The sequence below is a fragment of the Periophthalmus magnuspinnatus genome, chromosome 13 (genome assembly GCF_009829125.3).
Source record: "Periophthalmus magnuspinnatus isolate fPerMag1 chromosome 13, fPerMag1.2.pri, whole genome shotgun sequence".
Classification (NCBI taxonomy): Eukaryota; Metazoa; Chordata; class Actinopteri; order Gobiiformes; family Gobiidae; genus Periophthalmus; species Periophthalmus magnuspinnatus.
In genome coordinates this window covers 10916370-10987923 of record NC_047138.1, presented here as the reverse complement: position 1 = coordinate 10987923, position 71554 = coordinate 10916370, and the positions used below count along the sequence as shown (strand labels likewise).

Genomic DNA, 71554 nt, shown 5'->3' with positions numbered 1-71554 from the left:
CACGGGGGCAGCAGGCACTCCCAGACTTCCCTCACCACAGATACGCCCTCCAGCTCCTCCGGTGGGACCCCAAGGTGTTCCCAGGCCAGTCGGGAGACATAGTCCCTCTAGCATGTCCTGGGTCTTCCCCAGGGCCTCCTCTCGGTGAGACATGCCCAGAACACCTCCCTAGGGAGGTGTCCAGGAGGCATCCTGAACAGATGCCCGAGCCACCTCAGCTGGCTCCTCTTAATGTGTAGGCAGCGGCTCTACTCCGAGCTCCTCCCATGTGACTGAGCTCCTCACCCTATGTCTATGGGTGCACCCAGCCACCCTGTAGAGGAAGCCCATTTCGGCCGTTTGTATCCGCGATCTTATCCTTTCGGTCATTACCCAAAGCTCATGACCATAGGTGAGGGAAGGAACCTAGGATGACTGGTAAATCGAGAGCTTTGCCTTCTGGCTCAGCTCCTAAAGAATCAGCTCCTCCAAAATCGAGGCCATGGTTCTCGACCAGGAAAAGGTGGCTTGCCCTCTCTGGGTGGGTGGAGAGTCTTTGCCTCAAGTGGAGGAGTTCAAGTAGTTTATCCAATGTGCCGCTAAACAGCTTTGAGAAACTGTTCAATCCCCAGGATGTAGCCTTAGCCTTGAATGAATGTGAATACTTAAATTGGCTTGTGGACTACATGTAACCATATTGTTATACTACATAAACCCTTCACAACTGTATGAATTATGTCATATCATGTTGTAAGTAGATCTGCTTGAACTCCAGCCAGTAACAGATGTCAGCCCTCCCCTTCTCCTCTGCTCGGTGTGTTTAGTGTGCGCCTGGGTAAGAGCACTTTCATTTTCGTGCTGCTCCTCTATGTTTCCTGATGGCACTCTGCCTGGCATGCCTGGGTAAGCACTGGAGGCAAAGTGGAGCAACCAAATCAGGCCCTCCAATCCCCACCTCCACCTCTCTCTCTCTCTCTTAGGCTGTGTGTCTATCTTTTTGCATATGTGTGTGTGTGACTTTTCATTTCAAAGTTTGCCTGGCTGGATTTGTTTGTGTCTGCCCACCAGCCGCGGCAGTATTTGCACACCTCCATGACGATGTGCCAAACCTTCTCGTCAATTCTTGTCTGTCTGTTTCTCCCCTGTCACTTTCAAACATATTCTACTTTGTATTTCTTATAGAAAGTTGTCACTCCTTAAGCTTTTAGAAATGAAAAGGAATTGCAATGGTATGGTGGATGTTTACTGTAGTGTTCCTACAGTGTGTCATATAATCATACAGTGTCAGACTGTAGAACTGTTGTGAAATCTTAATCCATAAGAAGGTTTTATGTTCATGGTTTAAAACTATTATGTCCTATATGAAGCAAGCTGTGCTACTGGGTTCTGCACAGGTCCTAGAAAAGTTCCACAGTCTTTAAGATCAATGCATGCTGTTACATTGACCTGGGAGAACTGTCCACGTGAGGTGTGGATCTACAGAAGGAATCTGCAAGGACTTTACGTTTCCTGGGCTCTGCAGCAATCTGGAGCGGTGCAGATGAGTACTTCTCTGAGTTATTGCATGAACTCACATGAACCTGTACACCCTAGTTGGTGTAGCAGACAGTCAGGTAACCCACTCAAAGGAAGTGCCAAGCCAGCCCTGTATTGAGTGCAAATGAGGCGTTAGTCACTTTCATTGTCAGTATAGTGGTAGTACAAGTCCAAACCAGTCGATTGATAAAAGTTCCAATAATCCTGAGCCTATTAGAAAACATGACACAGCCATGATAGGCAGACAGTTACTTGTGAAGAGGCTGTTTCTTGGTTTACGAAGTTTGACCTGATTTTTCTCGGGGAAGAGAGGATTGTCAGAAACAAGGGAGGGCCAGTTAGAGGAGTGAGACAGAGGAGAGGGGCGACTAAGTGGATTAGAATAAAGGACAGGATGGAGGAGCGAAGCGGAGACACATCAAAGCTGGAGGAAAAATGGTGTCTGGCACACCAGAAAGAGGGAGAGGGGGACAGAAGAAGAGCAACTATATAAGAGGCCAGTGTTTTATTGCTTATCAAAAAGCTGACAGGAGGCTTAAGTTAGCTGTCAGACGAGATGTCCCTGGGCTCCTGCATCAGACACCCACCAGTGGACTTTTCCGAAAAATAACCATGTCTGAGTATCGTCATTAATTTGAAACCAATTTTGCAAAAGTGTGTTAAGAATCCTCTTCAGTTTTAGCTGGATCTACATCACACAATACTTGGATACTCTCTGAAGGTCGCTGCCAAAAAGTAGAGTTAAGAGAAGGGGCCTTGGCAAACGTACTTAAACCAAGAACACTGGCTCACATGGACAAGATAGTACATGAGCCAGTAAATTCACAAAGGTCTAGGCCAACGACACAGTGGCTAATTGCTCTCAAGCTGTAGGCCAAATATTCTTGGAGGAGGGAAAGCACCACTACTCAATTTTGCCACTGTTGCAACTAAATCCTTTCACAATACAGCTTCATCACCTAATCATTCAGCTGCATTGTCAAAATTTTGAGGTAAACAGTACAGTGAAGTATTCCAATATATTATTCAAAGTGGCAAAGGCTTTTCAGGTCATGTGTGTACATTTTTTCACTGTTCCAACAAAATGATTTCATAAGGACTCTAAAGCACAGCCTGTGTCGCTGTTGTTTGATACGAGCCCTGGAGCTAAAGTTTGGCTTTATATTCCCTTCTTGTCAGGTGTAAATGGCACCAGCATAAAGCAAACTGTCTCTATTGAAGGATTTCCTCACCTGGTGTTAAACTCTGAAAGTACAAAACTTGCCCTGAAGCTCCTGCCTTTTCATGCTCCTGTCACCACAGCGCCTCTGACTTTATCATCACAGTCATAGCGTTCGGAGATGAGCACATAAATCTGCTGGTTGCAACTGTGATATTTTTCATCTGTAAGCAAGTCATGCAGAGTCATAATATGTGTGAAACGGCATCGCATTTTAGTAAATAGGTTGCACTTTGATGATTGGAGAAACGTCTTTTCCTCTGCAAATCAATGTGCCAAATCTAGCTCTATATTTATTTACCTTGCTCCCCGAAGTCATTGGAACTGTCAGATTCTATTCAAACACCACTGAATGTGTGTGGGCGGTCTCATTAGCTGGCATATTATCCACGGCCATGACCTTGGTTGAGCAATGGCTTTTCATGTAAAAAAAAATCTTGCTACAATTTCTTCCTGTAGTGGAAAGAGAAATTGCAAATCTCATTTAGCATCACATCTGTTGGTTTATTATTATGACGTATTTGTTTAGAACAACATAAATTAGCACAAGTGACTCCAGATGGATGTGTTTTTGTGCTGTCGTCGTCTCTTGACATTTTTGACATACTGTCTATTTGTATTTCCATTTTAGGGCCAAAAGAAGCAGTCGCTAATCAACTTTAATTCCCTCGTTGTAGCCAAGTGACTAATTTCCTTATGTTTCTAAATCATACTTCAAAATGGCACACTTCAGCAGGATATGGGTTGGCTTTGTTCTTTCTTTTCAGCGTCCCATCTGCTGTAATCACTATCCATTACAGGCCAGAGCATTAGACTTACATCAGTCAACTCGGCCTGATTATTAGTGCATTTCAAGTAACAGAGACAGTATTATTTGTTTTGGTTGTATTTGTTATTTGATTATTGGTGTATTGGCAGGCAAAAACAGTATAACCAACATAACAATTAAAACACTGTCCAGTTAATCTGCGTATGTTGTATGTTGAAAGCAAAATGAGTTCTTAAAGTGTGATCTGATGAAGTGTGATCTAGCACTTAAATGGACAATTACATGTGGGAATGTTAACAGTTGACAAATAACAATGTAAAATGCCTTCACAGTTTTGTGCAATATTCATTCCTTCCACAGCCACAACAAATCACTCACACATTAATGCATTGGCAGGGTGGAAGGACCTTCTTGCTTAACGGCACAATGAAAGCACCAGTCGCCACCCTATTGATGAATCATTATTGATGTCTGTGTCAACATAAGTGATGTCTAGTTTTGGGGCGACAGTGAGCAGTAGTCCTCCAATCTGAAGGTCGGGGGATTGATTCTCCCCCGGTCCAAGTTCTGCGGTTGTGTTCTTAGGCAAGACACTTTGCTCGCATTGACTAGTATGAATGTGCGTGAGTGACTGGTGGTGGTCGGAGGGGCCGAAACCAGAATAGATGACCAAGGCTGGCTCTGCTCAACATGGAGGGGCAGCGGCTGAGATGAGATCCTGTGGTCTATGAGCTGGACCCCCTCCAGCCCCTGACTGCTTCTAGAAATGATGTCAAAAAGTACAAAGAATATAACCAGTGACAATTGCCAGCAGTAATTCCCAGTGCATGTTGTACTTTATTGGTCACTAGCATTACAAGTGTAAAGCATTATTATTATACTTATTATACTTTTAGAATCATAGGTTGTCATATAGAGTGGTGTAAAGAGGGAAAAGGACTGGCCCTAAAACTGAACCCAGAGGCACACTTTCAAAAATAACAGTCCTCTGGTCCAGACACCAGATCCCATTGTGTTATGGCAAGGTTGATCTGGTTGATCTGATCTGGAAATGACATATAACTATGACTTTTTGTGCTTCAACTTTGATACTGGTATGTGGGGCAGTACATGTGTTCTGTGCATAAATCAAAAAATGGCTGCTCTCAAAAGCTTTTCTCAACCCTATCATAAGTCTTGTGCTTGTACATGATTAATAGGACATGTTGGTTTTGTTCTGACTTGAATGAAAAAAAAGTCAACCCAACAAGGGCCAGTCCATTAAACTATCTGTCGCACCTTGACATTTTGCTGATGGACAAAGTGTCAGCGCATGCTAGTCTTCCTGCCCCCTTCAGATCATATTTTCTGCCCTAGACATGATTTATTTTGACCCTGAGTTAACTGGAAACTCTGACTCAGAGGCCTGGTTGATATAGAAGCATATACACAAGACACTTATTTTTTTCTCACAATATTTATGACAGTTCAACATATATTGTATTAAATGGGGGAAGATAAGGTGTAATGCAAAATTTGATACTTCTGTAGGCAGCTGTTGGCCACTGACTGAAACTAAAGTAATTAGATAAAAAATCTTCTCAAAATGTCATGAGTACTCATACAGCAGAAGTCATTGTCATCAAGGTTGCTCTCATATTTAATTAAAACAGCTTGGTTTGTTTGGTTGCAAAATAATGATTCTTTGTTATTCTTATTCAAAAAGTACTTCATGTCTGAATGCCAGAGACAGTCCACTAGCACTTATTTTGAAATTGCAACACTAATCTCGAGAACACCACTGGTCAAATTTATGGATTTTAATTAAGAAAATTAGAGGAAATTTATGACCATAATATAGAGGAGAGGGATTAGGGAGAGCTGGGAGAGCTGATGGAGAGAGGGGCAAATTATCATGTGTCTGACATGTAAGTGTCTCATGAAAATGAGAGAATGGGAGGAAGATGATGGATAGAGCAGGAACAAGTGGACTGAAGAAGTAAGGCTGGTTCTCGGTTAAATGTAAGTAGGAGGCAATGAAAGAGAATGCCTGTGGTCAGATGAGATGAAAACAGGTAGAAATCCTCCCACACACTGCACTTTCTTATGGTCTACTCCCAACACAACCTCTGGACATCTGTTAGAGTCAGACACATCTATTCTCTGCAAGGGATAAATTCTTTGTTAGCAGAAAACAGGGCTGACATTTGGAAGCAGAGTATGGGGAGGTAATTATCACGTTGTGCGGACAAAAAACATGTATACACAGTCACATCACTGGGACCTGCCGAGCATTTACAAATAAAACTACTAAATCCCACATTATAAGACCAATAACATGTTTTAAATTAGCATATCAGTTAAACTAGGTTAGGTTCAGGTTAAGGTTAGTAGCGACTTAATGTTATGATAAGTCTTCAGGAAATGAATGTAGTGTCCTCCAAAAAGGATCCTTTTTTTTTTTTTTCAGGTTGGTTTGATTAAATAATTTTCTGAAATATTATAAGTTTTGTGCAATAAACTGAAGTAGCTGGAAATGTGGTGCTGGCCCATCACATAAATGTATTTTCTCTATCCATAGGTAAATAGGATTATCAAACTACAGTATATTAAACCTATGCAGTATACATGTGCTTGTTGTGAGAGAAAGGTCTTCTTATGTAAAAAAAAAAACAAAAATAAACAACTGTCAAATCACCATGCGACTCATACATTTTGACATCTCTTTCCGCAAAAAGGGCAAAAAACAGAAAGAGAAACTTGTAAAATAAATATGACCTGATCTATCTGAACTTGGTACAATGGGTAAAATTTGCTTAAAGAGCCCATATCATTCTATTTTCTGATCTATGTTGTGTAGTAATGTAGTTTTCTCATCAAAAACATACCCGGAGTTGTGTTTTGTTTCATTCACACATGTTTAACATTTAGAGAGTTGTTCTTTCAAACAGAAAACATTCTGTTCCACCTTGTGATGTCATATGGTAATACAGGAAGTGCTCAAACCTGTTTTTAAACTCCGTAAACCTTCACTAGAATCATTTGGATTATTTTACCCCTGGAATTTCCTATTTCTTCTAAAAGTAAAAGTAAAGGTAAAGGTAAAAGGCTACTGTTATCTTGAAAGCTATCACTTCATGACATCACAAGGTGGAACAGAGCATTTTGAGCTTTGGATATGCAGTCATTTTTTTTTACATAATATAGGACCTTCAAGATAAGTTCTTAAGTCTCAAAGTTAAAACAGCATCTATTTATGTGATGTGTGCTCTGAGCTGCTGGATTGTTGGAAATTTTGAAGAGACACGGTTTACCTTCGTCACTAAATGTATTCCTGTACTTCTGTTGTTGTTCAATTCTTGTTCCAATTCCCCTGGAACATTTTGGAACAGAAAACAACCATAACATATCCACTTATCAGATTTAAAACTGTCAAAATGTTGCCTAATCTTTCCAATCTAAACGTTGGAATAGGGCCATGAAGAGTTGTGCCAAAGCCGAGCCAATGACGTTGAACAGAAAGCGGGTCTTCTTGTTCCCAAAAAACATCAGCCTCTTTAGATTGTGTGGAGTAGATTAGAAGGAAGTGAGTCTTTATCTGTGATTTTCTTGGTGCCAAAATCTGACTTGTGTTTCTTTCTTTGAACTGAGCTGTTTTCTGACAAGAAAGGTGTGATAGTTCAGAGACATTTTAGCTTATACACATCAAAGAAAACACAACTTTGAGTAAATCAACAAATGAGGACATGGCTGCTTTTGTAGGGAGACTTTGCAACTGCAGACGGGTAATGTGGTTTAATCAGCATCAGCTCCTCCCTCACACCGATAACGCTCTGTAGACCTGGGTTCAGCCTTAAAAAACATGAAAAACAGAACTAGTCATTATAAAGTGTTTGCAGCAGTTCAAAGTTGCTCCTTTCCTAATGCAATCATAGCTTCATAATTATTCATCACAAACTTTGAGAGGCCAGTAATGCTAAATAGTGTTGTCCCCATACGAAAATTTCAAACTCTATTTCGTTACTTACAATACCACAGTGACGATAGAAATGCTCCTGTAATTTTTCAACACAAAATAATAGTACTTTCTTTACGTTACCATGAGATCTTATACTTCTAATAAAAAAATGAAAACTGTCCAGGAAAGCACAGATTTTATCCTGTTAATGTGATTTTTGCAGTATCTATACTTTTGACAACCGTAATGCAAACAATGACTAGCATGCTAACAGTGCACTCTTCCATTATAATTGCATGTCTACGTTCACTGGTGTGTAAATGTGTGGTGAATGAGGGAGTGGTTCCTTCACGTAAAGTGCTTTGAGTGCTTGAAAGTGGAAAAGTGCTATATAAACATGTGACCATAAATACATTTTACATACATACACACATATATACATACATTTTATACCTTATAGTACATGACTGATATCACAGTATAAGCAGCAAGTGAAAATGACACACAGATGCACTCACGCCTGCAGTATAGATTAGATATATGGACAAGACTGTGCCCACTCTACGACAAAGTGTTCGCAACAACTGGTTTACTGCATCACAAAGACATTACACTATGCTACTGCTATAGTTTTAACTGTGCCCAGAATCAAGCCTATACATATGAAAGTCACATAATAAAACAAGTTGATATATGCATACACAGACATTTTACGGAAGATTTTAAAGCTGGATTGTGATAGTAGCTCAGTTGGTAGAGTGTTTGTCCATTGATCTGAAGGTTGGCAGTTTGAATCCTGCTCTCAACATAAACGTCATTAGTAGAGCAGTCCAAAATGAGCACTGTTGTTGCATCCTTGGGCAAGACACTTAATCCCATCTCGCCCACAGCATCTGCGTACACTGGTGTATGAATGTGTGTGTGAATGGGTGAGTGGCTTTGAGTGCTTTGAAGGTGGAAAAGTGCTGTACAAAAATGGGACCATTTACCATTGCGGTTACTTAAGACGGCTCTTGAGTAGTAATAGATTAGAATAAAATGTAAAAGCACAATCAGTATTCTCCAAAGACACATTCTCCCAGTTTCCTCAAAGAAAAAATCAGGAACTGTTGTAACTGGACCATATCTCAGTGTATTTATTTAAACCTATGGAAATACTACTGGACCAGACACTTCACACTTACATCCTGCCCACCTCTTTTCATCTCATTCTACATGTTTGTGCGTTTAAGGGATTCGCAAACTGCTGGAGATCTGTCCCTTTGGAGTTGTCAAATCTTTACTGTAGTTAGATTATGTTTGGGAACCTTTGTAGGATTTGAACTTAAACACTGAGGAGAGATATAATATCTTTTGTGATACACCAAAGACAACAACCGGTGAACCCTCCTCCTCTTGGATGATTTCAGAGTCTCATTTGACACAAGTGCCCTCTAGTGTACATAGGTTGAGGTTGATTGAAATTGAAAATGCTACAGTACAGTTCACCAAGAACCAAAACAGGATTTAATCAAATCGAATCAGCATTTACAAATAATCAAATAATAGTAAAAAAAAGTAACAAAATGCAAAAGTAACCTGATTTCAATATTGTGCATATTTAATAAACAGTTTTACAGTGTTTACAGTTCACTTATATTCACAATATTAAAACTGGCTCTATTTTTGAATTCTTTTGGCCTAGACATATTTTGACTCATATTACCTTGTTACCTGGATTACTGTAAATACATGTATGGGTACAGATACACTGGTTCAGAAATACATGAACACATGATTTTAAGCCACTCAAAGCAATTTAATTCAGTTCAGTTCAGTTTTTATTTATATAGCACATTTAAAATACAACTTAAGCTGCCCAAAGTGCTTCACACAAACAACAACAAACAAAACAGACAATGCATAAAATACGACATAAGCAAAGAACAATAAAACAAGAAAACACCAAGATATCCTGCTGAGCTAGAGCCAAACGCCAGGGAGAAGAGGTGAGTTTTTAGTCTGGTTTTAAACTGCTCTCCAGACTCAGTAGGTCTGCCAGGCAGAGGGCGCTGTTCCAGAGTCTGTGCACTGCCACAGAAAAGGCTCTGTCTGTCTCTCTGGTTTTGAGCATGGCCCTGGGCACAGTCAGCAGGAGACGGTCAGCTGTCTTCAGGGCTATGGCGGAGTATAGGGCTGCAGTAGCTCTTTCAAATATAAACGACCCATAGAGTGCAGACAGTTAAACAGTAACATTTTAAATTTCACCCAATATGAACTAGGAGCCACTGCAGGTTGCAGAGCACAGGCCTGATGTGCTCTCATCTATTCACACACACATTCATGCACCAACGTATGCAGACACTAGAGGTTAAGTGTCTTGCCCAAGGACACAATGACATCATTCATCTGTGTCCCCTACCAACCTGTGTCAGTGGATTTGACTTCTCAACAAACGATGTTTATGTCGTTAGCACAATTTGAACCACCAACCTTCAGATCAGTGGATAAACACTTTACCAACTCTATCTTCCTGATCTAGCAGTAAGGGATCGCTTTATGGAATATTTAAATGGATAATGTCCCCAAATCCCCAAAAACAAAACTGGGATTATCTAATGAAAGTAAAATATTATTAATAGCACTTTTTTGCAGATTTATGTAACCTCTTGTCAGATCTTGTAATCTCTGTATCCATCTCACTTCTCGTCTTGTATAAATCTGTGCCAATGTTGGATAAGCATTTTGCTGCGGAACTTCTCGGCTTTAGGCTGTATTGGAAGGCCTCATTGTGCGTTTTCCAAAATAATTTCTTTCAAACACCAACTCCATGTCTAGGGGGAACGGATCTGCTGACAGAACAAGAGGTGAAGTGAATAGTGACAGGGAGAGAGAGAAGACCGGCAAACTATTGTTGGCAGCAAGAATCCAATTCACAAGAGTCGACAGAGACTAACTGAATATGTTCCTTGTTGAGACTAAAACATACTGGAATCAAAATGGCAATCTTTAAGTTCAATGCTTTTTTATATCAAACTGGGCTTGCATGAGCTGATTGTATTTAGTTATTTGTTTTTCTTTTCATTTCTGACCCTTTGTGACTGCAGAGTTAGCCATAATCGTCACAGAATCATAACTTAATGGACCTATATTACACAAAATGTACTCTTGTGTGCCAATTCCAGGGCTGAAATCATCCTAACGATTCAAGTGAAGCTGTACGGAGTTTAAAAAGAACACGTATATATGAAGAAACAACATTATAACATAGATCAGAAACCAGTACAACATGGGCCCTTTAACTTCTGTTTAATGTGTTAACTTGGCTTAAGGAATCTCACTTTTTTCCATCATCAATATTACAGCCTCTAAGTGCCCGTTACTGCACTAGATTTGTAGAACGATAGTAAAGTCCTTGGAGACTGCTTGTGTCATCCTAAACAGGAAGAATTTATTCAGTTTATATTAACAGCACATCACGACATGGAGAGCACTACCAAAAGTCCCGCCTCAGCACAGTCCCAGTCTGCAGTAGAGGTACTATATAGCTCTGCTCACACAAAAGCGCACTTAAAATGTCTCCATGCATCTCTCCAGGTCTCATATTTATAGGGGAGATAAAGAACTACTCTAAACAACAAGTGTAACCTTCAGCTCTGCCTTAAAAATGGTTCATTCCATCTGATGCTCTGATATGGAATAAGATGTACGGCTCGCCACATAAGTTTTCTTCTGAGAAAGAGTCGTAAAACAAAGGGGTCTTCCAGTGCAGTCTTTTCTTTGTGGGTTTTGTGCTGAATTTGTTATACACTTTTCCAGGACCCACACAACCAGATGTGGTTTGAAAGATTATGAGTACAGAAGTGTGGAGGAGGAGCTGCTCACCAATTCAACTTCTTAGAAAGCCAAAAAAACAAAAAACAAAAACATGTATATCAGGATAAGATCACTAGTTACATGTGTTTTGTTTTTGGTGTAATTAGAAGTATAATTAAATATGAGCACTGTACATGTTTTCATAACTTCACAATATAATTTTCTTACTCAAAGTATTTTATTTTACCCTCTTATATTCATTTACCAATTGTATACTGTTGATTTGACGTTCATTATTTAAAATTACTTTATATTCTTTTTTATGATCATATCCATTTAGCAAAGAAAGAAAGAAAGAAGAAAATATATTTACCAGTTTGAGGACCCTCGCTCAGGGCAGTATCTTCTCAGTCTAGTGGCTTTAGATTGAATATAACTTCTTAATTTCAAAAACAGTGTCCCGATAACTTTAAAACCTTTTCTATCATGGAGTATTTTGGACTATACATGGACAAATGAGGGATTACACCAACTAATATAACTTTAGTCAGGATGTTACCATGAACAAGGTAAAAAAATAACCCCTCAAATCATATGAAAAGTACTTATTACTTTCCAGTACTGTTAAAAATATAGTGGAGTAGAAAGTACAGACTTACTTAAGTACTTTACTACTTTTACTTCGTTACCTTCCACCACCGTATATATATTTAAAAAATCAAATAAATACATATAAAAAATGTTATCTGTAAACTTGTAAAGTAAAATATTTGACTTACTAGCATGCAGACTCACAGTGGTAGTGAAAGTTCCTTTGACTAGCCTGATAGCGCTGAGCTGTTATCTGACGAGCGATGGGGAGTGCACACAATGCCAAATTCAGCTATGACATTTAAAGTTCAACATGCAGCTCTGTCGCTTTGTGAATGTGTGAAGAAAGCTGTGATCCTGGAGATACCATTCCACCAGGATTTTGTTATTGTGCTGAAAAACTGATAAATGTGATAAAAAAAAAAAAAAAAACTGTCATGTGTTGTGGCATTGAGTTGAGTATGGAGTTCAGAAACACAGTGGAGCACTTCCTGTATTACCATGTGACATCACAAGGTGGAACAGTGTTTTCTGTTTGAGAGAAGCACTGAGCTGAAATGCGCAGGGTTTGTGTGTTAAACATGTGCAAATGAAACAAAACACAACTCCAAGTATGTTTGTGATGAGGAAACATTATAACACAGATCAAATAATGGTGTAATGCAGGCCCTTTAAAGACAAAAACCATTATGAAATTGAAATGGTTTTAGCCCTGCTCTGAGGTGGTAAATAGAAACTATGAGAACACGCCAGCTACTCAATTGGCCCTGTTCTTATTACTCCTTCAAGGCCATTCATTCTGGAAACTACATTTCTGCTTTCCCAGTTTTTATCCAATTCCCAGAGGACATTTGGGTTTGAGAACTGCTTTTCTGCACTCTCCAAATGTTCAAAATAGCTTTCTGTGTTATAGCTGAACCCCAACGTGTTCAACATTCAATTGCTTAGCATAAAATTCTGCACCAATGAATAAACTTAGTGGAAATGTTTGCCCATAAGCTAAAGGTTTTGTGGTTCAGTGTATTAGGTATAGGAACGTAACAGTAAAAGTGCAACAGTGGATTGAGTAGAACTGTAAAAATAGTACTGTAAATGATACATGTAATACAATGTAACTTATAACAGAGCAATACTATGAGAGCTGGGACTTGATTGAAACAAATTACAGAGACCGCTCCTTGTGAGTCATCTAAAACAGTGCTCATTGCATAGGAAAAGTTACGAAATGTTATATGTAACAGTTTGAGGACGCGCTGGGATGTTTCTCTTCACCTGACCACTAGAACCTGAGCTGGAAAAGAGTACGCATGTGTTTGTTTACTTACGATTGGCCATCTGTCCATGCAGATGTTCACCATTTACTCATTAAGTGTAGTGAGAGTTTGCCAGTAGCTGCATTCCTACGCACCAGTGCACTATGAGCTGTTGTTACAGTGTAAGCGCAACCTGTTTATACTCATCAACTGTTCAACCTGTAGGCCTATCCTGCCTGCTAATGAGGAGCGGGATGATGCCAAAATGATCTTTAGATAATGGATTCACTATAAATTTAAAAAGTAATAATTACACATTTTTGTCGTTTTGAAATTGCTATTAAGTGTTGGTTATAAATTATTTCTTCTAGCGCTGTCCTAAGGGTATTTCATAAGAAAGAGTGAATATATAAAATCTACTTGAGGCCTTAATTTATATCACTTAACATTTCAAAGCTATAAAAATATAACTGTTCTTCATAAATCCTGCAAACTCCAATCATTTTTGTTTTGTTTTTTCCTTTCTTTCCAGTGATTGTCTCCCTGATCATAGCTTCACACCTGCCTCTGCATTCCTAAACAGGATTTATACAGTGTTTGTACTGTGTTTCCATTTAGAAAAACACATTTTATATCTCCAACTGTTTGCTCTGAGATTCAACCAACTCTTGTTTCTACTGCCGCATTTTTTAGATTTGATTCTGGGCCTGCAATCCAATTTCAGCTCAGGTTTGCAGTGCAGTCAACATGCTGAGTATTTCACTTCCACTTCATAGATGTACATCACCTGTCACTATGAAATATCAATAATTTTCACTTCAAATGCAACTCACTGACTGTTTAGATTCAACATCTATGGAGCTGCCTGCAAAGGAGCCATATAAAGAAATATGTGGTGGCTGGATTAATAGTGAGAGACTTTAGTTACGATGATTAGAATGTGACAATGCAAAGGTGGAAAACTGCTTTAGAATAAATGAAAGGCGATCAAGAGGAGTTTTGAAGTCAATGCAGGAGGGAACGGTGGTGACCTTATTAGGAAGAGAAAGGACACCATTAGCTGGGGCCAAACAGCCTGCCCTAATGAGACACTCCCCATTAATATGCATGGAGGTGCAGTAGTAGTAGGTGCATGTGAAGTAGTAGTACCACATTTTTTGTACTTTTAAAATCACAATATTAATCTGAAACAAGACTTGATAATGTTAAATTGTTTTTATAGAGCTCTTTTCTACCTTCAAGGCACTCAAAATGCTTTACATCAAGGAACCACTGATACATTCATGCGAATATTCCAGGGGGCGAGGTGGGAAAGTGTCTTGCCCAACGACAGCATTCATCCTTATTCCGAAAGTTGGGTTGTATTTTTTTGCATGAGGCTGTCGATCTTGAAAGTCAGTTCTATACAGACTGCAAAGGCATTTTAAGGCTTTCCAGAGGATCATTGGTGGTTAGTTACATGAACATAGAACATTTAACACAAATCAAACTACTTTATATCATATCCTAGGGGCGAAGCTTTTCTCAAATTCTCTATTGAAATGAATGGGATTCCCGTGGAAGTAGAAGTGCCGCCACAAAGAGCACTTAGAGACTAAAGCTCAGTACAATACCTCACTATAAACGTGATGCTGCTGAATCCTAAATGTTTGAGGATTGCAAAGAACTGCATCTACCCTCACCTGTGTATTGGACTGCGCATTAGACTAATTTCTCAACAAATATGACATTATCTTGAATAGAACCCTCAATGTTTTCTCATTTTGTGTCCTCTAAAAATATTAAATCTACTTTATTTCCATTTTTTTTCTCGTGTCTGGGGGATAAGACATTCATTTTGAGATTAGTATTCACCAAATCTGTCTATGAATAAAAAGTTTTCGGTTGTGTATTGGCTCCTATTGGTTGCGGTCAGGGTTATTTGAGTGAAAATATTTTGTTTCAACTTTTCAGTAATTTCATTTTAACTGCTGAAAAACCCTGAAAAGTTGAGAAACATTTAGCTTTAAAACACACTTTTATCCATTCAAGGTCACAGTTTTGGTTTTATTTGTTGCCAGGTTTTTTTTTTTGTTTTTTTTTTTGTTTTTTTGTTTTTTGTTTTTACATCTGTTGCCAGTTTGAGTGAACAAAGAGCACAGTACTAGTGTTCCCAGACTGCTGTGGGACTGCGGGATAACTGACTGTGAGCCAGGTTTTTTTTTTTATCAAGCGCTTAAATTCTACCACCCTACAGACTCCACGGACAACAAACACTACAGGGATAACACACCCCTGCCTTCATGTCTGCATTTCATTTTGACTTTTTTTCTTTTTTTCTCTTTCTTTTCTGCACACTATCTTTCTTTTATTCTAACCGGCTTGTTCCTCTGCAGTCATCCTGCTCCCTGTCTCCATGTGATTTAATAAAAGAGCCTGAAATAAAGGGGTTTGCGCACAATGGGAAATCATTTTGAGCTGGGGAAAATAGCAATAGCCTATCTTAATCACCTCACGCACACTCGCAGTCACTCACACGTGCATGTCCCGTATGCCGTGCACATACCGCCCCTGCAGGCCGGAGTGCATATATCATTATCAAGGGGTTCCAGGCACCAGATAATCCGCTGCCAGTTTGACATTGGGCTGCCTGTTGTTCACACTGGCATTAATGGCGCTGTTTAGCATGTTCACGTTGCTAAGATTAACTCCAAAAGAAACAAGATACATGGAGCGCTGTGCCTATATTAAAGAGATAATGGAAGTTATGGATTTGGGTAGTCTGTGAAAAGTAACTCGCTTTTGTGCGATAATGGAGGAAGAAGTGTTGCAAGCTTGTAAATCATGACCTAATGTTTTCTCAAGTCAGTGGCAAGGTGAATAAGAAAGTTTCAAAGCTTTGCTACATTTCATTGTGACGGAGAAGATCATGTGAGTAAAGAGTTCTGTTACTTCAAAATAGTATTAGAAGTACTAGTAATGGACCAAACAATGGCATAAAGCAAAATTAAAGCATGTGGGGAAACTCCAACTCAGGTAAGAGTAATTTAAGAATAACATAATTTTATATTTGATGGAAAAGGTTGTAAGATGCTGGGACGGTGTGTAGTTCCTCCAAATCTGAGGCCATGATTCTTGACTGGTAAAAGGTGCCTTGCCCTTTCCAGGTGAGTGGAGAGTCTCTGCTTCAAGTGGAGGTGCTCAAGTATCTTGTGGTCTTTTTCACGAGTGACGGAAGGATGGAGTGTGAATTGACAGGTGGATAGGTGCTGCTCTTCCACGTCGAGAGTAGGCAGCTGAGGTGGCTCGGGCATCTGCTCCAGACGCCTCTTGGACACCTCCTTGAGAGCATGTCTCTTGGCAGTTTTTTACTGTTTTGGATAAATAATAGACAATATTAAACACGATATTGCGTTTTTAAAAGTCAATTTAGTGTTTAGTTCCACTTTAAGGAGTGATGCAAGAAAACACATGTTCAAATTATTTAATACTGTCAAATTAAAGTGTGAAGAATAACCAGAACTGTCACTAAAGTAAGAGTACTGCTAGACTGTAAAATATATTACCTAAAATAAAAGAGCAAATGTACTTGAGTAAATGTAACTAAGTACAACCCATGCACCTCTGGGATTAAGTGAAACGCCCCATAGAAAGCACGACACATGAAGAGGGGTTTTAATTACTATAACTTGAACAAATCACCTTCCAACTCTGCTTGGTAACTTACTTGCCTCCATTTACACATACCAGCAAGAATCTTTTTTTTTTATTATTATTATTAATGGAGCTTGTGATCTTGTGATCTTTTTGTAATTCTGACTAGATTCTATAAGTCGCCCACACAGCACAGTTTGTAGTACGACTCCTGCTCCTGTTGTTGATGTTTATGGGCCATTTGGGTAACATTTTGGGTATTATAGAAAGAATATTCAGATAATTCTAAGATGAAAATGCTTTTTGAGTTCAAGAGAAACACATTTATAAATTGTATGGATGGACAAAAGTGCCCCAAGCATAAACAAAACTTTATTTACTCCACACGTTTACTGTAGGAAACTATTTTAGCATCGGGTTAAAACTTATCAGAGGTCAGAGGAATCTATATAAAATGCTGCACTGTCAGATGCACATATGTAAGTTTTGGATGTAAAAATATATACTGTACCTGATTGATAATTTCTGTTTATTTTTATTTTTATATTTATGTTTTTTCTTTTTTCTTTTTTTTTTTTACACAGATATTCCATAACTGTGGGTAACTTGAATCTTTCCTTCCCAGCATAATTCCTTTGCAGATAGTATATATATAGCAAAAAAAAAGCTTCTCTTGACAGAAATGGGTCATATGCAAGCTCTCTATATTTCTCAAGCTGAATTATGTCACTTGAAAAGACGTGGAACCGGACATTCTCCCTCCTCATTTCAAAACGTAATCGATGGGGAGACTTTTTACATCTCTATCCGTTCTAATATTACATTCCCTGTTCCCGCGAAGTTAATCCTTAAAATTACTGTACTATATATCATTTTAATATGTTTCAGTTGTCCCAGTGGAAACCTCAGAATAAAGTTGAAGTCTCAAAACTCCAAAACAGTAAATCAGTGCAGAAAATAATCCGACAGCCTGACAAAGCAAAAGAGACAGTTTGAATGATACATATAATTAGGTTGTTGATGGCGCTGACAGACACCCAAAATAAGACTGAAGAACCCATTGAAATTGGAACATTACTGTGGTCTAATTTACTATGCTGAACAATATCTCAAATAAAATATACTCTTACAGTGGAATAGACCAAATAAAAGCAACTGAGACATATTTTTTCTATACTAAATCCATCATGCACGGGTGATGCGTTAGGTATAGTTCTCCCGTCTTTAATAGTGCACTATGTAATGTCTCCTCCACCTTCTTGTCACCATGGAGATGCTATTTCTTTGCCTAGAATGTTGCACTGTTTTACATTGAACATATGTAGCTCCTTGGAGACAAGTAGGTGATGCCATCAGGCCACGTTAGAGGTCTGATCTATGGAGCAGTGACCCCCACACACAGTAAGAATGCATGCTTTTCAATGTATTTTTGAGGAATATAAAGGGTTCACCGTTACTTTATTGGTACAAACAGGTAAATATTCTTTGGCAGTGACTCATGACGACAGTGCATAGTGCAGGCTAAAAGAACTAAAACCACATTAGAGGCGCATGTGACTGAATAACTGGATAAAAGTTTAATGCTGGACTGTGGAACGTTGCTGGTAAAGTATGAAGATCTGCAAGGAAATGAGCAGGTAGCAGACCCAGAAAAGTTAGAATGTCATCCTGTGTCATTGGGCACTTCATCCATGAGGAATACGTGAAGGGGTGTGTGTGTGTGTGGGGGTGTGTGTGTGTGAATGGTGGTAGTTGTAGATGTAAATAAAATGCACAAAAGCACAGTTCCTGAGTTATAAGCCCAAGAATATATGCAATGGAACTGAAAATAGAATCTTATATAAATAAATAAATCTGTCTGCCATATGGTGGACTACTCCAAAGCCAGCCTCTGCTCACATGTGAAAGTGAAGATGTTTTTTTCATCTTTGACTTTTAATAAGGTGATGCAACACACACACAACATACACACACTCCCGGTGGTAACAGGTCGCTGTGTGTGGCCATGGAAAACAAGGTCGCTCCCCCGTCTTTGGCATGCCAGCCCCACAGGCAGCCATGCAAAGAGCGAGGTTATTAAACACACCATCTGCCCAACACACGCCCTCCTGCTCAAGTTCTTTCACATGGACACGATGGACATATATGTGCACGTCAGAAGACATGCACACAACGCACGCAAGGAGTGTATCACGAGGTCAGGCTGGAGGTGAAGCTTAAAGAAGATAGGCTTTTCTCCAGTACTTAATCATTTCAAATAGTGTGCATAATAATTTTACATTTTGTACATAGTAAATTGCAATATTGATCTACAACATCAAGAACGGAGCAAACATACAGACTCGGGGAAACAGTTAGAACAAAGTTTATTTGCAGATACAGGAATGTGAATGAAGGTAGAGCAGAAAGTTGGCAGTCTTGGAGCAGGTCGTGGGTCACAGGGTCAGAGGCTGGGGTGTTCATACCAGACATGGTGACCTGGTGCAGAGTGGTTCCAGGGAGCGGGATCACAGTGGATACACAAACAAACAAATAAACCAGCACATGACAAGACGATCTGGACATGAAGAAAAACCAGAAGATGACAAGACAATCTGGCCCTGAGTGTTCGATCCTCAGTCCTTTTGTACTCACAGGTGAAGGCTTGACTGCTTGATCAGAAGCAGGTGTGCGGAGGTGGTGCCAGAGTCTCCGCCCAGCTCTAGGCTCAAACACAGAAGAGAGGGGGGCAAACAGCACAGAACACACAAAAAAAACTCCTAATTCTGACAAAGAAACATGGCCATTGATTTTATTTTTAAAATTGCAGAAGTGAGAAACCACTTCAAAGGGGAATGTGATGATAGCAAACTGCAGATTTTCATTTAAGTGTTTTTATTGTTGAAAAATTGACTTTTTTAACTCCATATAACCAAGAGCCTGATTAGTAGTAGTATTGCTATTATTGTTATTGTTATTATTATTATTATTATTATTATTATTATTATTATTATTATTATTATTATTATTATTATTATTATTATTATTATTATTATTATTGTATTTATTTATTTTTATTATTATTATCATTATAGGTTGTGTCTCAAGCCAGGACATGCATGAATCAACCAAAATACAACTCTGCATAAATATAATGATGAGAGAACACAGTTTTAGCATTTCGTTTGTAAACGAGGTGTGATCACAAGCATACATTCCACTAGCCAGTGAACAATTTGAGTTGGGAGTATTCAGTGCAAGGTGTAAGGTTTCGTGGCGCTATAAAGCTGCATGTTCAACTCCCGGTGACAACTTGGAGAATGTGTGTCAACCAATCTCAGTGGTGGAAGGTAATGAAGTACAAGTAGTAAAGTACTGTACTTAAGTAGAATTTGTAAGTATCTGTACTTTACTCAAGTAAGTTTTACAGCGGATGCTTACTTTTATAATTACTTTTACTTTACTACATTTAATAGCAGGTATCTGTACTTCTACTTCAATACATTTTTCAACTGGACTGAAAAGTTAAAGAGTACTTTTTATATGTTTTTATATGTTTAGAGGTCTGTGGTAACATCCCGACTAAAGTTTTTGAGTTCAAGCATCTGCTTACAAATAAATACACAAAATTCATGAGAAAAATTAAGAAATTGATTTGTATTGTTACTGTTGACCAAAATACAAATTATTTTTGATCAGTATAACTACATTTAACTTTGTCATGTAGCGTAAACAAAATAAGAACAAAACTGATGTCTAATTATGAAGAGCAGTGGCTGAATGGGATCTTGGCTAAACCCAAGTTGCGAACATACATTCAATTAAAAGATACGTTTAAGGCTGAGTTCTATGTCAGAGCAAATTTGAGTAGGAAGCAAAGATCATTGATGGCACAGTTACATACAGGGATCCTTCCTCTGGCTTTAGAAACTGGGAGATTCTCTCAAACCCCTGAAGAAGAAAGACTTTGTGGTTTATGTGAGTTGGGCGAAGTAGAAAGTGAAGCTCATTTTCTGTTGCATTGTCCATTTTACAATGAATTTAGAAATCCTTTATTTGATGAAATGTTCACTCAATGTCCTGAAATGTTCTGGTGTGATGATGACAGCAAAATGAAATGGTTGTTTAATTCTAATGTTTATAAGTTGGTTTTATTTTTATGTAAAGCCTGGAAGAAGCGGCAAATGAGTTTGTTTAAATGAGTTTATTGTTGTTTTGTTTTGTTTTTGTTTTTGTTTGTTGTATACACGTCTGGACTATTGGACTATTGTATTTTTGTTAATGGTGTCTTATAAGCCCATTTGGGCTCGGCATTCTTTGTATGCAAGACACAATAATAAATTATTCATTCATTCATTCATTTAACTTAAGAACATGTGTGAAATACTTTTTACTTTTTTCTTAAAGTATATTTTTTAAATGTACTCTTAAAGTAGATCTTTCCTTAAATACTTTTACTTAAGTCAATTTTTTCATGTTATACTTTATACTTTTAACTTTTTACCTCTGTATCTGTACTTTTACTTAAGTAACAAAATTGAGTACTTCATCCACCACTGACCAATATAACTTATGCTTTTCATTAACACCGTATTTACACACTTATTTACATTGTCTGGTACACCAAGGTGGGAGGAGGCCCCGGGGAAGACCCAGGACATGCTGGAGGGACTATGTCTCTCAGCTGGTCTGGGAACGCCTTGGGGTCCCACCGGAGGAGCTGGAGGACGTGTCTGGGGTGAGGGAAGTCTGGCAGTCCCTGCTTAGACTGCTGCCCCCGTGACCTGGCCCCAGATAAGCGGAAGAAAATGGATGGATGGATGGTACACCAAGGTATCATGTGTATTTAATGGAATGCAGTATTTTATTATTCTTCTTTCATATATGTATAACAAGTTTTTGGGAGCTCACAACAGGCGTAAAATACAATCTGACAGTGGATTGGCTGTTGCTTGAGGAACAGTGGATGTACCTGTAGTGGTGCCAGCTTTGGATCTGTGCCTGGTCTGTTTCCCCTTCTGCACCTCCATTTTGGCTGTTTCATCTTGTTTTTCTGTTTTTACCAACCTGCATGGCCATCATGTTGAAGTGGTCAGAGAAAATGTTTGGATCCTGTCAGTGAGGCATCTCCTGTTTTCTATGAAATCCCCCAAAGGTCTATTGAGCCTGGGAATGGATTGTGCTGTCAGAGGAGCCGCATGCTCCGAGCCTTTTAAAGCAGTCAGAGAGGTTTGGTAAAATAGATTAAAATGATTTCAGATGATGTCAGATACAAAAGAATACTTTATACATTTTACTTTTTTTTTTTTTTTACCTAAAAGCACAACTTTTTTCTTCTATGATGTTGTCACTTTGCTGTGGGAAGGGTTCATGAAATGGGTGCTTTGTTCATTGGTCTTATGGGTAAGTTTGTTAGTGTTTGCCCTTAATCATAGCTGCTGTATATACATCCTACCTCTCACAAATGTCCACATAAATTATGTAATTGTTTGTTTGTTTTTGTTGTTGTTTTATTCAATACTTGTGTTTTTGTGGCTATATCCTCGAGTGGAATTGAAATAGTACTGTTGCTTGACATCCAGACCGATACTAAGCAGATACTGTAAGTAGGCCGGGATAATATTCTCTGCCTCATCTGCTCTTATCAATATTTTCTAAAAATACCAGAGTTCAATAGAGAAAGCTCAGAGCTATTATCATCTTGCAGGTAGTACGTACATGGAGTGCTAGTACGTACGTGAAGTGCTTGTTTTGCCTGATTGTATCACTTTCTTTGCCCCTTAAGACTCCATTAATTCAAGTTCTTTCATTAACCTCCACTTGAGCCTTTTTAACACTTGTGCATCACATTAGAGTCCCTTTATTACAGGTTTTTAAAATAGTAGGCCTACTTTTTAAGTGAGGTACAGTTTTGCCAGGAAGCAGTCTTTGCAGTAGTATACTGATAAAGCCATGTTTAAAGCCATGTTGGCAATATAGTCAACACAACATTTTCTTTATTGTCGTCTATGATGTATGTTGTTGCTGCAGCAGGAAACTTACTCACCAAGAGTTTGTACTGAAATATCAAGTTATACGAAACACAAAATAACAATAGCAAAAGTAGTCCTGCAATTGTTTCCTAACATAGCACACATCTCGCATTTATACCGTTGATTCAAAATGCACATTTATTATCATTATAGGTAATCTGCCTGTTAATATTTTGCAACAGCAGATGGCGCTAGTGTTCCTTGCTGAACTCCTTGAGCTCCCTATCAGGGATCAAAGATGTACGTCATCGTGCAGAATATTTTATTTGTGGTCTGTGCTATGATTCGTGGTGGGCATGGTGTTGGAAAATATACATACTGCATGAGTTGTTTGCGTTATTAAATTTAAAAATTCCTACGACTTTGAAGAGCCTCCCTTTGACGTCATCACGCACGCCGTAAACCATCTCGCCAGGAAGTGGTTTTCGGTTTTGTTGACAGTAATGATGGAGGAGGAAGAATTTGAATTAGCTGAAGATTTAGAAGCTATTTTGCACCTTACGCCTGAAGTGCAACTTGCGATCGAGCAGGTATTTACAAGTCACTGATTATGTAAATGTTGTTTTTTTTTCGCCACTGTCGCGTTTTAATTGTATAAGCTGTTAGCCATGATGCTACCATACCGCGAATTGTTGGGTAGACATGATATCAAACAGCTTTTTATTATAGCGTTACTTTGCCTTTATATTGCTTGATTTTAAAATGCATTCTGAATTTCGTTAGGACAATGTAGTGCTAGTGCATTTTTTAGAATCCTTGAATGTTATTACAAGTCATTGTCTCTGTGTTAGGTTTTTCCCAGCCAGGACCCACTGGATAGAGCAGACTTCAATGCAGTGGAATACATCAATACACTGTTCCCCACGGAGCAGGTACAGCCCTTCAAGGTTTCTTAAAATAAGCTGTAATTTACTCTTTCTAAGATAAGCAGTCTATGTTGTAAAGAAATATCTTTGTCAAATATTTTAGGCAGTGGTCAGTGAAACACTTTGTCCCAAACTTTAAGATACTTGAATTAACACTTGGGACTGTCTTTTAAAAAATAAAAGAATGAGTGATTGAAATCAGAAATGTATAGATTTGTTATCGCCACAAGGGGTCAGTATAAGGCTATACTTTGTATAGTGTAGCTTCAACTGGGGCTGTGTGATTAATTCCGATTTCTTTTTGTCTGTTATCTGCTTGGGTCTTTTTAATCAAGTGATTACAGCCAATCATCCGTCAGTAAAAGCATGTGGTTTGGAGCCGAGTTCAGACTTTGGGGAAAGAAAAGTGACGTGGGTGTGTTAGCTAAATGGAAATATGTATTGTTTATGTTCAGAAAATTTATATTGAAAGCCAAAAAAATAATAATTTGACTTCATTTGGAGAACTGGGTTTACAACGTTGTATAGTTGCAGGTTTATTGCTACTTGTACAGTTTTGATATAATATTACTTCTGTTTTTATTTGTTCAGTCTTTAGCTAACATTGATGATGTTGTCAACAAGATACGCCTCAAAATTAGGTTTGTATACATATATTAGTTTATATTATTATTACTTTATTTGCCTAATTATTCTTTGTTATAATGTTTTTTTAGCCTTATACTTTTTGTGTTACTTTTTGCAGACGCTTGGACGACAACATCAGGACAGTGGTCAGAGGACAAACCAATGTCGGCCAGGATGGCAGACAGGTGACCTAAATTCCTCTTCATTGAGAACTTTGCCACATGTTGTATTATTCAGAGTTTTATAGTAGAGACTGCTTCCAATAATTGCCCCCAACTCAGACAAGCATGTTCCTTTCCCAAGTGCGGTCTTTTCCCTCTCCATACGGCATCCATGGAAAAGGACAGGATGACTCAGTTCCAGACCATGCTTAAACTGCAGCTCTTTACGGAAAACATGTCTGGGAAATGGATTCCTGTACACAAATAATAGGATTTCTTGGATTTCATGTATTTTTCATTTTGTGGTTTTATGATAGGGAAAATGTTGGCATGTTGGTTTTGTCCGTTTTCCTTCACTGTCAAAAAAATGGTGCTTCAAACGGAACATTGTGCTTATGAAGAAATGTGTGTGTGTTCTGACAATTTGACACAGTTAGGTGTGTTCCTCTCACTGTGCCGGACCTGGTCTGCTACTGTTTGGTAGCATGCAAAAACATTCCCAATCCCCCCCTGACTAATAGAGTTACACAGTACACAATCATTTCAGTTTGTTTTTCCAGCCTCACAGATCTATGCCAACTTTTGTAAGGGAAAATTCTTCCTGCAGATGGAAAGATGGAGAGGTGTTACAGAAAACGGTGGCAGAACAATACAACAGTAAAGTTTTTCAGATCCCATTTTGAAACATGAGTTGACACAAGGGTTTTATGGCCCAATGAACAAGTATGATACCAAGGACATATCCAAAGAAATCAGATATCAATAGAAACCAGATATCTGGCATTTGTTACCATTTGAGTCTGACAAGAGAACCTCTTGTTGAGTGGCTTTCAAACTTTGGTGCACAAGCTCATTCATGTGGTGTGTGTATTCCTATGAAGTTCAAATATTAAGTATATTTTAATCCAAATTTTGTCCCTCTTTGGGTTAGTCCTTGTTTAGAACTAGTATAGCAGTTGTGTAGTCCTATTTATGACCTTGTTTAGCCCTTATTTTAGAGCTGGTGGTACATGGTGTTAAGAGTTTTACAACCGCTGCTCTGTAATTTTAATATTATATCATCAAAGTGAGTATAAAAAGAACTGGTATGTGTGCTTAAGGTCTGTGTGAAAACAGATAAGATCTTGGGCTTAGAGGCGTCCTTCTAAGCTTTCCTTCAAGGCCAAGTACAGGAAATGAGCATTTGAACGCAGCCCTCAGTGACCTGCTGTGCTCAATGTACCAGTGACATTAGCAAAACTGGAATCTTGGGTTGCATTTGCCACTCCCATCCTGCTGTCAATGACATTTGGGGTATTTTTCCTCTTCAAAGAAAATGTTTCGCTAATCACCATCTATTAAGCAGTAGTGTGAGGCAATGAATGTGGTTTAGCTTTGTTCAGTTCAGCTTGCACTTCTAAACTGCATTTTTGATCCTTTGATTACAGTTTACAGCATTGTTGTTTTAAAATATACCATGGCTTCTTAAGTTTATGTTAGTAACTATATATTAAGTTATGTTTGTCTGTCTCTTGCTCTTGCACAGGCATTGGAGGAGGCACAGATAGCCATTCAGCAGCTTTTTGGCAAAATCAAAGACATCAAAGACAAGGCAGAGAAGTCTGAACAAATGGTATATACACACATGTGACTTATTATGTGCTATTATATGCTGTCTGCAGTAGTTCTACGGTACAAGCTCCTGTAATTTTTTTTTTCCAGTATTGATTGCTCTTAATTATTGGGTGTGTGTTTCCCTCCATTGTCTTGTCTCCTCTGATTTTTCTCCTTCCTGCTCAGGTCAAAGAGATAACAAGAGACATTAAGCAGCTGGACCATGCCAAGCGGCACCTCACCACATCCATCACCACGCTCAATCACCTGCACATGTTGGCAGGGGGCGTGGACTCTTTAGAGTGGGTACATTTCTGCTTAAGGAAGGGCACATGAGCATATTCTGTAGATATTGGAATGTATACTTTGAATATTATCCAGGAGCCTCTGCTGTTGGGGTATTTCTGTTTTGGTTACGGCTATTTTATTTTTCATTTTGTGAATTAATGCGTACCGTATTTTCTGCACTATAAGACGCATCGGAATATAAGGCGCACCTTCAATGAATGGCCTATTTTAAAACAAATTTCATATATAGGGCGCACCGCATTATAAGGCGCATAGAATATAAACTACTGTAGTATCTTGTGTTAAGGTACGTTCACACCGGTGCGTCAGGTGCGTCGCGTTCACATGTAAAGTCAATGGTGGACGCGCGTGTTAAACGCAGCGTGGCCAAGACGCGCTCAGTCCTTAAAGGGATTTATTACCACTATTACTTCGGCAACGCCTCCTGAATACGGGTGTCATAATTGACCAATATTGATCCATATATAAGGCGCACTGTGGGTTTTTGAGAAAATGAAAGGCTTTTAGGTGCGCCTTATAGTGCGGAAAATATGGTACAGCTTGTCTGAAGTGATACACAGTGCTTCCAGATTACTTACACTTGATAGCAACATAAGAAAAGAATCTTCAACTGTCTTAGAAATGTAACTAACTTATGGTGTTTTTGTTTTTCAGAGCAATGACCAGAAAGAGGCAGTATGGAGAGGTGGCCAATCTGCTACAGGGAGTGGTGAATGTGCTCGAACATTTCCAAAAATACATGGGAATTCCACAGATCAGACAGCTGTCAGAAAGGTAAGTGTATCTGAAAAATACTATATTTTAGAATCAATTTAGAATCACCGAGTTACATTTTCGCAGTAGCTGAAAAATTTAACCATTCATTAGTTGGGATGTGAAAATGGTGAGTGTTTGTCAAGCGTTATGCAGTACATCGGGTATTTACATATACACCTACACATTTAAAGGGCCCATATCACGTTCTTATCTTTGTTATATGTTGTTTCCTCATCTCAAACATACCCGGAATTGTGTTTTTTCATTTAGACATTTATTACAAAAATCCTGCATATTTAGGTTGGTTTCTTCTCTCAAACAGAAAACGCTCTGTTCCACCTTGTGATGTCATGTGGGAATACAGGAAGTACTCCACTGTGTTTTTAAACTTCTTACACCTTCACTAGAATCATGATTTCAGCCCTTGAAATGCCAGTCTCTACTGAACAAACGTTAAAAAGTAGCTATTAATTTGAAAATTTACCACTACATGACATCATAAAGTAGAACAGAGCATTTTGAGCTTTGGAAATGTAGACATACTAATAAATCATGATTACTCAAACATGTGTGAATGAAACAAAACAGAACTCAGGATATGTTCTGAGTAGGTAACATAGGTAGGTAGCATTATAACATGGCTTAAAGCTCACAAGAATCCCTTTAGTGTAATACAGGACCCTTAAAACATTCAGAAAAACAAATTCAGTTAGAATTTAGTCTTACTTGGTATGGAGATATTTGTTAATTTAATGAACTCAAAACGCATATGAGAGAATGCAAAGAGTTAAGTATCCAAGAAAACATTTGACAGAAAAATGAATATTGCCCTACTTTTTCTAGAGTAAAAGCAGCACAAAGTGAACTGGGAACACAGATACTGGCTGATTTTGAGGAAGCATTTCCCTCCCAAGGCTCCAAGGTAATGGAGAGCTGCATGTGTTTCATGTTGGCAAACTGTACTTAACTATGCACTTAATGCTATGTTTCTTCTTGTAACCACACATTCTAACAGAGACCAGGAGGACCCAGTAATGTCCTCCGGGATGCCTGTCTGGTGGCTAATGTTTTAGACCCACGCATCAAACAGGAAATCATTAAAAAGTTCATCCGACAGCACCTATCTGAGTACCTAGTTCTTTTTCAGGAAAACCAAGATGTAAGTTCTACCATGGCTACAAAATATATACTTGATGTAACCTGTACTGTGGAAGTCATTGTGTTACTATGTGTATAATCCTATGCCAACTGCCTTGTTGCTCAGGTTGCCTGGCTCGACAAGATTGATCGGCGTTATGCTTGGATCAAGCGGCAGCTTGTAGATTATGAAGAAAAATATGGTCGTATGTTTCCTGAAGAGTGGTGTATGACTGAACGTATAGCTGTAGAGTTTTGCCATATCACGCGGTAAACAAAAAATTGTTTGTATGAAGGTCATTCAGAAGCCCCAATTAACTAATGACCTATTTCTAGAGTGGAGCTGGCCAAAGTTATGAGAACTCGAGCAAAGGAAATTGAAGTGAAACTACTGCTTTTTGCCATTCAGAGGACTACAAACTTTGAGGGTCTGCTGGCCAAACGCTTCACAGGATGCACATTGACTGATACTACACCTGGGGTAAGACATGTTGACAAAGTGTCTACTATGCAATGTGCTATTGCAGTGGTCCCCAACCACCGGGCCGCGGACCGGTACCGGTCCGTGGATCAGTTGGTACTGGGCCGCGGGCCGTCCAAGAAATAATTAATTATTTCTGTTGTATTTATTATCTGAGTCTGAACAATCGTTTATTTTGAAAAATGACCGGATTCTCTCGGTTACATTTCCGTCACTTGAGCGCCGACAACTTAACCACTTAGCGTTCCGACGGCCCGCCCACGTTACAACTTTACAGCAATGTACGTGTAGTTCTGCGTCACCCACACAAACAATCGACACATCAAATGAAAGCTACGGCATTCATCTTTCTGAATATGTAAACCATTTACACCTCGAATCACCACAGTGCTGACAGGAAAGCCGTTTTTACAGAGAAGTCAGAAATGTGAATCTGGACTTCACTTACCATTGAGCGCTCTGGTTCTGTCAAACATCAACATATTCACACAAAGTTGGTCTCATTCGTTCCGTAAAGGTCCAGAGAATATAATCCAGTCAAGAAATTATGTCCACAAAGGAAGTTAGAGCCTCCATGTCCAATCTGCTGCAGGAAAGTGAAATCTGTTCCGTCACTTCTCCGCGTAAAAACACAAGACTGGATATAAAGATCCGCGCGTAAAATTATGCGCGCGTATTGCGTAATTTTACGCAGCAGTTTTGCGTTTTAAACATGACGAAACGGACAAAACAAAGGAAGTACGCGACCGAGGACAATGTGGATGTTTGTACAAGTTAAACTAGAGGCATCTCGGACCCGGAGCGGTTCGTGGAATCGAGTGAAGATCTCATGGTGGACTGAGGAGTAGAGGGACCTTATGTTTTGATGGACTGGATGCTGTTCCTGATCGGTAAACGTGGTTTATTCTGCTATTAACTTAATTGTGGGTCAAATGTGTATCATGTGTAATCATTAGCATTAGCCCCCCCCGGTCCACGGTAAAATTTTCAAGCGTTGGCCGGTCCGCGGTGATAAAAAGGTTGGGGACCACTGTGGTATTGCACCAGACTCTCACAAACACACATCTCTAGTGTTCACATGTACATATTTCTGGCAAGTACACGGCTTTAGAACAGTTTTTTCAGACTGCCAAGCAAAGCAGGGTAGAATACCACTGCTCTTATCCCAAAACAACATATCAGCCTTTCTCTTCTTATCAATAAAATGTTTTATAATTAGATAATGACAGCATAGTTCGTTCATTTACCACAATATATTCTCTGGGAACAAAATCTACAAAAGCCATTGCTTTAGCCTTTTTCGGCAGAACAAGGTTTACTACATGCTTAGCATATTGTTCAACCTGAGAATTTAAATCTAAATATAGTTGTGTATTAAATTTGTAGCAAGGTCGCATATGCTAAAGTTTTGCTAGCACACAATTGAAAACAACCTTAAATTGTTTTACAGCAGAAAAGACCAGAGAGCCCTCTTGACCCCACTAACCCTTTCCTAGAAGATGAGCCTGGTGAAGATGTGGGCGGAGAGAAGGATGATGATCTTTCTAGGGTGAGCAAGTTTCTTAAACTGCATCATTAATTAAGGTACAAGATTGGAGGACATTACATTTTCCTCACCTTTCAGCCCAGGAAGCCTAAAGCACCAGACAATCCTTTCCATGGCATTGTGTCCAAGTGCTTTGAGCCTCACCTCTATGTCTACATAGAGTCTCAAGACAAGTAAGCAACCACTACTCAACACAACAGAAGTTATGTAACCTGGAAAATATCTGTCTATGATCATCACTTTAATCCACTTTCTCTTGTTTAGTCAGTTACTAATATTACAACATTTGACCATTTGACCAATGGATAAACTGTGGGTTTGGCATGAGTCTTGTGTTTGATCTCTAGCTTTGCTTCTGTGTGTCACACAAATCACATTTCCCTTTGCGTGACTACTTTTACCTTGTTCTTGGCTCTTTCCTGTCCCACTTTTACCTAGCATGATAACACACACTAAATAAAACATAGGATGAATAACTGCAAAGCTTATGTACAACGTTTTCCTCTCGATTTTGTCTTCAAGCCATCCTGTTTGTCTGCCCAAAGAAACCACTGACCCACCATTCATCTACAGGAGTATTGTAAAGTCCAAAGAGCAGGGGCCGGGGCCAAAGCAGTGGGACATAACAGTGAGAACAGTGGCCTGCTTGTTTCAACTCTATTAGAATTGAGCCACACAAACTGCAGCTCTGTACATCCACCCAGTGCAGCCTTAGCAGTGATACTACTACTTTATAACTACTACTTTTCAGCTTGTCATCTTACTTTACATTGTACTTAATATTTCAGTGCATCTTTAGTTTGTTTATTCAGGCATCTGAACAATGCACTAAATAAGCCCGTGTGTGTGTTCATACAGGAATCTGGGTGAACTTATCGACCGTTTTGTAGCTGACTTCCGAGCACAGGGCCCACCCAAAGCGGGGACAGAGGAAGGTGGAGCAGTGTTGCCCAGCTGTGCTGACCTCTTTGTCTATTACAAGAAATGCATGGTTCAGTGCTCCCAGCTCAGCACCGGGGAGCCTATGATCGCCTTAACAACCATCTTTCAAAAATATTTAAGAGAATATGCTTGGAAAATTTTGTCAGGCAACCTGCCTAAGTAAGTTTACGCACAGACACCGTAAAGACAGCTATCTCTGATACCATGTATAGGTACTATATGTCCATGTGATTAAAATAATACAATACATTAAAATGACAAGTACAACTTCACCCACTATCTTATGTCCTCTTTTGAGGGGCATGGTATGCACTGTCTGGCTTTGGTTATGCTGTGGTGGAGACCAATAAGAAAACCCAAATACACAGTGTTCAAGCACCCACTTTTATGATGTTTGGCCTTTTGTACAGGGCTTAATTATGATTACACACATGCTTTTACTCAGAAATCTATACCATAATCAAAGCCTTACGCAAACATTTTTCACACACACTTCAATGTATCCACCGCTATGATTCCATTCTCCAGTTTTGTGTTTGGTAAATTTTTGGGGGGCCCTGGAAAAGCCACAAGGTCTTTGTTATGACATTCATTTGTTATTGCTTGGTCCACAGTCACAGCATCTTTTCAAATTAGTTTTTGCTTTCCTTGTTATTTGATGGCATTGTAAGTTGTTTTTGATATCTTCTGTTGTCTGTCTACAGGTCCAATAGCAACAGTGGGGGTCTGACTATCACCAGTCTGCTGAAAGAGAAGGAAGGGTCAGAGACGGCAAAATTCACTGTAGATGAGCTCTGTCTAATTTGTAGCATCCTTAGTACAGCAGAGTACTGCTTGGCCACAACACAACAGGCAAGCACCACAAATGACATGTCTTGTTTGACCTGTGTTGTTTTGTTTTTTGCAAAGTTGGGGAATTTTAGAAATAATAATGTGCATTCATAACTATTGCAATTTATGTTTTAGCTAGAGGAGAAACTCAAGGAGAAGGTAGACAAACCCCTTGTGGAGAGGATTAATTTGACTGGGGAAATGGACACATTTAGCACGTAAGTTAGCATGCTATTAGCTGAACACTGAGACTATAATCTTTGTACAGCCTAAAGCATTTGTTGTCTTGTTAGTGTCATCTCAAACAGTATTCAACTACTGGTCCAAGATCTTGATGCTGCATGCGACCCTGCACTCACTGCTATGAGCAAAGTAAGAGGATTCATGTGTTCTTGTATTTTTTTTATTTTTTTTTTTACTATGGCTTAAAAATACATAAAATTGCTAAAAATTATATCTTTGTAGATGCCATGGCAAAGTGTGGAGCATGTAGGAGACCAGAGCCCTTATGTAACGTCCATCATCATGCACATTAAACAGAATGTGCCCATCATCAGAGACAACCTTGCGTCCACTCGCAAGTATTTCACTCAATTCTGCATCAAATTTACCAAGTAAGAACTCACACAAACAGTTTAATATGGTATTTGCTATTGTAATGATGATTAATACATTTCTCCATTAGCTCTTTCATTCCCAAATTCATCAATCACCTCTTTAGATGTAAGCCTATCAGCATGGTCGGAGCTGAACAGGTAACCAGTTTATTTATTCACTTTTACAATTGTAAATAACATCAGCAAATGATGATCACTTTTTGTTGTTAAATGTTTTGTTCTGTGCATTTAAGCTCCTTCTGGACACCCACTCATTGAAGACGGTGCTGTTAGATCTTCCTTCCATAGGGTCACAGGTGCTCCGTAAGGCCCCTGCCAGTTACACAAAGATAGTGGTGAAAGGAATGACAAGAGCCGAGATGATCCTTAAGGTGAGCAGTACAGAAAGGACAAAGAAGGGCTGCATCAGGTCTGTTGATACTTGGAGCACTTGAGCACAATAGATTCTGGAAAAAATGTAAACTTGGTTCTCAAAGAAAAGTTTTCCTACTGGAAGGTAGATTTACTTTAACCTAAACATATTATCACAGTCACTCTAACTTTATGGAATACTTGAGTTTTTTTTATTACATTTAACTTGTGTGGGTACTTTGCTGGCTGCTTTTACAACCACAACCCCAGTCTGGTGCCTTTTAAGGCTTCAAACTACAGATACTACAAAATGTTGGTATGTGTTTGAAGGGGCTCCCTTTATTTCTCCATTGCCATTTAACACAAGTGATGTTAAAAGTTCTTTAAACGATAACCATGCTGCTTGTCTAATACATGACCAAAAATATCTTGGCACAACCTTCTACCTACTGTTTTTTCCAAGCATTGAGCTTCAGGTCTAATATGAAACAATAGTGAGAAGAATGATCTCTGTATTATGTTTGTGGTCAGACTGGCGAGCCAGAGTTAAATTTCTTGAGTCGAGCAGATTTTCTCCACATGGTTTATTCTGGTCTGAAGAAATCTTTAATTGTCTCTTTAACCCTTCTCACTTCTCAGTAGCACTTTATGAGGATGTTTCCATAAACAAAACTAGCTTGCATGAGATAGGGAGTGAATGGAACAAACGGAGCCTGTGTTCATTGGTTTAATTAGTGCAAGTTAATGTGGCACACACAAGCATTTATTTACACAGTATGGGGTTGACTCTGAGCCAAGGGGGAGGGCTTTGACTATATCCTTGTACACCCCCCCCCCCCAAACAAATATCCAAGTGAGTTAGATCACGTTATGAGCAGATTAAATGTTAAAGGCACAGGATTAAAACCACTCTTAGTCCAGAATAACCTCTGGCCAACAGTGGTTGGTATGTGGCAGCTATCTCTCCCGTCCTAATCAACTCTTCTTACTCTGGGGAGTAAAGAAATGTGTAAACAGAACCACACAGTGCATGTTTGCATGTCCCTTGATTTCCCAGAGTGCTTCCTTCTCCCCTGAATGTTTCCTGTCTGTTGTTTGACAGACAGGAAACATTGGTCTTTGAAACAGCCAGTGGGATCTGACACTCCTCCAGAGCTGTGACTTAAAACTGCAAAACAAAGTTACTAAAAACTGCAGCACAAAGACAGCCAGTGTTTGTGGCCTAATGTTTTTTTAATACATTTAATTTTCCTTTTTAGCTTTTCTTCTGGGATAAAACCGCTGACCTATAAGTATTTCCATTCATCTGCCACTTATAAAGTAGAGTGCTCATTACAGGAACAGGAACATATATTGCTTTAGGGTTTAACCCACATCTTTCTGTTAAATGCATGATATCTGTGACATCTTTTTATCCCACAATAGTTTAGTCTGTATCCATCCTGTTATCTTGTTCCCTGTATCTACCCTTGTTCAGCCTAACTGCCCCTCCCCATTCTGGCACGTTTTCCCCTCTCCTTTTCCCATTTCCCTTTTCATTCTTAAAGTCCTGCTCGCCCCTTTGCCTTTTACAAGGTCCCCAAAGGCCTTTTCCTTGGCTCAGCTCCAGGACAGTTGCTAAGTAAATCACTCAGTCAGCAGGCCTGTAAGAAAGCAAAGAATTCCACACAATCCACACTTCCCATGCCTGCTTCCTATGCTGCCTCACACGGTGCCCACTTTTATGTCAACCAGGACAAAGGACAATATTCAACATGTTTGTGATCTTTGATTATCTTTTTAAAACAGAAAGGATAGGGAAACATTTAAAGAGATGGTATTCCTTGGGCGGTGGAGGTCTGTCAGCCATGTGTTTGTCTGTAGAGGCAGCAAGGAGGTTTTTAGGTTCCCCGTTTTCCATCCATGTGTTTCTGTTGTTGAATCAGAAAGTTCACATCAACACCAAAGTATTTACCACAGGATAATGTTGAAATTTGACTTGACATATTGAGCTTAAGTACTGATTACGGTAATCTGTATTTTGAATATTGTGTGTAGTCGACTAAAGAAATTCTTGGTTTACTAAAGACATACCCAGGGGCTGTGTTGTGGCACTGGTAAAGCTCTCAAAATGATTAGAATCTTACACAAAAACAATTATGTATACAGAGAACTACCAGTACATCTTCAAAAGTAAAAAAAAAAAAAAAAAAAAAGTCTCTCCCCACATTTTGCTTGCATTCTCCTTTCTGTTGTTGTCCCATAAATCCTTCTTGACTAAACACCTTAAGGATGACAGCCCTTAAATACAGGCATATGTTCATAAACTGCCAACTGCAAATATCTTAACCCTAACTCCCATGTAAAATTAAAAGGCAATTCAAAGTAATACACAATAATCTCGGTCTTCTGGTACTCATAATGCGCCAATAAATTGTGTGTTTGCATAATTTGCACATTTTGACTGTGGAACCATCTGAATCCATATTATATTATATCAAATCATAGACATAAACAAAGGTAAAATGTGCTCTTAACTTTGTACTTAGTAATTTCTGTGTTTTCCAGGTGGTGATGGCACCACATGAACCCCCAGTGGTGTTTGTGGATAACTACATCAAGCTGTTGGCTGATGGGAACCCCGAAACATTCCAGAAGATCTTGGACATGAAGGTCTGTCCTTTTCTTGAGTCCATTCTCATGTTTTTGCCTTGTTTGGTGGCATTACAGCGTCCTAGTCTGACTTCACAAGCAGGTGTCACTTTTATTGCTCATGTGTTTGTGTGTAGGGTTTGAAGCGTAGTGAGCAGAGCAGTATGCTGGAGCTGTTCAGACAGAGACTCCCCACACCTCCTTCAGGGGCAGACACAGGGCCCTCACTGTCCTTCAGCACCCCCACCCCAGAGCAAGAGTCTTCTCGCATCCGCCGACTGGAGAAACTCATCAAGAAAAGACTGTGACCACACACTGCAGCTGTAATTCAAGTGTTCACCCCAAATACTATTATTTTCCATGCTCTGTAAAAGATAAAAAGGGACATTGTTTGGCGCTATAACTAAACTTCTGATCGAAGAAAAATACCCATTACTGTCACTGTTGTTGCTACATTCTGTATTACATTCTGTATTACATATCCCACCTTCAGTTTTTCAACACTAAGGCCTGAACTTTGCAACAGTGTTGCAACAGTGTGCCTGCTCTTACTGGAACACAATCAGATTTTGCTAATCTGAGCAGTTTCAGAAAGTCTGACAAGATTACAGGATTTCTGCCTTTAATGAGTTTGGTGGTGGTAAGCATGTAATTTTCAGGTTTTATTTCAAGTTTGAAAAACTGAAATGATTATCTAATAATGCATCTTTCTCTCTTTCTTAAACTATATTGGCATGTGGTTTAGTGTTTTCATGTTAGTGTCTTCTCTAAATTCTAAAAATTTATTTTGCCTTCTCATAACCTATTACCAATATAGTTGCTGGGTTCATTATTGAAGGAAATTTATGAACAATCTATTTAATATGTTTAAATTATTAAAGTAGTAATGCTTTAGTTGTTTTTTGCTTGTTTTAACTCAAATAAATGCATTCTCTAATTAAAGGTTATTAATTGATTTCCTTTGTTTACAGTCGCCATAAGCATGGTTACTGGGTTGTAACAAGAATTAAACATAAACTTTAATTTGTAAATGTAAATTTGTAAAGACAAACAGGCAAGAATTATTTTTTCTACATGCAGTGGGAAACCTGCAAGCCCATGCGGTTTCAACAGTCCCTTGCTACTCCATTGTCCCTCCAATCAGGGTTGAGTTTCAGGCTTGAAAGGCGGTCCTATTCCAAGTTTGTGGCTCCGAGGGCCTCTTTGAGGGAAAATGAGTTTGAAGAGCAGCCGCGGGTAGTAGCGTTTCCTCACGTCTGAGCTACACGTCTCTGTTCACGTCACGGTGTCCACTGACAGGAGTCTTGTGTGACAGAGGACTGCTGCTGTTGATCTCATTCAGCGATCACACTGGACACTATTTGAGCTGGTAACAGGGAGTTAGTGCAAGCTGCCCAAGACATTGAAGACAACATCACCAAGAAACTTGAAGTGCCTGTTTTGAAACCTTGTTGGCATTGAGCAACGTTGTAGCCTACCAGAGATGGTCGGCAGATTGAACTTGCCAAATGTTTCTGGAGCAGATCCACTGGATATGAGCTGTTACAAAGCAGACGGGGGACTCGACAGTCCGGATTCAGGTTTACCGCCCAGTCCTAGTCCCAGCGGCTGGCTACCTGTACCTGCAGACAAGGAGGAGGGAAAAGCTTCTCTGGTAACTCACTCAGACTGGATATAGAAGAGTATAAGATCACACGTGCTACAGTATAGTCAGTGCTAAACATGTTTGTTTACCTAAAAAGCCTCATGGCCCAGTTTAACTCCATAATTTACCGTGTGACTCATTTCAACTTATTCATTTCAATAGGTTAATAATAAATTGGCTCGGTCATGCTGTATGATGCATCTATGTCTGCTTTTCACTTACTGAAACAATTTGGCCTACTAATTAAACTGTTTTAGGCTCCATCCTTGCCTACCCGTTCATTACCACAACTTCAGCCATTGTCATATGGAGAAGGTGTATCTCTCAGTCCACTGCCTGCAAAAGAGATGAGGTTGGTTGGAAAAGCTATAATAAGAATGCCTGATGTGCTATTGATGTAGACAAACCAATGTTCTTATGTTCAGATACACCTCATGTGTGAGTTATGACTCAGACCGTCACTTCATCCAGAACGTGACCCTGCGGCCCTGGGGTCAGGAGCTGGAGCACTGTCGACAGACCATTGTGGCCATGCCTCACAGTACCTGGCGCCATTACAAGACACAGCTGGAGTTTGAGCCACGACACCGGCCTCACCAATTCAGCAGCACCGCGATCATCTATCCCAAGAGGACCAGTGTAATGTATTCCACTGAGCTGAACTACGACTGCCACCGTCTGGTCAGGCATTTCATCTCTAGTGTGGAGCTTGAGGCGTCGGGCCACAGGCAGGAAGCCCACACAGTGAAGAGGTGATGGGTTGAGTACAAGAAACCACTGCTATATATGTATACACACATACACACATACACATAGACCTGCTGTGTTTTTACACTTTGATAGATCCTATTCAAATATCCTTAGAGTAATTCAATTTATATGGTCTCATTTAGTTGGGCCCAGGTAAAGACAGTTTCACTTGAGGTGTCACTTGGTTATTTTGTCCACATATAACATGTGTTTCACGTGTTGTATTTGTTCACCGGGTGATATGACTTCTGCACAACTTTCATGTGTACACAGGTTTGTTTTTTCTTTATTTAAGCAAGGTTTTTGATTAAAGTCAACACCTTTCTATTAAAGTGTAAGCTTAATGTAGAATGTACAAATGAACAGTAGCTCTAATGTTTTTTTTAACATGAACAGTCAATTTGACATGTTTTTATCTTGTGTGAATGGAATGCTGAATAATATTTATTGTCATCTTCAATTTTAGATGTTTTTATTCACATTACCAAATTTTACGTTTTTAAATAAAGTAATAATTCTATCCTAAGTCATCATTTGTGCAACCTTGATTTGGCTAGGCTATAAAAGGTCTATAGGTCCTTAACTCACAAAGTAGATGAGGCAGTTTTTGCTGCTTTATGTTATGGCGCCCCCTGGAGGTATATATTGAAAATTGCTGTAACATTTTTGGTAATATGATTTTTGAGGCACAGGCATAGTCCAATCAACAGAAATTGGCTACGTTAGTCCACCATTAAGCCTGTGATTATTATTATTAATATTATCATTATTATTATATTTATTTATTTTATTTAGGATGGCAAAATATTAAAGATAACACAAATTGAATTATTCTTACGTAGGTGAGGTGACCAACTATTAGATCCAAGCCTGTTGGTGGCAATTGGAAATTTAAAATGTTAAATAGAATTTATGCAACACCAAAACTAGTTGAGTGCTGTAATATTCTTGTATATATATATCTGAAGGTTGAAGATATTTATTGTCACTCGTGACATTAAAAACATTAACAACATTTTTTTTTTTTTTTTTTTTTCATTTTTTATTTCAAATATATATATTGACAAAAAAAAAGAACAAGAAAGGCAAGACGCTTAAGCATTTATATTACATTCATGGGGCATGTGCAAAAAGAAGTTAAATAATAAATATCCATCCATCCATCCAAAAAGAAGTTAAATAATAAATAAAGTCATACATTTTATATTTCAAATTCTGTGCAAAGTGCTTTTGTTTTCAGGGCTTTTGGGTTTGTGCAATAGTAAAATTTTTTGTTGAGTAACGTTTATTTGAAAACATTGTGACGTAAAAGGTCAAAGGCCTATGGCGCATGCGCACTAGGGTTGCATCCGCTGCTCGAGGAACACTTAAAAAACACCATGGATCTATTAAAATAACGAGAAACACTCATGGATAAACCGGGCATAAACATGTTAATTATTATGCTGCTTTCATAACTATATATTTGTTGTTTTTATTCATTCATTGTATTAATTTTATTCCCAGTTGCACTATATTAAATAGCAAATCCGCTGGAGGTCTCGGATCTAAACTCGCTACTGCACAGTGCACACTACTGGCTAACAACAAAGCAGCTGTGCAAAAATGAAAACTTTTAACACAAATACCAACGTGATGGAAATGTTTGAAACTGGAAATGTCGTGAAAATATGCGCTCCCATGGTCAGATATTCAAAGTAAGTATTATTATTATGTCGTTACTTCTGTTTTTAAATTCTTATGCGCAGTGTCTTGTGTTCTCAGATTAGCCTTCAGGTCTTTAGTGAGGAAATACAAGTGTGACATCTGTTTCACTCCGATGATAGTTGCTGCTGATTTTATGAGGTCTGAGAAGGCTCGAGACAGTGAATTTACGACGAGTAAAGGTGAGCAATGTGAATGACCATTATATTTTATTTGCACATTTTTTTAGAAGACTATAAACGACAATATGACGGAATATTAATATGACCTCCCTCACTGTGTAAAGGTGATAGACCACTGATTGTGCAATTTGCTGCAAATGATGCCCAGACCCTTGCAGATGCAGCTTGTGTTGTAGCCCCATTCTCAGATGGAGTTGATCTAAATTGTGGCTGTCCCCAAAGGTCCAAAGATGGTTTCATTATAACTTCACTTGTTTCTCCACAATATTTGTGTCCTTATGGGTTTAAATGTATAATTTATCTTTTTTAGATGGGCCATGTCATCTGGTTATGGGGCATGCCTTATCAACCAACCTGAACTAGTGAAAGACATGGTTCGAACTGTCAGAAATCAAGTGGACAAACCAAACTACTCAGTGTCCATTAAAATAAGGTAAAAGTACACAATGGCATTAAATTAATGAAACAACTCATGCTATTTATTCAGTATTCGCAAAGAGGTTGTCATTTAAAATGCATATTTTTGTAACATGTAAGCTTTCCAAAACAGATATTTAACTTTTTATAAGAACTGTGCACAGGATGTAGTTAAACTGTAGAACACTAATTACCATATCCAACGTTTTTGTAGAATTCATAATGATATCAAGAAAACTGTGGATTTGTGCCAGAAAGCAGAATCTGCAGGTGTGTCTTGGATAACAGTTCACGGACGAACAGCCCAAGAACGGCACCAACCTGTTCACTACGATGCCATAAAGACGATCAAAGACAGCGTCAGCATTCCTGTGATTGCTAATGGGGACATAAAGTACCTACGGGATGTGGAGGCTACACATAAGCTCACTGGTGTAGATGGTACAGTACATAATGACAAATAACTGAATTACACATTTATTGTACAGTAAATGTGTAATTCACAAAAACGATACAATATGGTAAAAGTGCAATATGTTTCTCTTTTTGTCTATTTCGTGAAATGTAGGAGTGATGTCTGCACGAGGGTTGCTTGCAAACCCTGCCATGTTTGCTGGTTATGAGGACACGCCTTTGCAGTGCGTATGGGACTGGGTGGATCTTGCTATTGAACATGGTACGCCATTCACCTGCTTCCACCAACATCTGATCTACATGCTGGAGAGAGTGACCTCCCAGCCAGAAAGAAAAGTCTTCAACTCGCTTTATAGTACTTCTGGGGTCATAGACTACCTGCTAAAAACATATGGAACCGAGCAGGATTATACAACATAGTATTATTCATTATGAGTTTTAAAAATATTGTTTTTTTAAATTGTGTAATAAATGTATTTTACAGTCATTTCTTTGTCCATCCATCCATTTTCTTCCGCTTATCCGGAGCCGGGTCGCGGGGGCAGCAGTCTAAGCAGGGACTCCCAAACTTCCCTCACCCCGGACACATCCTCCAGCTCCTCCGGTGGGATCCCAAGGCGTTCCCAGGCCAGCCGAGAGACATAGTCCCTCCAGCGTGTCCTGGGTCCTTCCCGGGGCCTCCTCCCGGTGGGACATGCCCAGAACACCTCCCTAGGGAGGCGTCCAGGAGGCATCCTGAGCAGATGCCCGAGCCACCTCAGCTGGCTCCTCTCAACGTGTAGGAGCAGCGGCTCTACTCCGAGCTCCTCCCGTGTGACTGAGCTCCTCACCCTATCCCTAAGGGTGCGCCCAGCCGCTCTGCGGAGGAAACCCATTTCGGCCGCTTGTATCCGCGATCTTGTCCTTTCGGTCATTACCCAGAGCTCATGACCATAGGTGAGGGTAGGAACGTAGATTGACCGGTAAATCTTCTTCACCACAACGGACCGATACAGCGACCGCATCACTGCAGACGCTGCACCGATCCGCCTGTCAATCTCACGCTCCATCCTTCCCTCACTCGTGAACAAGACCCCGAGAAAAAATTAAAATAAACAAAAATCAATAAATACAAAGAAATGAACGGGGTCTTGTTCATTTCTTTGTATTTATTGATTTTTGTTTATTTTTATTTTCCTGCTTGTATATGTTATTGCTTTGCTTGGGATGTCCCACAATATGGCTTTCAATCCATTTTATCTATTGCTGTATCTATCCATTCATACAAGCAGGTCAGATTTATGGAGTGGCAAAGTACAAATATAGACAAACTGGTGGTGGACCCGACTGGACTCCTATCAGTTATAAGTTACTTACCGCAGATATTAAGCAAAAATAAGTACTTTCAGAATAAGTACTCAGAGAAACTAGTTAAGTAGCAACTTATACATGCTACAACAAGCACAGAATCCATGCTCAGAAACTAGTCTTATTTTGAAAAATGAGGCGGAAGTTGCGGCTCTTTTACGCGGCTGACGCACGGCTAGATGCGGAAGTAAAAGTTTCTTACCTCTTAACAGCCGTGTTGCTGTCAATTGTATCTGAAAGTAGTGGTAAGTTAAGATGTCAAATAATTTCAGAATTCTGTAACTGAATTAGTATTTTTAACATTTAAGCGGTAAATTGTCCTTCTAGGCAGTTACGATAGCGCAGATTTAGAGCAGATGTCTGATATACTGTATGGGCATTTCCTGCATTATGTTCCATTGCTTTTGTTTCATTCTAACAAGTAGTAGGCTAAGTACTAATACTAAGTAGGCATGGATGCTAACATACTAGGTAGATCACTTTTGCCTATTTTTCTTTTTCTTTCTTTCTTTTTTCTTTTACTTTAAAATTAAACCTATAAGTCACAAATGCTGCTAGACATTTTTCTTCAACCTGGGTGTAGTGAAGAATCTAGTTTTGCAAGGTGCACCTGTGTATACTAGTCCACAGCTCTATAGTGTCAGTGTGCTCCACCCAAGTCTGGACAACCCAAAGTACTGGTTAAGTGTAAGCTGAATCACTCATTCTACAAGCTGTTCTTTAGACATCCTATCAACATGACACTCCAATGGACTGCTGTGGCAATCTTCCTGTATGTGGAAATGGGTAGTCTGCTCATCCTCTGTATACCCTTCATCTCACCAAAGAGGTATGGCCATAGTTATGTTAGTGTTAATGGTATTTTACATAGATCTAAGTGCTTTTTGTGTCTTCAGGTGGAGGAGCATTTTCCATTTGAGAATATGGGGCTTCATGTCAAGATTTTGGAATAAAGTCTTTCTTACCATGATTATTATCCTGATTATTCTGTTCCTAGGTGGGTTTGCTTATTTGTTGCATACACATTTCTATGACTTGAGTTTAGGGCTAAGCAATTAAAAATGTAATCATAATCTGATCCCTGTGACTATGCTATTTGGTGAAATCATTGTGATTCTCATATTTTTATTTTAATGACAGCTCTATGCGTAAACACAAGCACTAGGGAGTGACAAGTGGGTTTAACCAATCACACTGACGTGTGAACATTCAGAGAAGAATCAGATGTCTTTATTTACCTCTTGAAGGCAATGTCAAGCTGCAGGGTTACATGAACTGTGATAAAATCATAATTGTGACCTGGTTGCAAGAAAATCATGGCATTCATTTTTTGGGAAATCATCCACCCCTAACTTGATTTGTTTTTATATGCACCCTAATGTTTTTCTTCTTTTTTGGTCTTGATAGATGCAGTGCGAGAGGTGAAAAAGTATTCGGCCAGAGATGTGGGCACAAATGCTAAACTTCAGCCAAACATGTATGATCACCTCCACATGAAGCTCTTCAGAGCACAGCGGAACCTGTACATATCTGGCTTTGCTGTCTTTCTGTGGCTGTAAGTATTTAATCCCAATGACTCACTCATTATTGTTTGTCTCACAACTTAGTAACTGATAGTAGAAAACGCACTGTGTCTTCTCTCCAACCGGCCTCCATCTTACTAGTCTGATTTCTATAGGGTGATGAAGCGTGTGATCACCATGATAAGCCAACTGGCATCAATGTCTGATACTACAGCTGCTCTCCAGGCACAGGCTGATGGAGCCAATCAGGTCGCTAAGAAATACAAGGAGGACAATGAACAGCTAAAGCAGGTAGATCAGACAATGCACTTAAACAACAGTAAAAAAAGGAACCGCTATATGTACTATTTTTAATAAGTTGTAATAAGACTAGCACTGTTTTTTACTTTGTTCTTATTTGTTCTTAGTCTCTAATGGAAGGAAAAGGTGACAAAGCAACTGAAGAAGGAATGGATTTGTTGCGTGAAGAACTGAAGAAACTCAAAGAAGAATTGAAGGCATCTGATGAAAGTGCGTATTTATTCGTGTGCTTAAAAGAAGTTGAAGGAAGTGTAAAATATATATATATATATATATATATATATATATATATATATATTTGTGTGTATATATATTTGTATATATATATATATATATATATATATATATATATATATATATATATATATATATATATATATATATATATATATATATATATACACACACACACACACAATTACTCCTTAGTCCAACCTCCAAAAATGCATTTTGAATTGTCATAATGAGGTTTTTATTCTCCCTCATTGGTTGCTGTAATTTTGCATTTTGTTAAATTTTTCATCACAAAAATCATTCATATCATGTCCAGGGACTGTACTTTTTACTAGCCAATGTAAGTGCATTATTTACAGCTATTCTTGTCTTTTCAGCATTGACAAAGTCCCACAGTGAGGCCGATGTGATGAAGAAGCAAATGGAGGGTCTTGCCCGAGAGTACGACCGGCTGCTTAAAGAACACCAGGAGCTCCAGGTAAGGGCTGCTCAACATAAATATCTGTTGTCTATCATCTATTGTCTTTCCTCATGCAATTGTGGATTATTATTTATTTATTTATTTTAGAATCGGGAACACTCAGCAGATAAGAAGTCTGACTAACAAGTGCAAGTGTAAACAACAGTGGACCAGTAACAACATAGTAAACCAAACATAACCATTCATTTTCAGAAATACATTGGGTTGTTTGGGTGAATTTCAGAATAAACTAGTAAAATGAAGAGGTTAATTCTACTCCTTTTGCTGTATGGAATAGATTCTATATACTGTATATTTTAAGGCAGTATAATGTTTAAAGATACTAGATTTTTTGCCAGTATAAAAACTATTCTCATGTCTGCGGGGTTCTGTGTGCACTGTTCAGTCATGTAAGTAATACTGTGTTGTTGTGTTAAGATTATTGGTTATGTTCAATCGTGTTTAAGTTGTGTAAAATTCTGTGGAATGACTGATTTTAAATTTCCAAAACAATCGGATGTCACAATCATGTGAATTTCCTTTACAATTCATATATTTTTTTTAGAATTTCAAAACATAATCTTAATGCTTTTTTTTTTCACAAGTTGCAGTGCCTTTGCTTTTGTAAAAATTTTGCACAATAAAGTTTCCTTGATTGTTTTGTATTTAGTCTCCTTTATAATAAAAAAAAAGGAAAAGGAATTAATTGCATATTAAAATATTTATTTTATGTAACATCAATACAATATTTTTATTTTTTACAAAAATAATAAGGGAAAAGTATGTACATTCTTATTTATGCATGCCAATGCCATTCATTTATGAGATTAGACCATTATCCTGCATTTTTCTGAACACACTTGTGCCTGAAACCAAACCTGATTTAAAAATGACACCATTACAATGTACAAAGCTTAAACCTACTTCTATACACATAGGTAGAAGGCTATGTAAACTGTCCTCTTATTATCTGTACTTTTGTAAAAGTTAGATTTTGGGCGGAGCTGTTCATGAGGACTACCTTAGCAGGCTACAGACCAGAATATCTATATTCTGTAGATTTGGCACAGTGGAACTTTGAGACGTTAATACATCAAACCCAGTACAAAAGACAACCAACAACTATGGCTGGTGACATGGCTACTCCCAACCTGTAGAGCACTGAACTAACTTAACACTTATGTGCTGTTGAAAATATACATAGATGTACTTGAGCATTTGAATATAGGACTTTATGAGCTGACGGAAGTGCTGTATTTGGACTGCAAAACGGGGGTCAAGTACAATTTAACATGCTCTACTGTCAGATAATGAACACAACAAAAACACTAAATAATTTACCAAAACCACTACAGAAAAGCTGTATTACACTCAGTCACATGGCTTAACAAAAATGTCTTCAAAGACGCACAATTTTAGGCTGTCAATTTAAATTAAAAAAGACAACTTTTTTCAAACTTGTTTGCTCTGTTCTATTGGCATCACAGACAGTGCATAATATAGTAAAGAGGTAAGTGTTGAGTGAATGAGGCACTAATATCAGACCAACCATTTTCCATAAAACATTTACACTTGCATTAAAATCACTGGCGGCCCCACTGACATAAAGGATGTTCTGTACTCAGTCAGTGGTCATACTGTATTACCCCTACTCTTTCTAGCCTTATTTCTGTTCACTTTTTGTGTTTCAATAAATGCGCCTCCATGTTATAAGGTCACTTTTCAGGTGTTATGGGAACATACCAGGAAGAAAAAAGTTGTCTTCATAAAATAAAATATGTAACATAAATAATAACACACAGAATCATTGAGAGGCAGTTTAGTAAATGTTGGTGCCAAGAATGAAAACTTTCTTTGTCCTGCAGTACTCTACAGTACTCTTTCTTTGTCCTACAGTACTCTACACAAAACAGAAGTCCCATCAAAACTCCTGTGCCATCATCGAAAGTGAAAATAAAACGATTTACTTAGATATGCACATATACATTCAAGAAATATTTTAGAAACATTAATTTCAGTCATAAATTCTTATAAAGCCTTCACAAATCCAGTACAAATATAGAACCTATGCTTTATATTATCAGATATTGAGAGTGACATATAATTCCCTGCAATGCATTTGTGCCTGTGTGCACTTTAGTTATTCTTATGAACACTGGTTTTGGTTCATAAAAGAAAGAAGTCCACATTTCTCACAGCCGTGTCTCTCTGTCTGTTCCGTTGTCTGCTATCCTCTGTGACTGCTCTGAATTGGAAATCACTAATTCCTCCTTCCTTAGTGCTTCTAGCTCCGCCCCACCGTTGGTGATGGAGCTATGGAGGGCGTTCCTCTCTTCTTGTTTCAGCTGTCGGCCAAGCAGGATGAAGCCGGGGATGCAGATGACAAAGGAGATGGTACGCAGGCTCAGGGTCAGGCCCAAGTATGCTATTCTGTAAGAGACATGTAAATGGCGCATTGTACTGGCTTTAAGAGAATGGAGAAGAAGAAATGGCAAATGGGTCTATTCTGGGAGAAGTGCAAACAGGCACAATGATACACAATATATCACTAATGGATTGTGCCTCTCAAATGGATGCTCATAATAAGGTAAAGTGCTACTCCAATATCCTGGTACATGTTTACTATGAACCAACATGCTGGAGTACCAAAAATGTTCCACTAAGCAAGTCCTGCCATTAGCACTGCTATACTTTCTTTTTATAATAACATTACATTTTTTAAAATATAGATCCGAAAACAAGCTTGTTGTATCGGAAGAAGCTTGTTCCATGAACGGCCCCGTTACCATTCCAGTTGTGTGATTTTGCATATGGCTGCCGATTTCAACAGCAAATAAGTTGTACGCATACGGCAATGTTGTTTTCAAGTCATCCAAAGAGAGTGCCTTGTCGACTTGTTGGTGCACCTGAACACTGAACATTTTGCACAAATTTCAGTTTTTCAGAGCGCTAGAAAAGTAATATAATCTCTCAACTACCTGTACGCTGTGGTATTATATATTCGACAAGCTCCGATTCCTCCACACCTCTTCTGACCCCATTTAAGACATGTTGTATCAATGATGGCTCCAAAGTAAATAGGGGCTGGGATCCCTGCTGCAAACAGAGAACAGGTCAGAATCAGATCAGTGTATCAATGTGCTCAGTCTGTACCATGATGTGTTCAACTGCTGCCATTTTCATAGCTTAATAAAAATAAAAAAATTGCCATAGCGTACTCACCAAGTGTACGTGTTGCCATAGCATGGAAACCCAAAGCTAAGGACTTCAGTTGTGGTTTAATACATCTGTAAGAGCAAAATACGTTCATTATTTGGTCTTAACTTGATAAATAAAAATAAAATCAACTAAAATATGTTTTCAATTCTAAAATAAATAATTAGCAAAAATAGTTAAAGATATTTAGCATTTTATACAGCCATTTCACAGAACAGCACAGCAGAGTGATTGACCTAATTTATAAGTAGTGTAGACAGACTTGCCTCAAGGATGTGAGTGGGCAACTTAGCATGTCTTACCAATTAGAAACATATTCAAGTAGTTAAATCTGCAGGCATCAGATGATCTGGCTGGACATTTGGTTTGACAAAGCTGCTGTTCATATGTGCTACAAAAATGTTGGAAATGGCTGAGGGCCAGTTAGACGTGAGGAGAGGTCTGTGTCTAACAGCTTCAATCTGATGTGACTTCACAGAAAGCTTGTGCACATCATAAAAGATCAAGTTAACCGCCTAAAGAGGGCTAATCCGCATGTGGAAATGGCATGGATCTCATATCAGTGCCCTATACTACTTTGCACTCTATGTTTAAGGTCTGATATAAGGTAACCACCACAAATTAAGCTCATAGATAATAATAATAATAACTGCAATAACACCAGAGGATTTTTTGTTTTTCTCGATCGTAACACACCGGGATAGAGACTGGAAGAGCAATAAGTACCTGAATGTCATTACAGCAAAAATATATACTCATTTATATGAAAGTAACTTTTTTTTATAATTCATGTGGCATCAATCAATAAATGGGACATTCTCTAAATGGGGGAGAGGGGTTTAAGTGTGCAGGCCAGGACCACCTAAAGATGTCGTCCACTCTGATCAAAATGTGATTCCAGCAATTAAAATTAACCTCTTTAGAATCAGTTTTTAAATGTAATCTGTATTCTCCTGTACAATATCTTTTGTATACTTTCTTATAAATGGAACTGAATGTCCAGGACAAAATTGAACAAATCCCTGGATAATGTGGCCTCTGTTTGACCACCAGCAAAAAGAAAACCTGATTGTAACTAGCCCCTAACCTTATGGGTGTATATGAGAAGTGAGTGAGTTGTCGTTGATTGTTTTGGAATTAAAAAGGTGACATTCTATAAGAGTGTTTCCTATAAAAGTTCCCTTTATATTCCTGACGGTCATGTAAATATGACCTGATGAGCAGCATGTAGCCCGGTGTGCCGCCCAGGGAGATGATGAAGGACGTGATGACGGACAGAGCCAGAAAATAGGGGAACATACGGTCGCAGTCGTCCTTGTCGTCACACGGACCTGCACTGGCTGTAAAGTTACCAGCCACACCAATACAGCTACAGTTAGAAAAGACCTAGAGAGACATGCACAAGTGCACACATAGGACCATGTAAGTAGGACAAACTCATGTGCTGTGAACATATATATATCATATACACATGCATTAAATATATATCAATGTACACATACAGTAAATACATATCATATACACATATAGCAAATATATACGGTATATAAATACAGTATACACATATAGTAAAGACAAAAACACTACAGTTGTACAGGAGGGCTACAGGAGCTTTTAGACTGGGCCTACAGAATATCTTTCACACTGTCTATTATAAAACATGAGTTGTGTGGTTACAGGCACATGACAGTGTCGTTAGGCTTACACAGTAGGCTGTTGGTCTGTCCAGTATTACACTTATATTGATAAACTGTGACAATAATGATTTACAGGTCAGTTCATAAGGAGACGGGTTCTGTGTCCCAGTTCATAACAACAGTTATAGAGTTATACAATCAATACTACTTTACACTTTACTAGTTTGTGCACTTACCATGCTTTTTCCTGACCCTATAGAGCTGGTGCAGCCGGCCAGACAGGCAGACACGTATGTGACGCCATTGTCTCCACAGACTGGGTCCCACTCACTGGGCGAGCATGAACAGCCCAGGTTACAGCTCTCAAACACTGAGTGTTTGTCATAGGATAAACCATCCTCACTGCAGTCACAAACGGAGAAAGAAGTTTCATTGAAACCTTGTTAAAATGTATCTTGTGTATGCATTACTGAACTCACACATATACATGCTACAATCACATTATGAAATCATGTCCAGGTGAGACACATTCTGTATTCTCCATGGCCAAATATTCTCATCAGAACAGATCTAACAGCTGTACTTGTGATGTAGTTATTCTTACAGTCCATCCCTGTTGCTCGTTACAGCCCAAACTCATATTAAGTTTTATTCTTGGATTATTTTACTTTATGTGTGCACACATGTGTATGCTGCTTGGCAGTCCAATAAAGCAGGACTAAAATAAAAATGCTGGTGGACAAGCACACTAACTACTCAAGCTACTGCTGCTGCCCCAATTTGAGTTTTTCTGATAATTCTTCAGCTTTCATGAAGAAGAAATATTTCACTTGTGTGCTTTGTCTTGTGAACATTGGCAAATAATTCTGTCCTGCTTCAGATGCATTTAGGGCACAGCTGGGGTGAGGAGTCACTTTCCTGTTCACTTCACAGATGCATGCATGTATATATTATCATGAGCGAATAAGAATAGATAGCCACTTATATACAAATGATGAGCCAGTGAGAAGGAAATCTAGCACAAATCCATAGTAGTATTCATTATTTTAATTATTGTTGTGCTTTTTCCCTAAAGACCAAAGGGACGTCAAGACCATTTCCAATTAATGTGACACAACATTCTGAAAAACTATGAAAACAGAAAACATACTGTATATTTTCAATAGTAGATTATGGGCAGTGTATGCCAGATTTTAAGTATTTATCATTTTATTTTAGATACTATTATTAGTATTTCTGCACCATCAAATAACTGTTGTGAAAATCTGTTCCTCCTACCTAGTATCTCTATTCTCAACATTTTAGACCCTTTCTTGCCAAACTGGATTACAATATTGCATTTATATTCATCGTCTCTGGATTTTCCGAGTTAATCTGACCTCATTCCCCGTCCAATCCCTTCACCTGACCTTAAGAACACTGTCATTTGTGGACTATAGTTGAGTGTGGTGACTCACCTGTTATATGGTAGTGTCACCCCGGCAACCCTAGCGTTCTCACAGCTCATGGCGAAGAAGAAGAGTGAGAGGATGTAGCCAATCAGGGATGTGATGAAGGCAAAGTGCGCCGCTCCCATGATGTTGAGCTTGAGCCTCTTCATGAGCAGACCTCCAGAGAACATGCCCAGAGCCACAGCGGGAATGTTGATTACACCTGCAACACACTTATTTTATCTTCCTTATTTGAGCATCAGTTTTATTTAATATCAACAATCAGCAGTTAATACCAACAAAACTGAACTAAACTGAACTCAACAGAACGAAGAAGTTCAGTTGAAAAAAGAACATGAACAAATGTTATCAACAGGCAATATTGTTTCTGAAATGTAATTTTACTATATATAAATATATATATATATATATATATATATATACATACATATATATATATATATATATATATATATACATATATATATACATATATATATATATATATATATATATATATATATACATATATATATATATACATATATATATGTATATATATATATATATATATATATATATATATATATAATTTTTTTTTATTTTTTTCTAAAAACAGTATTTAGTCAACTGTAACCATTTTTAATGTCTATAAACAAACAAGCAAACATACATTACATCATACTACAAACAGAACACAAAAGAATGGGTTGCATCCCACAGTCTCAGATCAGAGAAAGTTTCCATTATTTTAACTGTACTTATGTTTACATTTAAATACCTTTACATCAAATGTGCTATCACAGAATTGAATATGTTACTGTATAATATCTCTTGTTTTTTGTTTGATTTTGTCCAGCCCAGATGTGCAGCACTTTCATTAACTTTGATTTAAACTCTTTGATAAATGAATGAAGCATGTATTGGGCCTGTGCTGTTCACTGACGTCTGTGTAGAGCTAACTCTTTTATCTAAACCCATGCCATTAGCACTGCTCACTAATACTGCATTCTCTTTCATACACAGCCAGTTTGGTCAGCACGCCTCTCCTTGATGAGGCATGCGTCTGAAGTTACTTTCATCTCATGTTTCCAACTTTAAATTATTACATATTTTATTTGAGATGAAAAGCTCTTAATACATTCACAAAGCCCTAGCACTAGCCTTTGCTTGTGCTCCAGTTAGACTGAGTAACCCCTTTCTCATGATGGACATCATATACTGTGTACTGTACAAAGACCTCCTGTCTCAGCCAAACCATACTCTTGCACTATAGCACAAAATGATATATGCAATACAGGAAGATATGCATAGTCATGTTCATACCCATTAGGAAGTTGGCCTTTGAAGCAGATTGCCTGAAATGCTGTTCGATGTACTTGGGTTTGTAGGTGACCATGCCAATGAGGGAGTTGAGCTGAATGATTGTCACGCACAGGTAAATCAGATAGACAGGGTGGCCCAGCAGTGTACGCAGGGTCGGGATGAAGTCTGGGGAAATAGAACCATCAGAATGGAGACAGGGAGTATAGCTGCAGTGGAGTGCGGCACATATTCTTCCATTAACATGATGTTTGCATTTCTGAATGAATAAACACAATAGGGACCCTAGGGGTCTGGGTGCACTTTGTAGATGATGCATAGAATAATGTATGGCAAACAATGTATGTCAATCAAAAAGCATCATTTTGACCAGGACATGTAAGTCTATAACAATGTCATATGCAAACCACAAAATATAAGAGACGTCTGCACACATGTTCTGGAATGAACCCTACAATGTAGGCAGTAGAAAACAGTGTCTCACCTTTGGCCATTTCTATAAAACTGCTATGTTCCTCTGCTTGATATTTCTTAATGAAGCTGGTTTGCTCTGGTGGGTGCTTCTCTGGACTGCGGCCCTCAGACACAGGCAGAGAGCGGGGCAAAAACCAGAAGGGAATGGCAGACAGGAGAGTTATCACTCCTGCAATGAGGTATCCAAGCCACCAGGCCCCCACCCAGCGAGCATCTGCTGGGGTGATGGTGATTGTCTCTGTGGTTACAAGACACATGATCAAGATACTGTCGAGACACTACTGAAGCCTTATGGTGTGAAAGGGAAAACACAGACACAAGCAAACAGCACCTTTAACATCTGTGTCCTGACAAGTCTAGTACTTAAATCAGTTACTACAGCTTGGAGGGGTTTTGTGTTTTTCATGTTACACTTTTTCTTACAAACCATGGCCCCATTCATATAAAACAACCTCATCAGTATGAAATCATTTTTGAGCAGTGTATCCAAAACATCCTCCACGTATCACCTCTTAAATCCTCTGCCATTGAACTGTTTTGTTGTGTTTTTCCACAATGTTTATTAAGGATAGAGCAAGCTCTTGAGACACAAGATCGTGCGAGAGAATATTTTCACAAGACTGCACACACATGGGGAAAATTATTTTGTTTTTCATGTATCTTTGTCATTTGTCTTGAACAAAAAATGTTTTAAACGGTTGAGTTACATCTCTTGCGAAGCTGTTGTTCCAAAAAGCTGCAGCACATGACAGCAAAAATATCAAATAAATCAAAACTTGTGATGCCAAAATTGTGAACTGAACCACACAATTTATTTATAGTAAATTATGTCAAAATCTCATCTTGTCTTGTTTTCGTGAACTTAGTCTTGTGTGTTGTCTGTGTCTAGTCTTATTTATATACTACAGTTGAAACCAGATGTTTACATACACTATATAAAAAGACATATATACTTTAATTTCATGTCAGACAGTGAGAAAAAAGACTACAATTTTTTTTCTGTTTTAAGTCAATTAGGGTTACCATCATTTCTGTTCAAATTTTCATTACTTTCTTCAAAGTCAGATGGTTACATGCATTTCATTTGGTACCATTGTCTTTAAACATTTTGGATATCCTTCCACAAGCTTCTCAAAATAGTTGGCAGCAATTTTGGCCCATTCCCGACAGAAGTGGTGTAACTGAGCCAAGTTTGTAGGCCACCTTGCTCACACATGCCTTCTCACGTCCATCCATCCATCCATTTTCTTCCGCTTATCCGGGGCCGGGTCGCGGGGGCAGCAGTCTAAGCAGGGACTCCCAGACTTCCCTCACCCCGGACACGTCCTCCAGCTCCTCCGGTGGGACCCCAAGGCGTTCCCAGGCCAGCCGAGAGACATAGTCCCTCCAGCGTGTCCTGGGTCTTCCCCGGGGCCTCCTCCCGGTGGGACATGCCCAGAACACCTCCCTAGGGAGGCGTCCAGGAGGCATCCTGAGCAGATGCCCGAGCCACCTCAGCTGGTTCCTCTCAACGTGTAGGAGCAGCGGCTCTACTCCGAGCTCCTCCCGTGTGACCGAGCTCCTCACCCTATCCCTAAGGGTGCGCCCGGCCACTCTGCGGAGGAAGCCCATTTCAGCCGCTTGTATCCGCGATCTTGTCCTTTCGGTCATTACCCAAAGCTCATGACCATAGGTGAGGGTAGGAACGTAGATTGACCGGTAAATCGAGAGGGTGTGCCTTCTCACGTCTGCCCATAAATTTTCAATAGGACTGAGATTGGGGCTTTGTGATGGCCACTTCAAAACATTGACTTTGTCAATATTTCACACTTGGGATGGTGTTCTCAGGCGTGCAAGCTTCCTCCTTTTTCCTCTAAAGTCATTATGGCCAGTTAAATTTTAGTTTCGTCAGACCACAGGACATGTCTCCAGAAATTACAGTCGTTGTCCCAGTGTGCGTTTACAAACTGTAAACTTTTTTTTTTCATGTTTCTTTGGGAGTAATGGCTTCCTCCTGGTAGAGTGGCTTTTCACCTCATGTTGGTGCAGTACTCCTTTCACTGTGGATAATGACACACTCTTACCAGCTTCAGCCAGTATCTTCACAGGGTCTTTTGCTTTTGTTCGGGTTGATATGGACATTTCAGACCAAAGCACGTTCATCTCTGGGACACAGAAGCCGTCTCCTTCCTGAGCGATGTGATGGCTGGACATTTCCATGGCATTTATACTTGTGTATAGTTGTTTGAACAGATGAACCTGGCACATTCAGGCAACTGGAAATTGTATGCAAGGATGAACCAGACTTGTGCAAGTCCACAATTCTCTTCCTGATATCTTTGATGATTTCTTTTGACTTTCCCATAATGTTACACAAAGAAGCAGTGTGTTTCAGGTGTTGTCAATAAACCTATAAGAAGCTTCCAAAGACATGACATCATCATCTGGGTTTTCCCAGAAAGTTTAAAGGCATAGTATTCTTACTTTATGTAAACTTCTGACTTCGAAGAAAGTAATGAAAAAATGTCTTTAAAAATCCTCTCTCATTCTTCTGCCATTTAGCAAATCAAAATAATTTTGGTAATCCTAATGGATGCAAAAAACAGGAAAAGCAGAAATGTCATGGGTTAAGTTAGGGATGGGTGATATGCCAAAAAAATATTAACACAATATTCTTAATGCCAGAACATGATTTGGATTTGATCACGATTCATGTAGACTTAGTATGCTTATATTGCCGGTAAAAGCTCAAGTTATCTGCTCTTGAGAATTCACTCTTCACTATTAATGGTTAATTCTACATATCACTCACTCCGAGCTTGAGCAATAGGAGAAGGGGGTGAGGAAAAACTGCCAGTTTTTGAGCCTAGAACTACATCAAATAGAGAAATACTGAATTTGACAAAACAGCAAAATAGCATATCGTCAGAAGGATGAGATCACGATTATACTGTATTTCCCCGAGGTCCCTTAACCCCTACATTTGTACTTAAAACTCACCCATTTTTACAAATCCAATGTCCACATAGATCTTGGCACAAAGGGAGCCTAAGAGGTAGCCAAAGACCGGGCCAACCACTGAAATGGTCTGCACACAGCCTGTCATTTCACAGACACATCATTGGGAGAAAGTAGAGTTTAGGAAATATACAAACATATAAATTACATTACTTACAGTATCTTCTATCTATCTCTGTTCCAGTTCCTAAAAACTTACCGACATACAATGCAGCATTCTCCTCAGTGGCAAAGTCATCTATAAATGAGATGCCCAAAGGCTGGATGGGTGTTTCTCCTATTCCACGGAGTACATTTCCCAGCAGCACATAGATCCACATAGACAGGTTGGACTCTCCTTCACAGCCTGCCAACAACAGTAAGCACAGTTACACACAGCAATTAAATAATGTATTAATATAATGACAAATGTAGCCCATGCAAACCTTTATGTGGCACATCTGGTATTTGTCTAGCCTGGGCTGTGTCTGCAGAGCCCAGTGCACATGGAGCAGGGTTACGCGTGGAGTTAGCTAGCCACCGCACTGACGTCTCAATCTCATAGCTACAGGAGCCAAAACAAGAGAAGCGAGTTAAATGACTGACATGTTTGTGCGTTCTCATCAACTGAAGTGAAATGAAGCCGTTCTGACACAGATGCTGTTCACTAGGACGGGTGTGGCCAGGATCATACTGACAGAAGTTAAACAGCGCAGGTCTTAATAAAGGACTAGATATGGAACTGAAGTGTTTTGCCCTGAACCGATCAGCGCACTGTTTGTCATAATCACATCGCTTCCTCCTGATGTTCATGCCCCTTTCATTAGCATGTTTCCTCTGTGTATAATATTGGTCAGCACAGCAGTGTTAAGTCCAGATAACCACATGCACAGAGCATTTTACACACATTACACTCTTGTATAAAGCAGAATCACCAGCAAACAATACACAGGAATAATAATGTCTGGGCTCATTTTTAAGTCATTGATGGAAACTACTGCACCAATAAAATGAACCTCTTTAGAATGAAATCTTCATTATTTTGTTATATACATAGTTTGAACTTTTATTTTGATGTTATGGTGCAGGACATAACCTATTATATAAAACAGAATTACACAGAATATACAAAGAACTGGATAATATTCCTTAGGATATTTTCTGATGAGTCCTCGCTCTGATTCATGAAAAGATTGGATTGATTATTTGCTTCGGACCATCAATGCTTTTACACAGAGGAAAGGCAAACAAACGCCTGTATGGTTGTGGCTTGGGGGGGGGGGGGGGGGGGGCTGCAAAATTGGAATGTTAATGCACAGTTTTCTATATGTTTTGTTTTTGTTTCTTGACTTCCTATTTTAAAATTCTGTATATTTATTTTTTTACTAGGATCCCCAATAACTACGGCTGCTAGTCTGCTAGATCAAATCTCTTGTGATATGTCTGAATTAATTTTTAACAGACTGTCCTCTTATAAACCTGACTGCCTGCATTACCACCCTATGCTAAATACATGTATCTCAACAGGTTTTGGTGTGTGTGCTCATTATTTGATCATATGCCTCAGTCCTGCCACTCACCGGCCAATGATGAAGTGTGGCAGTGCGATGATGAAGGTGCCCACGGACATGAGCACACAGCCCATTGCGATGATCTTTGGCCGATGGAGCTTGGCCCCAAAGTAACTGACAAATGCTATCACCAGCAAGTTACCTGGTAGGGCACCAAAAAAAGGTTAGTCCCATTATAATAGATGTGAATAAAACGCAGAAATCGTACATAGAGGACACCATATATATTTGGACCTGTGACTCCACTTGAGATGCGGTTATTATTTATTTTGTGGTTAAATGCACATCTGTTTAAATCTATAATGCAACTGAATGTGATTCCAGTCCTAGGCCTGTCACAACACATTTTGAAGCACAATATTTTGTTACAGAGAAATCGTGACGAATGGCAGTATTAAAACTACTTTTTCACACACAATAACGCAATAACATAAACCCGGACGATCCCAGTGAAGCTTTTTAATTAGACAGTATCATTAAAAGACATGAGTTGAAACAAATAACAGAATGACCCATAAAATGTACTTATTCGACCCTCAAAACAGCACAAACCTTATCATATTACAACAAAAATAACTAATTTCTCACCTCCAAACTGTACACATGATGAATACTGAGCCCCAGGTATATATAGCTTTCACATATTGAACGATCAGTCTATAGTGATTATTGTGACAGGCCTGTTCAGTCTTTTTACTGGAATCTAACTTGTGCCTTATTATAGTAACTTTACTAAAAACAAATATTACCCAATACCAGCGAATGACACATCAATGAAAACAGAATCAGTGGCACACTCAAAAGAGAGAGAGAGAGAGAGAGAGAGAGAGAGAGAGAGAGAGAGAGAGAGAGAGCGCACACTGCATATCACACTGCAAACCACCCCAGTGCCTGGCTCGATGAAGCCATCAGGACAACATCATCTGCAAACAGAGATGAGATCCTGTGGTTCCCAAACCAGACCTCCTCCAACCCTAGAAATTCTGTCCATAAATATAATGAACAGAACTGGTGACAAAGAGCAGCCCTGGCAGAGTCCAACATGCACCCAGTGCATGTTGTTGGTTTTGTCACTCTATGTCAGCCTGGTTCATTATAGTGGCTTTCCTTTACATAGACTAGCACGTCCAAATATGCTAGTAATTAAGAAAGAACATGGCCTTCTTTGCCTCACAGATTTTGAAAATACATTGGTAAAATGTTCACTTTAATAAACACTGCACATAGGTATGTGCGTTCTGGCGAGTCTGACATGTTCACTCACACAAACAAAGGATTTTGAGTAGATTATTTCATTTAAACCTTCATAAAAACTCTCCAGCCCCTGATTCATCCATATAAAGTGTAAACCCAATGGCAGGTTGGACTAATAAGTGGTTCTCTGTGGTCACTGAGCACAGGACCAAGGCTTCTGCGCTGCACTGGCAAATGAATGAAAGATCACAGAAAAAGAATGATCAAAGACTGAGGCTTCTGATGATAAAACATGTTTTTCAGGGATGATTTGAATGTAAAACTGTAATTTTGTTGAGCTTGTTTATGGCAACCCTCTGTTTGACATACTGCGAGCTGTTTTGCAAGTGTCAATTCTGAATAAGTGACTGAAAAATAAAACTCTATAAGTGTGAGAGAGACTGTGCTAATGAAATGCAATAGAGCCAGTGATCAACAGCATCTATAATGACAAAATCAAAATGTGCCTGTTTTGGTTTCCAAATGGAGTACAAAGATGTCAGTGAATGACACTGTAAATGACACAAATCCTGTTCTATTATATGACACAAATCCTGTTCTATTATTTCCACATATTTCCAACATGAGCCTCATATATTTGGTCTGTGCATACTGGTACAATCATTTCAGTTTTAGCACATTTTTGAAACTTGATTTGGTTTGATCACTCATGTATTTTTGTACTGATTCAAACATGGATCTGAAGAGGAGCGCAGGTGGTTTGTCATTGGTTCACACAGTTCTCACAGTTCACAGAACACTTGACGCAGCTCTTCTTCACAAACATGATCACTGATTTCACCTTGTTTTTCAATAGTGTAGGCCTGTTCTCGTGCATCTGGCCCAAATATTCAATATAGAATCTCAAACATAACAGCAAAAAATTATCATAACTACTAACACAACAAATTTCATGCATGAATCAACCAGGGAGAAAGCTCAGCAGAGCACAGACTGTATATAGAGGCGTTCTACATACAGTATACTGTAAATCCAGTGTCATGTCTAAATGGGACTGATTTTCCGCATTATATTTTACAAAAGCAGTTTTGATGTATTTGGTTTGCTGACTCACTCATTTTCCTCAACATAATTATTTGGATACAGTGTGTAAATTAGTAGTATGTACATTTATTTATATTATATATTCTTTACACAAATGTTTGAAAGTATCGACAGAAAACACACTTTTTCCAACCTCAGATGTGTAAAGTGTGAACACCAAAGTCAGATTGCACTTCTGAGCTGAACTGTCAAATGAATGAAAGAGCACAGAAAAACACATGATTAAAATCAAAGAGCTTTGAAGGTAAAACTTGCCTTTGGGGGATCATCGATCAGTTTCAAATGTAAAACTGCATTTTGCTGGATAAGATTTTGTTTAGGGACACTGTAACCCCGTTTGGGACTCTGTGAGTTTTGCAAATGTCAATGTTCAATGGAGAAGTGTTTCATAATGATTGAAAAAACAGTGTTCTGAGGAATGCATTTTAAAGCGCTGAACAATTCAGCTCTGCTCTGAGATCTGTGCCAAAAATATTGAGAAAAGTGTAAGCAACAGCAGCGATGTCCCATATGTCTATTATTTTAGTGATGATGTAGAGCAGTGACGTGTTTGACTCCAGGCGGAACGTGACTACTGTATATGAGGCGAGATTGATAGGACCTGTCTATATGACTTTAATCATGAAAAGAAGAAAAAAAAAACACTTATGTATGCTATTATCAGTCAGCACCCCTCCTCTTCCTCCCTGTGTTCCCTATTTTCATGTCTTACACCTTTTCCTCCTCCCTCTCCTCCTTCTCACTGCCCCGTTCTTCTTCCATGTTACCCTGGCAACACTCCTATAGAAAACGCTTGTTGCCTAGGCCACACATAAGAGGCAGCTTTCACCAGAGGGATGAAGGGATGGAAAGATGGAGAGAACTGGACCAGTCTTGACCCAACTGAACTCACCTTTACCCCTAGTGCAGAGTCATCGGCCCCAGACCCGTGAGAAAGCAGATGGTACTGTACAGCCGGATTTCCTCCAAAAAGTGGCATGTTTCAATGACATTTTTCACAGCGCTTTTGATCTATGCTGCTTATGTAATATTTATGTGATGTGATGTGTAGGGAAATGGCTATATAAGTGACCTAGAAACACGGCAACATATTCTTTTGACCTTTATAATAATGTCACGAGATTTTTTTTTTTTTCATATAAATATATTTCATTCAGATTTAAATAAATTGTGTGCAATTTATGAAAATGTCTCTTCATTAAAAAGCTCTCTTTAAGTCATAAATATAAATATACTATTGTGTACTGTGTGAAGATTTTGTTTTATTGTATAGACCTACTAATTATGCAAACTGATTCAACAAGTCAATGTTTTTTTTCTAATCATGCATTTATAATTTGCTAAATCTGGCGGCTAATGTTAATTCAGTGTTGCTTTCTTTAGGGCATAAATCTGCATACGTGTCACAGATGTAACAGTCCACCACATGGAGCGCACATGCTTATTTGAATAGGCTCAAGGATGTATAGTACATTGATTGTATCATATTTATTTAAATATATCAACACTTTATACTACACTGGTCATTTAAAAGTGGTCTCATACATTTTTTCTTAGTTTTCTTCTGAGCAATTTTCTGATCAGAACTGATTCAAAAATATAAATGTATTCCTCAAAATAATTCATAAAAACATCAAAACCCAGTTTCTATTGAAAAAAACAAATAACTGCTCAAAATCCTTAGTTCATTCAAAATGAAGTTTTTCTCTCAGTGTATGTAAGTTTTTCTCTCAATATATGCAAGTATTTCTCTCAGTGAACACCTCAGAATGCACAGATCTCCGAGTGGCGTTTATGTTGGTAATATGTTTGTAAGTGTTTACCATATATTTACTAAGACCATTTGACTCTTTTCCCTCTCTACTGAGCTGTGTAAATGACTCATCTGTGAGGCAATGAGTCTCTATTCCATTCCATATAATTCTCTCTCAGCAAAATAGTCAGGAAACAACAGATAAGCGCAGTGCCAAGGACCCAGGTCAGGAGAACCTCGCTGTAGGATAAGCCTTCTCCAGACCCTGGTCAGGAGTACCTCACTGTAGGATAAGCTTTCCTCAGACCCTGTGAGGAGTACCTCGCTCTAGGATGTGCTTACTCTAGACCCGGTTCAGGAGTACCTCGCTGTAGGATAAGCCTTCCTCAGACCCAGGTCAAGAGTACCTCGCTCTACGATACGCTTACTTTAGATCCGGTTCAGAAGTACCTCACTGTAGGATAAGCCTTCTTCAGACCCAGGTCAGGAGTACCTGTAGCTGAAGGATAAGCCAGGAGCCAGTCAGGAGATTAATATGTGTTGCACTCTGAATTGAGATCCAAACATCAATCTGGAGCGGCTCTCACAGAAAGCAATCAGGAAAAAGTGGAACATCATGCAAATATCTGAAGCTGGAGGAAGCGTCACAACAACGCAATAAGCCAATAAATCAAACTTATGTTAAATCCAGTTGAGAGAAAAATATAGACAATCAACAAATCATAATATCAACAAATGCATAAAGTGTTTCCCTCTCCCTCTTTTCAAAAACAAAATATTCTCTGTTTCTACTAAAACAGCCACACTTGTCGCCATGTTTGTTTAGGTTCATTTGGGCGATTCACCGGTGTGATTGGTCTGAACCACTGGGCCCGGGCTGTACCACAACAGCGGGCACTGGGCCAGATGGACTCTTTCGAGATTGTGAAGTCATAAATATCACCAGATTGATTTTGCTGGCCAGGCTAAATCTAACCATCTTCACTACACAGTTTGGAGAACGCTACACTTTCAGATGTGTTCAGTGAGGGAGCTGGAGACTTGTAGGACTAGTATCACACAGTATTTCTGAATCTGAATCTTGAAAATGGAAATAAGGTTATGCTAATATGATATGTGCATTTGTTCCCTGAGTGACAAGTTTTGGAAGTTGAGCTTTTTTCAAAGCGACTGAAAAAAGCTGTAACAGAATCTACAATGTAGACAATACTTCAAACAGTCTTAGCAGTACAACACATGAATCAATAAGTAAGCATAGCATCTGTTTTGTCTTGCTCTGCATTATGAGTCATTCAGAACACGCCCTCTGATCTCCAATCTCTGTTCTCACCATATATCAGCACCTCACAGACCCAAGTCATTGTTCCCTCCAAAAGCCTGAGAAAGGGAGACTGAAGCAGGTAGCAGTACTCACCTATCTCAAAGCTCCCGTCAATGACACCTATCAGGTAACTGGGGATGTCAAAGCGCCTCTCCAGCTGTGTTATTGTGCTCTTCATGTAGCTCCCAGACAGAGCCTTCGCAAAATAGGCAAAAGACAGAGCTACAAGGAACATCTGAGGGCCGACAAAGAGAGAGAGAAACATACAGTATGATTAAAAACATAAAAACACTCAAACTGTGGAGAGGCTGGATAACTAATGGAGTTATTCATGAAACAGAAATATATTTGCCAGACAACAATGAAATAAGTGTGCATATGGAGTAGGAATGTCACATTTTTGACCACCATAACTGAGTAAATTTTTTTGTACATGCATTTGTACTTGTTGTTAAGTATAATTTGAACCATATGATTGTAACTACAACCACAGAAGTCACTGAGTACAGTACAAGTCCCAATTGCCCCAATGCGCACTCTGACTGTATCTGCACCTGTGTCTGTCTTTATAATTGGTTCAATTAATTGAATCTAATTTTGCATAAAAGACTGACCTAAAATGCTACTAAGATAGTGTTAAAAGTAGTACTTAATTACAAATTTAGAAGCACTATTTGTAATTGAGAACATTTTAACCATATAAGTGTACTTGACTACAAAAGTTTATTACTCTTTCCACCGCTGCAATTTTAATAGTGTCAATAAATGATATAAACTATCTCAAAATGCTGCACAAAGAGCTAATTAAAGATAAATACTTGAGTATTCTGTCTGTGTGTGTACTGTTACAGTCAAATCACATTTGTGCCTTGCTTAAACATGAACAAACACATTTACAGACATTTTTTGTACATCGATATTTGCAAAAAATAAAAAAATCGTACTTGTCAATGTCGCCCACCCCTAATCAAAACAGCAGTGTGCTCCCTATGAACACACTGAACACAAGTGTGTATGAACACAAGTGTATATAAACACACGTGATTATGAACACAAGTGTGTATAAACACAAGTGTGTATGATCACAAGTGTGTATGAACACAAGTGTGTATAAACATAAGTGTGTATGATCACAAGTGTGTATGAACACAAGTGTGTATAAACACAAGTGTATATAAACACAGTGTGTATGAACACAAGTGTGTATAAACACAAGTGTATATGAACACAGTGTGTCACATCAGATTGAATACACTGCATGGGCGGCCCTCATTAACCTACTTTTACTGCTCTCCTTCATCCAAAAACAAAAGGTGCACTAGTGAACGTTACATAGAAAAGGAGTTTGCCTGTAGAAGCACAGGCAGCATAAAATGTCTAAGTGTGTGTATAGGAACAGAGGGTCTGCCTCTAGCTCGGAGCCAGTAACTTGGTCATGTGTATTGAATGGAGAATACATGTTTTCACTGTGCTGAAATGCCATGTGATCAGGGAGAGAATGTGACATGCACAAAGGAAACCTTGCTCTGGCCAGGGACTCAGTTTAACTCTTTACAGTGGCCAAAGAGTGGCCTGTTTGAACATCATTGTTAATAATCACATTTTACATAAGTCCCTTTTACATGGTCTAACCATGAAACTGCACAGAGTGAGAAAGAAGACATTACTGACTTTAATGCGACCAGTGTGTGCTACTGAAGGCTTGTAAATAAGTTATGGTTTGTGGCCTTGGACACGGTTCCCTGGAGATCCAGCTCTGTCGTGATAAAACTATCATACATGAGAGTCACATTACACAAGTAAACACCCACAACCATTGTTAAAACTAGCAGTATGTGAATCTGGTCAACCTTCAATGAAAACCACTAATGAAGTACAAGGGGACGCGCCAATGATAAACTCTGACCTCTTGACCTTAGAATGGGAGTCAGCTGATTATGTGACTAATTTGATCATGCATATGATGATATTCATACAAGAACATGATAATATATACATAAAGGGCTTGTTTAATCTTTTGTATGTGGATTTCTTGTATGTATGCAAAACATGCACAATCCTCCAGCTATGTGCTCCTGACCAAGCCTAGCTCAGGGTTTCAGCAGGGACAATGCAGAGGCTTACGCTCCTTGAAAATCACAGAAAAGACCAATTTGATAAATATTCCAGGATGAAATAGTAACCTACAACTCCTCACATGTTTAATTATCATTGATCCTGTTTAAAAGCATAACATTCTACAAGGTTATAACAGAAGAAAGTTTTCACACTTGCCTTGGGCTCAGGATGCATGAGTCTATAAGCTTCACACTCACAAGTGTCAGATTTGGTGGTAAGAAGGAGCTTAGCATTGCAGTAATCAAAGACGCATGTTACCTTATATCCCAAAGAAGACATTCAGTGTGTTTATGCACATTTATGTAATGGTCAAACCAAAGAGTGACAGATATGATTTACTTTTATGTGAAGTTTAACAGCTGTATTGATGGAAACTGAAGAGCTAAAAGGATGAGAGTGAAACTAATGGTTATAAGACTTTATAAACTCACAAACACATCTGTGTTAATGACCAGATCACATTATGAGGTGTGAGGCAAAGCATTGGTGAGGGAAACAAAAAAGGATAAATTAACCATGTTCAAATAATGAATGATGGCTGTGTGATTTAAAAGTAAGCATGTTTGGCTTGGCACCAGTTTGTGCTCACTACATTGCACCTCACACAAATCCTCCTTGTGACCTGTGCCCTGCTTTCATTGTTAGTGCATTGATGTCACCTGCATAAGGTGCTTAGGCCTGTACTCTCAGGAGGGGCTCATACACTACATACACATACAATAGGCCTCCATGCACTGTGGGAACATTACATTGATGTATACTCATTTCATGGAGACTGATAACTATAACTATTAATTGCCTAACCTAAACAAATTACTTAAACTATACTAATACATATCTTAATGTTGTTGATTGTAAAATAGAAGGATTTATTGGGGACCTGATTATTGGTCCCCATAAAGCAAAATGAGGAGTTAACTTGGGCATATATCATATGCATATAGAAAAATGTAATTCCAAGAGCAAAGAAAACACCATAAAAAAGTAGCCAATCACATCCATGTTGATTATCACTTATGAGCAAGGTGTGAGTGTAGAAATAAAGAACTCTAATTTGGGACATTTAACAAAGCCATACACAGGATTCGAGATAAAAGGGTCGCACCATGTTCCACCCAGTGGAGCCAGAGACCTGAACAATTCCTAGAAATTATCAAAGCATTTGCTGCCATTATTTTAAGCTGTCTGTATTATTGTAAGCTACTTAAACACTATTGTCTCTTGTAACTTTGATGTGGTAAAAGCAACACCAATCTGACCCCATTTCAATTTGCCCAACTTTCATATCAATGCTTTTTAGATTAGGTAACATTTTATTTTTGGTTCAGGACAACATGAAACCAAAACAGAAGAGGAATTCATACATTGTACAGAATTCTCACACTACTGTGATTTCACCCAGTTCTATTCACTACACATATCCATCTGGCTTTTCCAGGTTAATTAAGGTTGCACTAATGAACTGAACAGTTTTGGACATTTATCCTTGTGGCTGCTTCCTTTCCTTTTCTATAGAGTATTACAGTGACCCTCAACCACCGGGCCAGGGCCGAAAACTGGGCCACGGGCCATCTGGTACCAGCCCCAGAGAAAAATATTATTTATCTTTAAAAGGAGTTTTAAATTTTTTTTTATAGGCTACCACCATATCATATGTGTTTTACTCTGAAAATATAATGCAAATTAACCTGGTAAAAAGCAGGCATACGTATTAAGACCTTTTTTTAAAAACTATGGTTAAGAGTGGTATGCATTTTGTGCAGTTATTGCCAGTCCCACTGCCTGGCTGCCATACTATACCTATATAAATAAATATTCCCTTTATGCTTGATATTAAGGTTAAGTACCTGAACAAACTTTGTATGTAATGTCTCCAAACCACTCTTTAGAATTTCCCATGCACTTTAATTTGACTGTACTCTTTTTATTTCCACACATTATCTGTGCCGTCAAGTACTGCATAATTATTTAGCAGCACTGGAAGTTAAACCCTCAACCATCCATGCCATGGTCTGCAGCTAACTGAGTTATCCAGTTAGCCTGCTAAATAAGGTAAACATACAAAACAAGCATGTGATCTTTGAGGAAAGACTCAATTTCTTTAAAACAGTAAAATAAAGTAAAGTAAAGATCTCACTTTCAGTCACACTTCTCAATAGAAACATTTGATAAAGATATATAATCGTTTGTAATAGCTTATACTAGTAAAAACAGTCACTGAAAATGAGTTTTTTCAATAATCTCTGTGTTGTGTCTAAAATGAGGGTGCATATTTATTTTATATCCACTAACAAATATAGGTCTCTGCCTTCTATACCTTGAGGCTGGAGCAGGAAGTGTAGCGCGTAGCTTTGGCCTTGGTGTGGCAGCCTCCATTCTCCTGAACACCATCGTGTTCTTCCACTGCTGCCACCTCCATCCTCCAAGTCTCTTAACTGCACGGCTCCCACACAAGGCACTTTCTTGGCGGTGATGCATGCAACCCTGCAAAGGGACAATTCATGCATGTGACCCACTTTTCATCCTCAGAACAGGCACAAGGACGACTACAACAACTGCAGACAGAGATGAAGAGGTCAGACATCATGTGTGCGCTGGCAACATTCACATGAAATGATAACCTGAGTTTAAAAACCATGTCTCACATCAGGCTAGAGGGCATTTTGCATCAAATTATAATAATATAATCACAATAATCATGAGCATTGTTAGATTAGAAAAGTCTTATAAATTTCACATACCAGTGGCATTGTGCTAAAATGTTGTCCTGTATTTGATCTAGGTTAGTCATAGTACCTGCTGTCTTTTGTCCTTTGTTCTTTATTAGAAATCACAACAAGTGCATAGTATATGCATATTATGGAATTGTTCTGACCTGTTCTGATTTGTACCCGAGATATCACAGTTTGTGTTTTTTATCCACAGCTACAGCACACAGTGCAAGACTTGGTTTGCTACAGAACTTTTGCTAAAACAAGCATAGCCCCTTTCATTGCTATCTGCAAAAGATTCCATTCTGTTATGGCTACCACTCATGTTTCACAGCAAGAAGGTCACAGGTTCGACTCCTAGGCCAACTCCGACCTGAAGTTTGTATGTTTCTACCCATGACTGTGTCAGTTTTTTCTGACCACTCTGGTTTCCCCCATCAACCCAGAACATGCACAAATGAAATCCTGAGTGCTCATGGGTCAAACTCAAGGTGAGCAATAAAGTATACTTTCGCCTCAACTTAATTTATATTTGTAGGACAAGTGTGGTACTTCATGCCTAAGGCAGCTGTAAATATTAAGGTTAAAGTTTACAGTTTTGTACAAAGGAGAACCATTGTACCATGTACTTTAATGTAAGCATTTCTATGGAACATAAAAGTGGCCAGGTTGAATTGAAGTCTCCATTGTGTTGACCAGTTTCAACATTTGAATCATGCATTGTATGACATCCCATAATATGCATAAGGACATTTTTTTTTATTATGGTTGATATAATGAAAGTTAGACTGTGATAAAACATATATAGCTGCCAATGTATTTATACTCTGAGAGGCTATCAAGGCCAAATTGGCAATTAGCCACAGAATCCAGTCCCAAAGGGGTCACAGGCCATTGTGGAGAGAAGATTGCAGTAGTCAACAGTACTGTAGAAAGGCCATTCACTGGAAAGATAAGCAAGAAGGTAATAAAAATGAAAGACATTATATTGTAGAATCTAAAAGGTTAGTTTTATGCCTTTTAGTGTCTCACTCTGAATGTAGATACAATTTTCATTCTATTTTGAATAGTTAGGAGGTCCTAAACATAGATTTCAGCCCTTACCTATTTTACTATATTAAGTATTAAATAATTATTTGATCAAACAAAATATGTAAAACCCTGCTCCAATGAATTGTCATTTTCTCACAACTTGAGTCTAGTGCATGCAAGTCGGAGCTGTTTTTTACATCCTATGTTCTTATAGACCTATAGAAATATACTCTAAAGCTTAATACGCTATAAAAGAAAATATATATGCAAAAAATGAAAATAAATGTATTCATTGGGTTAATAAAGGCGTATGTGAGAAAGAGATTGAGAGAGATTGTCAGATATATGCCTACTTCCTTTTCTCTACTTGGTGACACCTACATTAAGAGAGGTTCTGTCACTGAGTTTTCGTTTATCTGAGCTTGATTCTTGTTACAGTTTGAATCGAACAGACTGCTCAGAGCTGGCAGCTTGACCTATATTTTCAGAACAGCATCCTTGTGAGTGAAAGCACAGGATTTAGCTGAACTTTTGCATCACTCCCGAAGTTGAGTTCAACAACCAGCAACAAGTGCGCGCGAAGTAACGCATGGATTTAGACGTATTCAGTATCCGACATATTGAAACGTCTTAGAAGTCTTTTTTAATGTGAAAGATGATAATATAAATAGTGAACAGTGGGGGAAAAATGAAGGGATTTGCAGTTCTATATTCCCATTGTAAGCAGGTTGTGAGGAATGTGAAAGGGCCATCGTGTGGCATAGCCTGAGGTAGAAATGTTACTTAAAGATCGTGCGTTTAAGTCTTACACTATATGCACGTCCCAAGCAGCATGTCCCATTCACACAAGAGAACCTGTACTCACTCGTGACAAGTAGTCTAACAGTTGGTTCAGGGCGGTCAGAGTAATATATCCCCTATTTTTTTAAGACGCATCTGTGTTGTGGGATCGCATCTGAAATAGAAAGGCTACACGTGCTCTAAAATGAGACTTACCTGTCCCGTGAAACTGTGATCCAGATACACCTTAACTGCGCTGCTCGAGAGCCAATGGGAAAGCTGCGTATCCTGATTCGAGTCTGTTTGGGTCAGACTTTTGCTGTAGTGAATGGCAACGCACGTACAAGCACCTTGAGCGACATTTATCCCCGGAGTTAATTTCCAGTCGACTTCAGGGGTGACACGGTCACAGTCTGACTAATCCAATCAAAAAAGGAATTTTATCTGATGGAACACGTCTGTCTCCTCCCTGTGTTATGTATGTGAGTCTTACGCAGCCCGGTGATACGCTCGTTACGCAGCTCACCCGGGACCACTCTGAAGCAGATAGGCGGAGATGAGGCGTTCACTGGGGAGGAAGGTTTGTCAGTATCTGAGGCCGTCAGTGGCACACGCCTTCTCCGCTGTTCCACTGCCTGTTCCTGCCTCTTTTCAAACATTTCTCTTCTCTCTCCATCCAAAGCATAGTCTTAAACATAATCTGGGTTGTACCTGGTAGCCCTCTTTAATCTGCATTCGCTCATCAAGGACCAGTTTTCCACAGACCAAAACCGCAACAGTATCAATACAGTTATGTGTTAAGTTAAGTTGGCATGTTAAGTTAAAAAAAATCTGGGCATAAAAAAAATGTTGCATAAAGTTTGAGAGAGAAAAACTTAATTATTTTATGTTTGTAGTTTGTAGTATTTATTGTTCAGATGTATAAAATTGGGTTATTCATGTAACATGTAACAGGTGATGTATCTCTGTTGCTATGGTGACATCTTGGCCATGAAATATAAAGAGTCTCCAACAGCTTGACAGGACTCTACAATATTGTTTGGCTATAGAATGTCATATTATTGCATATGCAGCCACCTCAAGATGTTGAATTCAATTATAATATTTTGAGATTGCCTGGGGCAGCAGTGGCTCTGTGGTTAGAGCACCCAGTGTGAACATGATGTGTGACTGATCAGAAGTGGTCAGAGGGGCCAAAGGTGCGGATTAGCAGCCTCACAAAATCCACGATATCACAGTGTGGTCACTTTTCGGTGACATTGATATCCTCCTCTTGGGTCTACCTTCCATAGGGAGGCCCCATCCGAAATGGAGGAATTGTAAGTAGAGTGGGAAGTATATGCATCACTGCTACAACCAGGCCCCGTATTACTGACAGAAAAAGCAGTGGATGGATCTTTTATCCACTCCTGAACCCTTTTGGTCACTTGGTCAATCCCCTCCTATCCTTCCCACGACAATCACCTCTCAGTTTTGTTATATTTACACTGTCCCAGTCAGCTCTTCTGCTGCCACAGTCCTCACCACAGCAGCAGTCATCACTACCTCTTCATCTCCTCTTCATCTTCTCTTCACTGCATGTATAGGCCCTGGCTTGTTGTCATGTTGCATGGTTATAAAAGCTCTATTTATTGTCTGACTCATAAGTCTGTGCATGAGGTTAACACTGTGCACAGTGATCTGGAGAAGTCAATGGGTCATTGGAAGGATCATTTTTTTTAAATCTAAATAGCTTAAAGTGGAATTTCATTCCTTGGTGAAGCCTTAAAGAACATTATTTGACTTGCCCCAATTTCCCAACAAGCAACCTCCATGTACACATAAATAAAACATGCTGTAGATGGGGTTGTTGCTCAAATGAAAAACATCATCAAAAAGCATGCTTTTACATTTGTTTCCTGTGATGAATTGAATACATTTCCATAGTATGATTTGAAAGTCAGTGCTGATATGACAAGCTGATTCTCATGAATGCTCATTATCTGCTGAAGTCCAAGGTTGCTCTTGAGGAGATATAGGACCCAAGGGGGGGGGGGATCAGTATGGATGAATATACTGAGTGCCGTAACATGTCACATCTGTCAGAATTTTATACTTGTACGTAAGCGAATTCAAAGGTTCTCTTACTAGCTTGCTCATAGTAATACCTCATCCAAATCAAACTGAACTACATTCAACAGGATGGAAAAACATCATTCACACTGAATATGGGTGGATGTGATTGTGACAAGACCCAGTTACTTTCATTTATTTCTTGAGCGCCAAGAATGTCAAAATGCATGACTTTGTCAAAATGCAGGTGTTCTATAGTGGATATATTTATTCTATATTGTTGATAAACTAAAAGAGAAAAAAAAACTTTATGAA

The 71554-nt window shown here is 38.8% G+C and overlaps 4 protein-coding genes across 7 annotated transcripts; 3 read left to right on the top strand and 1 right to left on the bottom strand.

Annotated features, from left to right (window-relative positions):
- The first annotated feature begins 23133 nt into the window (after positions 1-23133).
- vps53 (VPS53 subunit of GARP complex) lies at positions 23134-35952 on the top strand. 2 transcript variants are annotated; one of them, XM_033976522.2, is made up of 22 exons: positions 23134-23253; positions 23515-23595; positions 24181-24230; positions 24335-24401; positions 25903-25989; positions 26157-26272; positions 26934-27053; positions 27879-27957; positions 28051-28194; positions 28300-28442; positions 28509-28653; positions 30107-30202; positions 30278-30372; positions 31058-31300; positions 31846-31993; positions 32108-32190; positions 32266-32344; positions 32438-32586; positions 32658-32727; positions 32823-32960; positions 35488-35592; positions 35709-35952. In XM_033976522.2, the coding sequence occupies exons 1-22, from the start codon at positions 23167-23169 to the stop codon at positions 35877-35879; spliced, it is 2496 nt and encodes an 831-aa protein (XP_033832413.1). In that variant the 5' UTR covers positions 23134-23166; the 3' UTR covers positions 35880-35952. The 2 variants fall into 2 exon arrangements, with proteins under 2 accessions (XP_033832413.1, XP_033832412.1); XM_033976521.2 differs by having other exon boundaries at positions 30104-30202.
- An 814-nt stretch (positions 35953-36766) lies between these two features.
- rflnb (refilin B) lies at positions 36767-38491 on the top strand. Its single transcript, XM_033976525.2, has 3 exons — positions 36767-37225; positions 37474-37568; positions 37642-38491. The coding sequence occupies exons 1-3, from the start codon at positions 37055-37057 to the stop codon at positions 37970-37972; spliced, it is 597 nt and encodes a 198-aa protein (XP_033832416.1). The 5' UTR covers positions 36767-37054; the 3' UTR covers positions 37973-38491.
- Positions 38492-39316: 825 nt separating this feature from the next.
- On the top strand, positions 39317-44743 carry LOC117379805 (tRNA-dihydrouridine(20a/20b) synthase [NAD(P)+]-like). Of its 2 annotated transcripts, XM_033976524.2 has the most exons (13): positions 39323-39663; positions 39731-39852; positions 39957-40074; positions 40163-40285; positions 40484-40715; positions 41012-41019; positions 42755-42859; positions 42927-43027; positions 43438-43585; positions 43709-43844; positions 43961-44063; positions 44465-44565; positions 44656-44743. In XM_033976524.2, the coding sequence occupies exons 1-13, from the start codon at positions 39572-39574 to the stop codon at positions 44689-44691; spliced, it is 1425 nt and encodes a 474-aa protein (XP_033832415.1). In that variant the 5' UTR covers positions 39323-39571; the 3' UTR covers positions 44692-44743. The 2 variants fall into 2 exon arrangements, with proteins under 2 accessions (XP_033832414.1, XP_033832415.1); XM_033976523.2 differs by lacking the exons at positions 42755-42859; positions 42927-43027; positions 43438-43585; ... (2 more) ...; positions 44465-44565; positions 44656-44743 and having other exon boundaries at positions 39317-39663; positions 40484-40710; positions 40838-41119.
- Positions 44744-45413: 670 nt separating this feature from the next.
- LOC117380267 (solute carrier organic anion transporter family member 1C1-like) lies at positions 45414-69726 on the bottom strand. Of its 2 annotated transcripts, none has more exons than XM_033977048.2 (15): positions 69404-69726; positions 66982-67148; positions 62640-62781; positions 57184-57316; positions 56050-56168; positions 55824-55970; positions 55607-55705; positions 52638-52865; positions 52157-52321; positions 50858-51053; positions 49637-49802; positions 48977-49149; positions 47770-47834; positions 47526-47643; positions 45414-46977 (listed from the first exon to the last, which is right to left on the bottom strand). In XM_033977048.2, exons 2-15 carry the CDS (start codon positions 67081-67083, stop codon positions 46740-46742), a joined length of 2091 nt encoding a protein of 696 aa, XP_033832939.2. In that variant the 5' UTR covers positions 67084-67148; positions 69404-69726; the 3' UTR covers positions 45414-46739. The 2 variants fall into 2 exon arrangements, with proteins under 2 accessions (XP_033832939.2, XP_055082217.1); XM_055226242.1 differs by having other exon boundaries at positions 69538-69726.
- Positions 69727-71554: the final 1828 nt, after the last annotated feature.

What these genes read in the sequence shown, in the direction of transcription:
- LOC117379805 (XM_033976524.2), top strand. Translation starts at nt 39,572, where the DNA reads ATGAAAACTTTTAACACAAATACCAACGTGATGGAAATGTTTGAAACT. An exon ending in CCCTTCATCTCACCAAAGAG is followed by an intron (nt 42,860 to 42,926) that starts GTATGGCCATAG and finishes TTGTGTCTTCAG; the next exon opens with GTGGAGGAGCATTTTCCATT. An exon ending in TTTGCTGTCTTTCTGTGGCT is followed by an intron (nt 43,586 to 43,708) that starts GTAAGTATTTAA and finishes TGATTTCTATAG; the next exon opens with GGTGATGAAGCGTGTGATCA.
- vps53 (XM_033976521.2), top strand. Translation starts at nt 23,167, where the DNA reads ATGATGGAGGAGGAAGAATTTGAATTAGCTGAAGATTTAGAAGCTATT. An exon ending in CAGAGAAGTCTGAACAAATG is followed by an intron (nt 25,990 to 26,156) that starts GTATATACACAC and finishes CTTCCTGCTCAG; the next exon opens with GTCAAAGAGATAACAAGAGA. An exon ending in CACTCACTGCTATGAGCAAA is followed by an intron (nt 32,345 to 32,437) that starts GTAAGAGGATTC and finishes ATATCTTTGTAG; the next exon opens with ATGCCATGGCAAAGTGTGGA.
- LOC117380267 (XM_033977048.2), bottom strand. Translation starts at nt 67,083, where the DNA reads ATGGAGGTGGCAGCAGTGGAAGAACACGATGGTGTTCAGGAGAATGGA. An exon ending in ACCAGATGTGCCACATAAAG is followed by an intron (nt 55,971 to 56,049) that starts GTTTGCATGGGC and finishes TGTTGTTGGCAG; the next exon opens with GCTGTGAAGGAGAGTCCAAC. An exon ending in GGCTACATGCTGCTCATCAG is followed by an intron (nt 47,835 to 48,976) that starts GTCATATTTACA and finishes TTGCTCTTACAG; the next exon opens with ATGTATTAAACCACAACTGA.
- rflnb (XM_033976525.2), top strand. Translation starts at nt 37,055, where the DNA reads ATGGTCGGCAGATTGAACTTGCCAAATGTTTCTGGAGCAGATCCACTG. An exon ending in AGGAGGGAAAAGCTTCTCTG is followed by an intron (nt 37,226 to 37,473) that starts GTAACTCACTCA and finishes AAACTGTTTTAG; the next exon opens with GCTCCATCCTTGCCTACCCG. An exon ending in CTGCCTGCAAAAGAGATGAG is followed by an intron (nt 37,569 to 37,641) that starts GTTGGTTGGAAA and finishes TCTTATGTTCAG; the next exon opens with ATACACCTCATGTGTGAGTT.